At 32.0% G+C, this 64706-nt stretch overlaps 1 long non-coding RNA gene across 1 annotated transcript; it reads left to right on the forward strand.

Moving 5' to 3' along the window:
- The first annotated feature begins 32305 nt into the window (after nt 1-32305).
- On the forward strand, nt 32306-38452 carry LOC127736184 (uncharacterized). Its single transcript, XR_007998843.1, has 6 exons — nt 32306-32421; nt 33296-33355; nt 33883-34094; nt 36724-36793; nt 37249-37309; nt 38174-38452. It is a non-coding gene; the product is annotated as an uncharacterized LOC127736184 (long non-coding RNA).
- Nucleotides 38453-64706: the final 26254 nt, after the last annotated feature.

Genomic DNA, 64706 nt, shown 5'->3' on the forward strand with positions numbered 1-64706 from the left:
AGAGCGAAAATATCAAATATACTTTGTATACAACAAAGATACCCTTAAGAGCTATTTTCCTAATGCTTGTAGTTTAAAGATTTAGTTGGCTTGCTTGCTTTGCTTGTATAAATGTTTGCTCAAGCATTGTAGTTAAGATTGACATCTGCAGTCAATAGATAGGCGGGGCTTCAGCTTGTATAAATTATACTCTGCATTATACTTAACATCCAATAACATTTAAGTATGAGTATAATGTATACAAGCTGAAGCCCCACCTATCTATTGATTGCAGATGTCAATCTAAATTACAATGCTTGAGTAAACATTTATACAAACAAAGCAAGCAAGCCAACCAACCCTTTAAACTACAAGCATTAGGAAAATATTTCTGTTTTTCATAAGTTCACAGACAAGTTTTAAAAATTAGAAAATGATTAAAACTTTAAGCTTGAGAAGGAATCAGAACTTCTACAAAACTAAGTGATGTATTTTGCCAAAGGTATACAGTAAATTGTGTATATCTAATGAAAACTTTCAACTATTGTCTATATGGTTGATTTTTTGCTTAATTATGTATAAGAATGTTGTGATTTCTGTAGATTTTGAATAATAATAACTTTCTTTTATTTCCAATTATACCAAGGAGAGCAGAAAAACCAGCAGAAAGTGAAAGACTTAAAGAAATTTAGGCAAGTAGATTGTTTAATTGATTGTTTCTTTCTGACTTCCCCATTAAAGAAGAAGAAAAATAGATAAGAGAGCGAAAATGTCAAATATACTTTGTATACAACAAAGATACCCTTAAGAGCTATTTTCCTAATGCTTGTAGTTTAATGGTTTGGTTGGCTTGCTTGCTTTGCTTGTATAAATGTTTGCTCAAGCATTGTAGTTAAGATTGACATCTTCAATCAATAGATAGGCGGGGCTTCAGCTTGTATACGTTATACTCTGCATTATACTAAACATCCAAAAACATTTAAGTATGAGTATAATGTATACAAGCTGAAGCCCCACCTATCTATTGATTGCAGATGTCAATCTTAATTACAATGCTTGAGCAAGCCAACCAACCCTTTAAACTACAAGCATTAGGAAAATATTGCTGTTTTTCATAAGTTCACAGACAAGTTTTAACAATTAGAAAATGATGAAAACTTTAAGCTTGAGAAGGAATCAGAACTTCTCCAAAACTGAGTGATGTATTTTGCCAAAGGTATACAGTAAATTGTGTATATCTAATGAAAACTTTCAACTATTGTCTATATGGTTGATTTTTTGCTAAATTATGTATAAGAATGCTGTGATTTCTGTAGATTTTGAATAATAATAACTTTCTTTTATTTCCAATTATACCAAGGAGAGCAGAAAAACCAGCAGAAAGTGAAAGATTTGAAGAAATTTAGGCAAGTAGATTGTTTAATTGATTGTTTCTTTCTGACTTCCCCATTAAAGAAGAAGAAAAATAGATGAGAGCGAAAATGTCAAATATACTTTGTATACAACAAAGATACCCTTAAGAGCTATTTTCCTAATGCTTGTAGTTTAAAGATTTAGTTGGCTTGCTTGCTTTGCTTGTATAAATGTTTGCTCAAGCATTGTAGTTAAGATTGACATCTGCAATCAATAGATAGGCGGGGCTTCAGCTTGTATACGTTATACTCTGCATTATACTTAACATCCAATAACATTTAAGTATGAGTATAATGTATACAAGCTGAAGCCCCACCTATCTATTGATTGCAGATGTCAATCTTAATTACAATGCTTGAGCAAGCCAACCAACCCTTTAAACTACAAGCATTAGGAAAATATTGCTGTTTTTCGTAAGTTCACAGACAAGTTTTAACAATTAGAAAATGATGAAAACTTTAAGCTCGAGAAGGAATCAGAACTTTTCAAAACCTGAGTGATGTATTTTGCCAAACGTATACAGTAAATTGTGTATATCTAATGAAAACTTTCAACTATTGTCTAAATGGTTGATTTTTTGCTTAATTATGTATAAGAATGTTGTGATTTCTGTAGATTTTGAATAATAATAACTTTCTTTTATTTCCAATTATACCAAGGAGAGCAGAAAAACCAGCAGAAAGTGAAAGACTTGAAGAAATTTAGGCAAGTAGATTGTTTAATTGATTGTTTCTTTCTGACTTCCCCATTAAAGAAGAAGAAAAATAGATAAGAGAGCGAAAATGTCAAATATACTTTGCATACAACAAAGAAACCCTTAAGAGCTATTTTCCTAATGCTTGTAGATTAAAAGATTTGGTTAGCTTGCTTGCTTTGCTTGTAAAAATGTTTGCTCAAGCATTGTAGTTAAGATTGACATCTGCAATCAATAGATAGGCAGGCCTTCAGCTTGTATACGTTATACTCTGCATTATACTTAACATCCAATAACATTTAAGTATGAGTATAATGTATACAAGCTGAAGCCCCACCTATCTATTGATTGCAGATGTCAATCTTAATTACAATGCTTGAGCAAACATTTATACAAACAAAGCAAGCAAGCCAACCAACCCTTTAAACTACAAGCATTAGGTAAAATATTGCTGTTTTTCATTTGTTCATAGACAAGTTTTAACAATTAGAAAATGATGAAAACTTTAAGCTTGAGAAGGAATCAGAACTTCTCCAAAATTGAGTGATGTATTTTGCCAAAGGTATACAGTAAATTGTGTATATCTAATGAAAACTTTCAACTATTGTCTATATGGTTGATTTTTTGCTAAATTATGTATAAGAATGTTGTGATTTCTGTAGATTTTGAATAATAATAACTTTCTTTTATTTCCAATTATACCAAGGAGAGCAGAAAAACCAGCAGAAAGTGAAAGACTTGAAGAAATTTAGGCAAGTAGATTGTTTAATTGATTTTCTTTTTGACTTCCCCATTAAAGAAGAAGAAAAATAGATAAGAGAGCGAAAATGTCAAATATACTTTGTATACAACAAAGAAACCCTTAAGAGCTATTTTCCTAATGCTTGTAGTTTAAAGATTTAGTTGGCTTGCTTGCTTTGCTTGTATAAATGTTTGCTCAAGCATTGTAGTTAAGATTGACATCTGCAGTCAATAGATAGGCGGGGCTTCAGCTTGTATATATTATACTCTGCATTATACTTAACATCCAATAACATTTAAGTATGAGTATAATGTATACAGGCTGAAGCCCCACCTATCTATTGATTGCAGATGTCAATCTTAATTACAATGCTTGAGCAAACATTTATACAAACAAAGCAAGCAAGCCAACCAACCCTTTAAACTACAAGCATTAGGAAAATATTGCTGTTTTTCATAAGTTCACAGACAAGTTTTAACAATTAGAAAATGATGAAGACTTTAAGCTTGAGAAGGAATCAGAACTTCTCCAAAACTGAGTGATGTATTTTGCCAAAGGTACACATTAAAATTGTGTTCATCTAATGAAAACTTTCAACTATTGTCTATATGGTTGATTTTTTGCTTAATTATGTATAAGAATGTTGTGATTTCTGTAGATTTTGAATAATACTAACTTTCTTTTATTTCCAATTATACCAAGGAGAGCAGAAAAACCAGCAGAAAGTGAAAGACTTAAAGAAATTTAGGCAAGTAGATTGTTTAATTGATTGTTTCTTTCTGACTTCCCCATTAAAGAAGAAGAAAAATAGATAAGAGAGCGAAAATGTCAAATATACTTTGTATACAACAAAGAAACCCTTAAGAGCTATTTTCCTAATGCTTGTAGATTAAAGATTTGGTTGGCTTGCTTGCTTTGCTTGTAAAAATGTTTGCTCAAGCATTGTAGTTAAGATTGACATCTGCAATCAATAGATAGGCGGGGCTTCAGCTTGTATACGTTATACTCTGCATTATACTTAACATCCAATAACATTTAAGTATGAGTATAATGTATACAAGCTGAAGCCCCACCTATCTATTGATTGCAGATGTCAATCTTAATTACAATGCTTGAGCAAGCCAACCAACCCTTTAAACTACAAGCATTAGGAAAATATTGCTGTTTTTCATAAATTCACAGACAAGTTTTAACAATTAGAAAATGATTTAAACTTTAAGCTTGAGAAGAAATCAGCATTTCTCCAAAACTGAGTGATGTATTTTGCCAAAGGTATACAGTGAATTGTGTATATCTAATGAAAACTTTCAACTATTGTCTATATGGTTGATTTTTTGCTAAATTATGTATAAAAATGTTGTGATTTCTGTAGATTCTGAATAATAATAACTTTCTTTTATTTCCAATTATACCAAGGAGAGCAGAAAAACCAGCAGAAAGTGAAAGACTTGAAGAAATTTAGGCAAGTAGATTTTTTAATTGATTGATTGTTTCTGAATTCCCCATTAAAGAAGAAGAAAAATAGATAAGAGAGCGAAAATGTCAAATATACTTTGTATACAACAAAGATACCCTTAAGAGCTATTTTCCTAATGCTTGTAGATTAAAGATTTGGTTGGCTTGCTTGCTTTGCTTGTAAAAATGTTTGCTCAAGCATTGTAGTTAAGATTGACATCTGCAATCAATAGATAGGGGGGGCTTCAGCTTGTATACGTTATACTCTGCATTATACTTAACATCCAATAACATTTAAGTATGAGTATAATGTATACAAGCTGAAGCCCCACCTATCTATTGATTGCAGATGTCAATCTTAATTACAATGCTTGAGCAAGCCAACCAACCCTTTAAACTACAAGCATTAGGAAAATATTGCTGTTTTTCATAAGTTCACAGACAAGTTTTAACAATTAGAAAATGATGAAAACTTTAATCTTGAGAAGGAATCAGCATTTCTCCAAAACTGAGTGATGTATTTTGCCAAAGGTATACAGTAAATTGTGTATATCTAATGAAAACTTTCAACTATTGTCTATATGGTTGATTTTTTGCTAAATTATGTATAAAAATGTTGTGATTTCTGTAGATTCTGAATAATAATAACTTTCTTTTATTTCCAATTATACCAAGGAGAGCAGAAAAACCAGCAGAAAGTGAAAGACTTGAAGAAATTTAGGCAAGTAGATTGTTTAATTGATTGTTTCTTTCTGACTTCCCCATTAAAGAAGAAGAAAAATAGATAAGAGAGCGAAAATGTCAAATATACTTTGTATACAACAAAGAAACCCTTAAGAGCTATTTTCCTAATGCTTGTAGTTTAATGGTTTGGTTGGCTTGCTTGCTTTGCTTGTATAAATGTTTGCTCAAGCATTGTAGTTTAGATTGACATCTTCAATCAATAGATAGGCGGGGCTTCAGCTTGTATACGTTATACTCTGCATTATACTTAACATCCAATAACATTTAAGTATGAGTATAATGTATACAAGCTGAAGCCCCACCTATCTATTGATTGCAGATGTCAATCTTAATTACAATGCTTGAGCAAACATTTATACAAACAAAGCAAGCAAGCCAACCAACCCTTTAAACTACAAGCATTAGGAAAATATTGCTGTTTTTCATAAGTTCACAGACAAGCTTTAACAATTAGAAAATGATGAAAACTTTAAGCTTGAGAAGGAATCAGAACTTCTCCAAAACTGAGTCATGTATTTTGCCAAAGGTATACAGTAAATTGTGTATATCTAATGAAAACTTTCAACTATTGTCTATATGGTTGATTTTTTGCTTAATTATGTATAAGAATGTTGTGATTTCTGTAGATTTTGAATAATAATAACTTTCTTTTATTTCCAATTATACCAAGGAGAGCAGAAAAACCAGAAGAAAGTGAAAGACTTGAAGAAATTTAGGCAAGTAGATTGTTTAATTGATTGTTTCTTTCTGACTTCCCCATTAAAGAAGAAGAAAAATAGATAAGAGAGCGAAAATGTCAAATATACTTTGTATACAACAAAGAAACCCTTAAGAGCTATTTTCCTAATGCTTGTAGATTAAAAGATTTGGTTGGCTTGCTTGCTTTGCTTGTAAAAATGTTTGCTCAAGCATTGTAGTTAAGATTGACATCTGCAATCAATAGATAGGCAGGCCTTCAGCTTGTATACGTTATACTCTGCATTATACTTAACATCCAATAACATTTAAGTATGAGTATAATGTATACAAGCTGAAGCCCCACCTATCTATTGATTGCAGATGTCAATCTTAATTACAATGCTTGAGCAAACCAACCAACCCTTTAAACTACAAGCATTAGGAAAATATTGCTGTTTTTCATAAGTTCACAGACAAGTTTTAACAATTAGAAAATGATGAAAACTTTAAGCTTGAGAAGGAATCAGAACTTCTCCAAAACTGAGTGATGTATTTTGCCAAAGGTATACAGTAAATTGTGTATATCTAATGAAAACTTTCAACTATTGTCTATATGGTTGATTTTTTGCTTAATTATGTATAAGAATGTTGTGATTTCTGTAGATTTTGAATAATAATAACTTTCTTTTATTTCCAATTATACCAAGGAGAGCAGAAAAACCAGCAGAAAGTGAAAGACTTAAAGAAATTTAGGCAAGTAGATTGTTTAATTGATTGTTTCTTTCTGACTTCCCCATTAAAGAAGAAGAAAAATAGATAAGAGAGCGAAAATGTCAAATATACTTTGTATACAACAAAGAAACCCTAAAGAGCTATTTTCCTAATGCTTGTAGTTTAATGGTTTGGTTGGCTTGCTTGCTTTCCTTGTATAAATGTTTGCTCAAGCATTGTAGTTAAGATTGACATCTTCAATCAATAGATAGGCGGGGCTTCAGCTTGTATACGTTATACTCTGCATTATACTTAACATCCAATAACATTTAAGTATGAGTATAATGTATACAAGCTGAAGCCCCACCTATCTATTGATTGCAGATGTCAATCTTAATTACAATGCTTGAGCAAGCCAACCAACCCTTTAAACTACAAGCATTAGGAAAATATTGCTGTTTTTCACAAGTTCACAGACAAGTTTTAACAATTAGAAAATGATGAAAACTTTAAGCTTGAGAAGGAATCAGAACTTCTCCAAAACTGAGTGATGTATTTTGCCAAAGGTATACAGTAAATTGTGTATATCTAATGAAAACTTTCAACTATTGTATATATGGTTGATTTTTTGCTTAATTATGTATAAGAATGTTGTGATTTCTGTAGATTTTGAATAATAATAACTTTCTTTTATTTCCAATTATACCAAGGAGAGCAGAAAAACCAGCAGAAAGTGAAAGACTTGAAGAAATTTAGGCAAGTAGATTGTTTAATTGATTGTTTCTTTCTGACTTCCCCATTAAAGAAGAAGAAAAATAGATAAGAGAGCGAAAATGTCAAATATACTTTGCATACAACAAAGAAACCCTTAAGAGCTATTTTCCTAATGCTTGTAGATTAAAAGATTTGGTTAGCTTGCTTGCTTTGCTTGTAAAAATGTTTGCTCAAGCATTGTAGTTAAGATTGACATCTGCAATCAATAGATAGGCAGGCCTTCAGCTTGTATACGTTATACTCTGCATTATACTTAACATCCAATAACATTTAAGTATGAGTATAATGTATACAAGCTGAAGCCCCACCTATCTATTGATTGCAGATGTCAATCTTAATTACAATGCTTGAGCAAACATTTATACAAACAAAGCAAGCAAGCCAACCAACCCTTTAAACTTCAAGCATTAGGTAAAATATTGCTGTTTTTCATTTGTTCATAGACAAGTTTTAACAATTAGAAAATGATGAAAACTTTAAGCTTGAGAAGGAATCAGAACTTCTCCAAAATTGAGTGATGTATTTTGCCAAAGGTATACAGTAAATTGTGTATATCTAATGAAAACTTTCAACTATTGTCTATATGGTTGATTTTTTTTCTTAATTATGTATAAGAATGTTGTGATTTCTGTAGATTTTGAATAATAATAACTTTCTTTTATTTCCAATTATACCAAGGAGAGCAGAAAAACCAGCAGAAAGTGAAAGACTTGAAGAAATTTAGGCAAGTAGATTGTTTAATTGATTTTCTTTTTGACTTCCCCATTAAAGAAGAAGAAAAATAGATAAGAGAGCGAAAATGTCAAATATACTTTGTATACAACAAAGAAACCCTTAAGAGCTATTTTCCTAATGCTTGTAGTTTAAAGATTTAGTTGGCTTGCTTGCTTTGCTTGTATAAATGTTTGCTCAAGCATTGTAGTTAAGATTGACATCTGCAGTCAATAGATAGGCGGGGCTTCAGCTTGTATATATTATACTCTGCATTATACTTAACATCCAATAACATTTAAGTATGAGTATAATGTTTACAAGCTGAAGCCCCACCTATCTATTGATTGCAGATGTCAATCTTAATTACAATGCTTGAGCAAACATTTATACAAACAAAGCAAGCAAGCCAACCAACCCTTTAAACTACAAGCATTAGGTAAAATATTGCTGTTTTTCATTTGTTCATAGACAAGTTTTAACAATTAGAAAATGATGAAAACTTTAAGCTTGAGAAGGAATCAGAACTTCTCCAAAATTGAGTGATGTATTTTGCCAAAGGTATACAGTAAATTGTGTATATCTAATGAAAACTTTCAACTATTGTCTATATGGTTGATTTTTTGCTTAATTATGTATAAGAATGTTGTGATTTCTGTAGATTTTGAATAATAATAACTTTCTTTTATTTCCAATTATACCAAGGAGAGCAGAAAAACCAGCAGAAAGTGAAAGACTTGAAGAAATTTAGGCAAGTAGATTGTTTAATTGATTGTTTCTTTCTGACTTCCCCATTAAAGAAGAAGAAAAATAGATAAGAGAGCGAAAATGTCAAATATACTTTGTATACAACAAAGAAACCCTTAAGAGCTATTTTCCTAATGCTTGTAGATTAAAAGATTTGGTTGGCTTGCTTGCTTTGCTTGAAAAAATGTTTGCTCAAGCATTGTAGTTAAGATTGACATCTGCAATCAATAGATAGGCAGGCCTTCAGCTTGTATACGTTATACTCTGCATTATACTTAACATCCAATAACATTTAAGTATGAGTATAATGTATACAAGCTGAAGCCCCACCTATCTATTGATTGCAGATGTCAATCTTAATTACAATGCTTGAGCAAGCCAACCAACCCTTTAAACTACAAGCATTAGGAAAATATTGCTGTTTTTCATAAGTTCACAGACAAGTTTTAACAATTAGAAAATGATGAAAACTTTAAGCTTGAGAAGGAATCAGAACTTCTCCAAAACTGAGTGATGTATTTTGCCAAAGGTATACAGTAAATTGTGTATATCTAATGAAAACTTTCAACTATTGTCTATATGGTTGATTTTTTGCTAAATTATGTATAAGAATGTTGTGATTTCTGTAGATTTTGAATAATAATAACTTTCTTTTATTTCCAATTATACCAAGGAGAGCAGAAAAACCAGCAGAAAGTGAAAGACTTAAAGAAATTTAGGCAAGTAGATTGTTTAATTGATTGTTTCTTTCTGACTTCCCCATTAAAGAAGAAGAAAAATAGATAAGAGAGCGAAAATGTCAAATATACTTTGTATACAACAAAGAAACCCTAAAGAGCTATTTTCCTAATGCTTGTAGTTTAATGGTTTGGTTGGCTTGCTTGCTTTCCTTGTATAAATGTTTGCTCAAGCATTGTAGTTAAGATTGACATCTTCAATCAATAGATAGGCGGGGCTTCAGCTTGTATACGTTATACTCTGCATTATACTTAACATCCAATAACATTTAAGTATGAGTATAATGTATACAAGCTGAAGCCCCACCTATCTATTGATTGCAGATGTCAATCTTAATTACAATGCTTGAGCAAGCCAACCAACCCTTTAAACTACAAGCATTAGGAAAATATTGCTGTTTTTCATAAGTTCACAGACAAGTTTTAACAATTAGAAAATGATGAAAACTTTAAGCTTGAGAAGGAATCAGAACTTCTCCAAAACTGAGTGATGTATTTTGCCAAAGGTATACAGTAAATTGTGTATATCTAATGAAAACTTTCAACTATTGTATATATGGTTGATTTTTTGCTTAATTATGTATAAGAATGTTGTGATTTCTGTAGATTTTGAATAATAATAACTTTCTTTTATTTCCAATTATACCAAGGAGAGCAGAAAAACCAGCAGAAAGTGAAAGACTTGAAGAAATTTAGGCAAGTAGATTGTTTAATTGATTGTTTCTTTCTGACTTCCCCATTAAAGAAGAAGAAAAATAGATAAGAGAGCGAAAATGTCAAATATACTTTGCATACAACAAAGAAACCCTTAAGAGCTATTTTCCTAATGCTTGTAGATTAAAAGATTTGGTTAGCTTGCTTGCTTTGCTTGTAAAAATGTTTGCTCAAGCATTGTAGTTAAGATTGACATCTGCAATCAATAGATAGGCAGGCCTTCAGCTTGTATACGTTATACTCTGCATTATACTTAACATCCAATAACATTTAAGTATGAGTATAATGTATACAAGCTGAAGCCCCACCTATCTATTGATTGCAGATGTCAATCTTAATTACAATGCTTGAGCAAACATTTATACAAACAAAGCAAGCAAGCCAACCAACCCTTTAAACTACAAGCATTAGGTAAAATATTGCTGTTTTTCATTTGTTCATAGACAAGTTTTAACAATTAGAAAATGATGAAAACTTTAAGCTTGAGAAGGAATCAGAACTTCTCCAAAATTGAGTGATGTATTTTGCCAAAGGTATACAGTAAATTGTGTATATCTAATGAAAACTTTCAACTATTGTCTATATGGTTGATTTTTTGCTAAATTATGTATAAGAATGTTGTGATTTCTGTAGATTTTGAATAATAATAACTTTCTTTTATTTCCAATTATACCAAGGAGAGCAGAAAAACCAGCAGAAAGTGAAAGACTTGAAGAAATTTAGGCAAGTAGATTGTTTAATTGATTGTTTCTTTCTGACTTCCCCATTAAAGAAGAAGAAAAATAGATAAGAGAGCGAAAATGTCAAATATACTTTGTATACAACAAAGAAACCCTTAAGAGCTATTTTCCTAATGCTTGTAGATTAAAAGATTTGGTTGGCTTGCTTGCTTTGCTTGTAAAAATGTTTGCTCAAGCATTGTAGTTAAGATTGACATCTGCAATCAATAGATAGGCAGGCCTTCAGCTTGTATACGTTATACTCTGCATTATACTTAACATCCAATAACATTTAAGTATGAGTATACTGTATACGAGCTGAAGCCCCACCTATCTATTGATTGCAGATGTCAATCTTAATTACAGTGCTTGAGCAAACATTTATACAAACAAAGCAAGCAAGCCAACCAACCCTTTAAACTACAAGCATTAGGTAAAATATTGCTGTTTTTCATTTGTTCATAGACAAGTTTTAACAATTAGAAAATGATGAAAACTTTAAGCTTGAGAAGGAATCAGAACTTCTCCAAAATTGAGTGATGTATTTTGCCAAAGGTATACAGTAAATTGTGTATATCTAATGAAAACTTTCAACTATTGTCTATATGGTTGATGTTTTGCTTAATTATGTATAAGAATGTTGTGATTTCTGTAGATTTTGAATAATAATAACTTTCTTTTATTTCCAATTATACCAAGGAGAGCAGAAAAACCAGCAGAAAGTGAAAGACTTGAAGAAATTTAGGCAAGTAGATTGTTTAATTGATTGTTTCTTTCTGACTTCCCCATTAAAGAAGAAGAAAAATAGATAAGAGAGCGAAAATGTCAAATATACTTTGTATACAACAAAGAAACCCTTAAGAGCTATTTTCCTAATGCTTGTAGATTAAAAGATTTGGTTGGCTTGCTTGCTTTGCTTATAAAAATGTTTGCTCAATCATTGTAGTTAAGATTGACATCTGCAATCAATAGATAGGCAGGCCTTCAGCTTGTATACGTTATACTCTGCATTATACTTAACATCCAATAACATTTAAGTATGAGTATAATGTATACAAGCTGAAGCCCCACCTATATATTGATTGCAGATGTCAATCTTAATTACAATGCTTGAGCAAACATTTATACAAACAAAGCAAGCAAGCCAACCAACCCTTTAAACTACAAGCATTAGGTAAAATATTGCTGTTTTTCATTTGTTCATAGACAAGTTTTAACAATTAGAAAATGATGAAAACTTTAAGCTTGAGAAGGAATCAGAACTTCTCCAAAATTGAGTGATGTATTTTGCCAAAGGTATACAGTAAATTGTGTATATCTAATGAAAACTTTCAACTATTGTCTATATGGTTGAATTTTTGCTAAATTATGTATAAGAATGTTGTGATTTCTGTAGATTTTGAATAATAATAACTTTCTTTTATTTCCAATTATACCAAGGAGAGCAGAAAAACCAGCAGAAAGTGAAAGACTTGAAGAAATTTAGGCAAGTAGATTGTTTAATTGATTTTCTTTTTGACCTCCCCATTAAAGAAGAAGAAAAATAGATAAGAGAGCGAAAATGTCAAATATACTTTGTATACAACAAAGAAACCCTTAAGAGCTATTTTCCTAATGCTTGTAGTTTAAAGATTTAGTTGGCTTGCTTGCTTTGCTTGTATAAATGTTTGCTCAAGCATTGTAGTTAAGATTGACATCTGCAGTCAATAGATAGGCGGGGCTTCAGCTTGTATATATTATACTCTGCATTATACTTAACATCCAATAACATTTAAGTATGAGTATAATGTATACAAGCTGAAGCCCCACCTATCTATTGATTGCAGATGTCAATCTTAATTACAATGCTTGAGCAAACATTTATACAAACAAAGCAAGCAAGCCAACCAACCCTTTAAACTACAAGCATTAGGAAAATATTTCTGTTTTTCATAAGTTCACAGACAAGTTTTAAAAATTAGAAAATGATTAAAACTTTAAGCTTGAGAAGGAATCAGAACTTCTACAAAACTAAGTGATGTATTTTGCCAAAGGTATCCAGTAAATTGTGTATATCTAATGAAAACTTTCAACTATTGTCTATATGGTTGATTTTTTGCTAAATTATGTATAAAAATGTTGTGATTTCTGTAGATTCTGAGTAATAATAACTTTCTTTTATTTCCAATTATACCAAGGAAAGCAGAAAAACCAGCAGAAAGTGAAAGACTTGAAGAAATTTAGGCAAGTAGATTGTTTAATTGATTGTTTCTTTCTGACTTCCCCATTAAAGAAGAAGAAAAAAAGATGAGAGCGAAAATGTCAAATATACTTTGTATACAACAAAGAAACCCTTAAGAGCTATTTTCCTAATGCTTGTAGTTTAAAGATTTAGTTGGCTTGCTTGCTTTGCTTGTATAAATGTTTGCTCAAGCATTGTAGTTAAGATTGACATCTGCAGTCAATAGATAGGCGGGGCTTCAGCTTGTATATATTATACTCTGCATTATACTTAACATCCAATAACATTTAAGTATGAGTATAATGTATACAAGCTGAAGCCCCACCTATCTATTGATTGCAGATGTCAATCTTAATTACAATGCTTGAGCAAACATTTATACAAACAAAGCAAGCAAGCCAACCAACCCTTTAAACTACAAGCATTAGGTAAAATATTGCTGTTTTTCATTTGTTCATAGACAAGTTTTAACAATTAGAAAATGATGAAAACTTTAAGCTTGAGAAGGAATCAGAACTTCTCCAAAATTGAGTGATGTATTTTGCCAAAGGTATACAGTAAATTGTGTATATCTAATGAAAACTTTCAACTATTGTCTATATGGTTGATTTTTTGCTAAATTATGTATAAGAATGTTGTGATTTCTGTAGATTTTGAATAATAATAACTTTCTTTTATTTCCAATTATACCAAGGAGAGCAGAAAAACCAGCAGAAAGTGAAAGACTTGAAGAAATTTAGGCAAGTAGATTGTTTAATTGATTGTTTCTTTCTGACTTCCCCATTAAAGAAGAAGAAAAATAGATAAGAGAGCGAAAATGTCAAATATACTTTGTATACAACAAAGAAACCCTTAAGAGCTATTTTCCTAATGCTTGTAGATTAAAAGATTTGGTTGGCTTGCTTGCTTTGCTTGTAAAAATGTTTGCTCAAGCATTGTAGTTAAGATTGACATCTGCAATCAATAGATAGGCAGGCCTTCAGCTTGTATACGTTATACTCTGCATTATACTTAACATCCAATAACATTTAAGTATGAGTATACTGTATACGAGCTGAAGCCCCACCTATCTATTGATTGCAGATGTCAATCTTAATTACAGTGCTTGAGCAAACATTTATACAAACAAAGCAAGCAAGCCAACCAACCCTTTAAACTACAAGCATTAGGTAAAATATTGCTGTTTTTCATTTGTTCATAGACAAGTTTTAACAATTAGAAAATGATGAAAACTTTAAGCTTGAGAAGGAATCAGAACTTCTCCAAAATTGAGTGATGTATTTTGCCAAAGGTATACAGTAAATTGTGTATATCTAATGAAAACTTTCAACTATTGTCTATATGGTTGATGTTTTGCTTAATTATGTATAAGAATGTTGTGATTTCTGTAGATTTTGAATAATAATAACTTTCTTTTATTTCCAATTATACCAAGGAGAGCAGAAAAACCAGCAGAAAGTGAAAGACTTGAAGAAATTTAGGCAAGTAGATTGTTTAATTGATTGTTTCTTTCTGACTTCCCCATTAAAGAAGAAGAAAAATAGATAAGAGAGCGAAAATGTCAAATATACTTTGTATACAACAAAGAAACCCTTAAGAGCTATTTTCCTAATGCTTGTAGATTAAAAGATTTGGTTGGCTTGCTTGCTTTGCTTATAAAAATGTTTGCTCAATCATTGTAGTTAAGATTGACATCTGCAATCAATAGATAGGCAGGCCTTCAGCTTGTATACGTTATACTCTGCATTATACTTAACATCCAATAACATTTAAGTATGAGTATAATGTATACAAGCTGAAGCCCCACCTATATATTGATTGCAGATGTCAATCTTAATTACAATGCTTGAGCAAACATTTATACAAACAAAGCAAGCAAGCCAACCAACCCTTTAAACTACAAGCATTAGGTAAAATATTGCTGTTTTTCATTTGTTCATAGACAAGTTTTAACAATTAGAAAATGATGAAAACTTTAAGCTTGAGAAGGAATCAGAACTTCTCCAAAATTGAGTGATGTATTTTGCCAAAGGTATACAGTAAATTGTGTATATCTAATGAAAACTTTCAACTATTGTCTATATGGTTGAATTTTTGCTAAATTATGTATAAGAATGTTGTGATTTCTGTAGATTTTGAATAATAATAACTTTCTTTTATTTCCAATTATACCAAGGAGAGCAGAAAAACCAGCAGAAAGTGAAAGACTTGAAGAAATTTAGGCAAGTAGATTGTTTAATTGATTTTCTTTTTGACCTCCCCATTAAAGAAGAAGAAAAATAGATAAGAGAGCGAAAATGTCAAATATACTTTGTATACAACAAAGAAACCCTTAAGAGCTATTTTCCTAATGCTTGTAGTTTAAAGATTTAGTTGGCTTGCTTGCTTTGCTTGTATAAATGTTTGCTCAAGCATTGTAGTTAAGATTGACATCTGCAGTCAATAGATAGGCGGGGCTTCAGCTTGTATATATTATACTCTGCATTATACTTAACATCCAATAACATTTAAGTATGAGTATAATGTATACAAGCTGAAGCCCCACCTATCTATTGATTGCAGATGTCAATCTTAATTACAATGCTTGAGCAAACATTTATACAAACAAAGCAAGCAAGCCAACCAACCCTTTAAACTACAAGCATTAGGAAAATATTTCTGTTTTTCATAAGTTCACAGACAAGTTTTAAAAATTAGAAAATGATTAAAACTTTAAGCTTGAGAAGGAATCAGAACTTCTACAAAACTAAGTGATGTATTTTGCCAAAGGTATCCAGTAAATTGTGTATATCTAATGAAAACTTTCAACTATTGTCTATATGGTTGATTTTTTGCTAAATTATGTATAAAAATGTTGTGATTTCTGTAGATTCTGAGTAATAATAACTTTCTTTTATTTCCAATTATACCAAGGAAAGCAGAAAAACCAGCAGAAAGTGAAAGACTTGAAGAAATTTAGGCAAGTAGATTGTTTAATTGATTGTTTCTTTCTGACTTCCCCATTAAAGAAGAAGAAAAAAAGATGAGAGCGAAAATGTCAAATATACTTTGTATACAACAAAGAAACCCTTAAGAGCTATTTTCCTAATGCTTGTAGTTTAAAGATTTAGTTGGCTTGCTTGCTTTGCTTGTATAAATGTTTGCTCAAGCATTGTAGTTAAGATTGACATCTGCAGTCAATAGATAGGCGGGGCTTCAGCTTGTATATATTATACTCTGCATTATACTTAACATCCAATAACATTTAAGTATGAGTATAATGTATACAAGCTGAAGCCCCACCTATCTATTGATTGCAGATGTCAATCTTAATTACAATGCTTGAGCAAACATTTATACAAACAAAGCAAGCAAGCCAACCAACCCTTTAAACCACAAGCATTAGGTAAAATATTGCTGTTTTTCATTTGTTCATAGACAAGTTTTAACAATTAGAAAATGATAAAAACTTTAAGCTTGAGAAGGAATCAGAACTTCTCCAAAATTGAGTGATGTATTTTGCCAAAGGTATACAGTAAATTGTGTATATCTAATGAAAACTTTCAACTATTGTCTATATGGTTGAATTTTTGCTAAATTATGTATAAGAATGTTGTGATTTCTGTAGATTTTGAATAATAATAACTTTCTTTTATTTCCAATTATACCAAGGAGAGCAGAAAAACCAGCAGAAAGTGAAAGACTTGAAGAAATTTAGGCAAGTAGATTGTTTAATTGATTTTCTTTTTGACTTCCCCATTAAAGAAGAAGAAAAATAGATAAGAGAGCGAAAATGTCAAATATACTTTGTATACAACAAAGAAACCCTTAAGAGCTATTTTCCTAATGCTTGTAGTTTAAAGATTTAGTTGGCTTGCTTGCTTTGCTTGTATAAATGTTTGCTCAAGCATTGTAGTTAAGATTGACATCTGCAGTCAATAGATAGGCGGGGCTTCAGCTTGTATATATTATACTCTGCATTATACTTAACATCCAATAACATTTAAGTATGAGTATAATGTATACAAGCTGAAGCCCCACCTATCTATTGATTGCAGATGTCAATCTTAATTACAATGCTTGAGCAAACATTTATACAAACAAAGCAAGCAAGCCAACCAACCCTTTAAACTACAAGCATTAGGAAAATATTTGTGTTTTTCATAAGTTCACAGACAAGTTTTAAAAATAAGAAAATGATTAAAACTTTAAGCTTGAGAAGGAATCAGAACTTCTACAAAACTAAGTGATGTATTTTGCCAAAGGTATACAGTAAATTGTGTTTATCTAATGAAAACTTTCAACTATTGTCTATATGGTTGATTTTTTGCTAAATTATGTATAAAAATGTTGTGATTTCTGTAGATTCTGAGTAATAATAACTTTCTTTTATTTCCAATTATACCAAGGAAAGCAGAAAAACCAGCAGAAAGTGAAAGACTTGAAGAAATTTAGGCAAGTAGATTGTTTAATTGATTGTTTCTTTCTGACTTCCCCATTAAAGAAGAAGAAAAATAGATGAGAGCGAAAATGTCAAATATACTTTGTATACAACAAAGAAACCCTTAAGAGCTATTTTCCTAATGCTTGTAGTTTAAAGATTTAGTTGGCTTGCTTGCTTTGCTTGTATAAATGTTTGCTCAAGCATTGTAGTTAAGATTGACATCTGCAATCAATAGATAGGCGGGGCTTCAGCTTGTATACATTATACTCTGCAATATACTTAACATTCAAAAACATTTAAGTATGAGTATAATGTATACAAGCTGAAGCCCCACCTATCTATTGATTGCAGATGTCAATCTTAATTACAATGCTTGAGCAAGCCAACCAACCCTTTAAACTACAAGCATTAGGAAAATATTGCTGTTTTTCATAAGTTCACAGACAAGTTTTAACAATTAGAAAATGATGAAGACTTTAAGCTTGAGAAGGAATCAGAACTTCTCCAAAACTGAGTGATGTATTTTGCCAAAGGTACACATTAAATTGTGTACATCTAATGAAAACTTTCAACTATTGTCTATATGGTTGATTTTTTGCTTAATTATGTATAAGAATGTTGTGATTTCTGTAGATTTTGAATAATAATAACTTTCTTATATTTCCAATTATACCAAGGAGAGCAGAAAAACCAGCAGAAAGTGAAAGACTTAAAGAAATTTAGGCAAGTAGATTGTTTAATTGATTGTTTCTTTCTGACTTCCCCATTAAAGAAGAAGAAGAAAAGATAAGAGAGCGAAAATGTCAAATATACTTTGTATACAACAAAGAAACCCTTAAGAGCTATTTTCCTAATGCTTGTAGATTAAAGATTTGGTTGGCTTGCTTGCTTTGCTTGTAAAAATGTTTGCTCAAGCATTGTAGTTAAGAATGACATCTGCAATCAATAGATAGGGGGGGCTTCAGCTTGTATACGTTATACTCTGCATTATACTTAACATCCAATAACATTTAAGTATGAGTATAATGTATACAAGCTGAAGCCCCACCTATCTATTGATTGCAGATGTCAATCTTAATTACAATGCTTGAGCAAGCCAACCAACCCTTTAAACTACAAGCATTAGGAAAATATTGCTGTTTTTCATAAGTTCACAGACAAGTTTTAACAATTAGAAAATGATGAAAACTTTAAGCTTGAGAAGGAATCAGAACTTTTCAAAACCTGAGTGATGTATTTTGCCAAAGGTATACAGTAAATTGTGTATATCTAATGAAAACTTTCAACAATGTCTATATGGTTGATTTTTTGCTTAATTATGTATAAGAATGTTGTGATTTCTGTAGATTTTGAATAATAATAACTTTCTTTTATTTCCAATTATACCAAGGAGAGCAGAAAAACCAGCAGAAAGTGAAAGACTTGAAGAAATTTAGGCAAGTAGATTGTTTAATTGATTGTTTCTTTCTGACTTCCCCATTAAAGAAGAAGAAAAATAGATAAGAGAGCGAAAATGTCAAATATACTTTGTATACAACAAAGAAACCCTTAAGAGCTATTTTCCTAATGCTTGTAGTTTAAAGATTTAGTTGGCTTGCTTGCTTTGCTTGTATAAATGTTTGCTCAAGCATTGTAGTTAAGATTGACATCTGCAGTCAATAGATAGGCGGGGCTTCAGCTTGTATATATTATACTCTGCATTATACTTAACATCCAATAACATTTAAGTATGAGTATAATGTATACAAGCTGAAGCCCCACCTATCTATTGATTGCAGATGTCAATCTTAATTACAATGCTTGAGCAAACATTTATACAAACAAAGCAAGCAAGCCAACCAACCCTTTAAACTACAAGCATTAGGTAAAATATTGCTGTTTTTCATTTGTTCATAGACAAGTTTTAACAATTAGAAAATGATGAAAACTTTAAGCTTGAGAAGGAATCAGAACTTCTCCAAAATTGAGTGATGTATTTTGCCAAAGGTATACAGTAAATTTTGTATATCTAATGAAAACTTTCAACTATTGTCTATATGGTTGATTTTTTGCTAAATTATGTATAAGAATGTTGTGATTTCTGTAGATTTTGAATAATAATAACTTACTTTTATTTCCAATTATACCAAGGAGAGCAGAAAAACCAGCAGAAAGTGAAAGACTTGAAGAAATTTAGGCAAGTAGATTGTTTAATTGATTTTCTTTCTGACTTCCCCATTAAAGAAGAAGAAAAAAAGATAAGAGAGCGAAAATGTCAAATATACTTTGTATACAACAAAGAAACCCTTAAGAGCTATTTTCCTAATGCTTGTAGTTTAAAGATTTAGTTGGCTTGCTTGCTTTGCTTGTATAAATGTTTGCTCAAGCATTGTAGTTAAGATTGACATCTGCAGTCAATAGATAGGCAGGGCTTCAGCTTGTATATATTATACTCTGCATTATACTTAACATCCAATAACATTTAAGTATGAGTATAATGTATACAAGCTGAAGCCCCACCTATCTATTGATTGCAGATGTCAATCTTAATTACAATGCTTGAGCAAACATTTATACAAACAAAGCAAGCAAGCCAACCAACCCTTTAAACTACAAGCATTAGGAAAATATTTCTTTTTTTCATAAGTTCACAGACAAGTTTTAAAAATTAGAAAATGATTAAAACTTTAAGCTTGAGAAGGAATCAGAACTTCTACAAAACTAAGTGATGTATTTTGCCAAAGGTATACAGTAAATTGTGTTTATCTAATGAAAACTTTCAACTATTGTCTATATGGTTGATTTTTTGCTAAATTATGTATAAAAATGTTGTGATTTCTGTAGATTCTGAGTAATAATAACTTTCTTTTATTTCCAATTATACCAAGGAAAGCAGAAAAACCAGCAGAAAGTGAAAGACTTGATGAAATTTAGGCAAGTAGATGGTTTAATTGATTGTTTCTTTCTGACTTCCCCATTAAAGAAGAAGAAAAATAGATGAGAGCGAAAATGTCAAATATACTTTGTTTACAACAAAGAAACCCTTAAGAGCTATTTTCCTAATGCTTGTAGTTTAAAGATTTAGTTGGCTTGCTTGCTTTGCTTGTATAAATGTTTGCTCAAGCATTGTAGTTAAGATTGACATCTGCAATCAATAGATAGGTGGGGCTTCAGCTTGTATACATTATACTATGCAATATACTTAACATTCAAAAACATTTAAGTATGAGTATAATGTATACAAGCTGAAGCCCCACCTATCTATTGATTGCAGATGTCAATCTTAATTACAATGCTTGAGCAAGCCAACCAACCCTTTAAACTACAAGCATTAGGAAAATATTGCTGTTTTTCATAAGTTCACAGACAAGTTTTAACAATTAGAAAATGATGAAAACTTTAAGCTTGAGAAGGAATCAGAACTTCTCCAAAACTGAGTGATGTATTTTGCCAAAAGTATACAGTAAATTGTGTATATCTAATGAAAACTTTCAACTATTGTCTATATGGTTGATTTTTTGCTTAATTATGTATAAGAATGTTGTGATTTCTGTAGATTTTGAATAATAATAACTTTCTTTTATTTCCAATTATACCAAGGAGAGCAGAAAAACCAGCAGAAAGTGAAAGACTTAAAGAAATTTAGGCAAGTAGATTGTTTAATTGATTGTTTCTTTCTGACTTCCCCATTAAAGAAGAAGAAAAATAGATAAGAGAGCGAAAATGTCAAATATACTTTGTATACAACAAAGAAACCCTTAAGAGCTATTTTCCTAATGCTTGTAGATTAAAGATTTGGTTGGCTTGCTTGCTTTGCTTGTAAAAATGTTTGCTCAAGCATTGTAGTTAAGATTGACATCTGCAATCAATAGATAGGCGGGGCTTCAGCTTGTATACGTTATACTCTGCATTATACTTAACATCCAATAACATTTAAGTATGAGTATAATGTATACAAGCTGAAGCCCCACCTATCTATTGATTGCAGATGTCAATCTTAATTACAATGCTTGAGCAAGCCAACCAACCCTTTAAACTACAAGCATTAGGAAAATATTGCTGTTTTTCATAAGTTCACAGACAAGTTTTAACAATTAGAAAATGATGAAAACTTTAAGCTTGAGAAGGAATCAGAACTTCTCCAAAACTGAGTGATGTATTTTGCCAAAAGTATACAGTAAATTGTGTATATCTAATGAAAACTTTCAACTATTGTCTATATGGTTGATTTTTTGCTTAATTATGTATAAGAATGTTGTGATTTCTGTAGATTTTGAATAATAATAACTTTCTTTTATTTCCAATTATACCAAGGAGAGCAGAAAAACCAGCAGAAAGTGAAAGACTTAAAGAAATTTAGGCAAGTAGATTGTTTAATTGATTGTTTCTTTCTGACTTCCCCATTAAAGAAGAAGAAAAATAGATAAGAGAGCGAAAATGTCAAATATACTTTGTATACAACAAAGAAACCCTTAAGAGCTATTTTCCTAATGCTTGTAGATTAAAGATTTGGTTGGCTTGCTTGCTTTGCTTGTAAAAATGTTTGCTCAAGCATTGTAGTTAAGATTGACATCTGCAATCAATAGATAGGCGGGGCTTCAGCTTGTATACGTTATACTCTGCATTATACTTAACATCCAATAACATTTAAGTATGAGTATAATGTATACAAGCTGAAGCCCCACCTATCTATTGATTGCAGATGTCAATCTTAATTACAATGCTTGAGCAAGCCAACCAACCCTTTAAACTACAAGCATTAGGAAAATATTGCTGTTTTTCATAAATTCACAGACAAGTTTTAACAATTAGAAAATGATGAAAACTTTAAGCTTGAGAAGGAATCAGCATTTTTCCAAAACTGAGTGATGTATTTTGCCAAAGGTATACAGTGAATTGTGTATATCTAATGAAAACTTTCAACTATTGTCTATATGGTTGATTTTTTGCTAAATTATGTATAAAAATGTTGTGATTTCTGTAGATTCTGAATAATGATAACTTTCTTTTATTTCCAATTATACCAAGGAGAGCAGAAAAACCAGCAGAAAGTGAAAGACTTGAAGAAATTTAGGCAAGTAGATTTTTTAATTGATTGATTGTTTCTGAATTCCCCATTAAAGAAGAAGAAAAATAGATAAGAGAGCGAAAATGTCAAATATACTTTGTATACAACAACGAAACCCTTAAGAGCTATTTTCCTAATGCTTGTAGATTAAAGATTTGGTTGGCTTGCTTGCTTTGCTTGTAAAAATGTTTGCTCAAGCATTGTAGTTAAGATTGACATCTGCAATCAATAGATAGGCGGGGCTTCAGCTTGTATACGTTATACTCTGCATTATACTTAACATCCAATAACATTAAAGTATGAGTATAATGTATACAAGCTGAAGCCCCACCTATCTATTGATTGCAGATGTCAATCTTAATTACAATGCTTGAGCAAGCCAACCAACCCTTTAAACTACAAGCATTAGGAAAATATTGCTGTTTTTCATAAGTTCACAGACAAGTTTTAACAATTAGAAAATGATGAAAACTTTAAGCTTGAGAAGGAATCAGAACTTCTCCAAAACTGAGTGATGTATTTTGCCAAAGGTATACAGTAAATTGTGTATATCTAATGAAAACTTTCAACTATTGTCTATATGGTTGATTTTTTGCTAAATTATGTATAAGAATGTTGTGATTTCTGTAGATTTTGAATAATAATAACTTTCTTTTATTTCCAATTATACCAAGGAGAGCAGAAAAACCAGCAGAAAGTGAAAGACTTGAAGAAATTTAGGCAAGTAGATTGTTTAATTGATTGTTTCTTTCTGACTTCCCCATTAAAGAAGAAGAAAAATAGATAAGAGAGCGAAAATGTCAAATATACTTTGTATACAACAAAGAAACTCTTAAGAGCTATTTTCCTAATGCTTGTAGATTAAAGATTTGGTTGGCTTGCTTGCTTTGCTTGTAAAAATGTTTGCTCAAGCATTGTAGTTAAGATTGACATCTGCAATCAATAGATAGGCGGGGCTTCAGCTTGTATACGTTATACTCTGCATTATACTTAACATCCAATAACATTTAAGTATGAGTATAATGTATACAAGCTGAAGCCCCACCTATCTATTGATTGTAGATGTCAATCTTAATTACAATGCTTGAGCAAACATTTATACAAACAAAGCAAGCAAGCCAACCAACCCTTTAAACTACAAGCATTAGGAAAATATTGCTGTTTTTCATAAGTTCACAGACAAGTTTTAACAATTAGAAAATGATGAAAACTTTAAGCTTGAGAAGGAATCAGAACTTCTCCAAAACTGAGTGATGTATTTTGCCAAAGTTATACAGTAAATTGTGTATATCTAATGAAAACTTTCAACTATTGTCTATATGGTTGATTTTTTGCTAAATTATGTATAAGAATGTTGTGATTTCTGTAGATTTTGAATAATAATAACTTTCTTTTATTTCCAATTATACCAAGGAGAGCAGAAAAACCAGCAGAAAGTGAAAGACTTGAAGAAATTTAGGCAAGTAGATTGTTTAATTGATTGTTTCTTTCTGACTTCCCCATTAAAGAAGAAGAAAAAAAGATAAGAGAGCGAAAATGTCAAATATACTTTGTATACAACAAAGAAACCCTTAAGAGCTATTTTCCTAATGCTTGTAGATTAAAGATTTGGTTGGCTTGCTTGCTTTGCTTGTAAAAATGTTTGCTCAAGCATTGTAGTTAAGATTGACATCTGCAATCAATAGATAGGCGGGGCTTCAGCTTGTATACGTTATACTCTGCATTATACTTAACATCCAATAACATTTAAGTATGAGTATAATGTATACAAGCTGAGGCCCCACCTATCTATTGATTGCAGATGTCAATCTTAATTACAATGCTTGAGCAAGCCAACCAACCCTTTAAACTACAAGCATTAGGAAAATATTGCTGTTTTTCATAAGTTCACAGACAAGTTTTAACAATTAGAAAATGATGAAAACTTTAAGCTTGAGAAGGAATCAGAACTTCTCCAAAACTGAGTGATGTATTTTGCCAAAGGTATACAGTAAATTGTGTATATCTAATGAAAACTTTCAACTATTGTATATATGGTTGATTTTTTGCTTAATTATGTATAAGAATGTTGTGATTTCTGTAGATTTTGAATAATAATAACTTTCTTTTATTTCCAATTATACCAAGGAGAGCAGAAAAACCAGCAGAAAGTGAAAGACTTGAAGAAATTTAGGCAAGTAGATTGTTTAATTGATTGTTTCTTTCTGACTTCCCCATTAAAGAAGAAGAAAAAAAGATAAGAGAGCGAAAATGTCAAATATACTTTGTATACAACAAAGAAACCCTTAAGAGCTATTTTCCTAATGCTTGTAGATTAAAGATTTGGTTGGCTTGCTTGCTTTGCTTGTAAAAATGTTTGCTCAAGCATTGTAGTTAAGATTGACATCTGCAATCGATAGGCGGGGCTTCAGCTTGTATACGTTATACTCTGCATTATACTTAACATCCAATAACATTTAAGTATGAGTATAATGTATACAAGCTGAGGCCCCACCTATCTATTGATTGCAGATGTCAATCTTAATTACAATGCTTGAGCAAGCCAACCAACCCTTTAAACTACAAGCATTAGAAAAATATTGCTGTTTTTCATAAGTTCACAGACAAGTTTTAACAATTAGAAAATGATGAAAACTTTAAGCTTGAGAAGGAATCAGAACTTCTCCAAAACTGAGTGATGTATTTTGCCAAAGGTATACAGTAAATTGTGTATATCTAATGAAAACTTTCAACTATTGTATATATGGTTGATTTTTTGCTTAATTATGTATAAGAATGTTGTGATTTCTGTAGATTTTGAATAATAATAACTTTCTTTTATTTCCAATTATACCAAGGAGAGCAGAAAAACCAGCAGAAAGTGAAAGACTTGAAGAAATTTAGGCAAGTAGATTGTTTAATTGATTGTTTCTTTCTGACTTCCCCATTAAAGAAGAAGAAAAAAAGATAAGAGAGCGAAAATGTCAAATATACTTTGTATAAAACAAAGAAACCCTTAAGAGCTATTTTCCTAATGCTTGTAGTTTAATGGTTTGATTGGCTTGCTTGCTTTGCTTGTATAAATGTTTGCTCAAGCATTGTAGTTAAGATTGACATCTTCAATCAATAGATAGGCGGGGCTTCAGCTTGTATACGTTGTACTCTGCATTATACTTAACATCCAATAACATTTAAGTATGAGTATAATGTATACAAGCTGAAGCCCCACCTATCTATTGATTGCAGATGTCAATCTTGATTACAATGCTTGAGCAAACATTTATACAAACAAAGCAAGCAAGCCAACCAACCCTTTAAACTACAAGCATTAGGAAAATATTGCTGTTTTTCATTTGTTCACAGACAAGTTTTAACAATTAGAAAATGATGAAAACTTTAAGCTTGAGAAGGAATCAGAACTTCTCTAAAACTGAGTGATGTATTTTGCCAAAGGTATACAGTAAATTGTGTATATCTAATGAAAACTTTCAACTATTGTCTATATGGTTGATTTTTTGCTAAATTATGTATAAGAATGTTGTGATTTCTGTAGATTTTGAATAATAATAACTTTCTTTTATTTCCAATTATACCAAGGAGAGCAGAAAAAAACAGCAGAAAGTGAAAGACTTGAAGAAATTTAGGCAAGTAGATTGTTTAATTGATTGTTTCTTTCTAACTTCCCCATTAAAGAAGAAGAAAAATAGATAAGAGAGCGAAAATGTCAAATATACTTTGTATACAACAAAGAAACCCTTAAGAGCTATTTTCCTAATGCTTGTTTAATGGTTTGGTTGGCTTGCTTGCTTTGCTTGTATAAATGTTTGCTCAAGCATTGTAGTTAAGATTGACATCTGCAATCAATAGATAGGCGGGGCTTCAGCTTGTATACGTTATACTCTGCATTATACTTAACATCCAATAACATTTAAGTATGAGTATAATGTATACAAGCTGAAGCCCCACCTATCTATTGATTGCAGATGTGAATCTTAATTACAATGCTTGAGCAAACATTTATACAAACAAAGCAAGCAAGCCAACCAACCCTTTAAACTTTAGGAAAATATTGCTGTGTTTCATAAGTTCACAGACAAGTTTTAAAAATTAGAAAATGATTAAAACTTTAAGCTTGAGAAGGAATCAGAACTTCTCCAAAACTAAGTGATGTATTTTGCCAAAGGTATACAGTAAATTATGTATATCTAATGAAAACTTTCAACTATTGTCTATATGATTGATTTTTTGCTAAATTATGTATAAAAATATTGTGATTTCTGTAGATTCTGAGTAATAATAACTTTCTTTTATTTCCAATTATACCAAGGATGGCAGAAGAACCAACAGAAAGTGAAAAGACTTGAAGAAATGTAGGCAATGTAAGTAATTTTGCATTTTGTGGTGTTTCCTTTAATTAGCTGGTGTCCTCCAAACGGGACGACATTCATCGATGTTGAGATGGCCTCTGTCGCTGACTCGCGAGGACGGGCGGCAAAGATGTTCGCTAGCGATCTACGACAGCTACAGGCTTCCTACCTATGTCTGTAGAGACTTTGAGATATCATGCTGAAGTTTTGGAAGCTGTCCATATGGAAAGATGATGCAGCCAATTCAATCTAAAGATATGCTCACTGGTAGAAGTGTGAGGATGGGTATTATACATTGAAGTAGATTTTTTAATTGATTGTTTCTTTCTGATGACCCTGTTGAAGAAGCAGAAAAATAGAAAAAAAAAGAGGGGAAAAAAGTCCAACAATAAGAAAATGTTTAAAAAACATTATGTATAAAAATTTGGTGATTTCTGTAGATGCTGAATAATAATGACTATTTTATTTCCAACTATACCAAGGATGGCAGAACAATCAGCAAAAAGTGAAAGACTTGAAAAAATATTGGCAATGTATATGAATTGTTTATAGAGACATATGTGTGGTTAGCTCTATCAGTTTTTGTCTCGCTTGACGGAGTCAAAAAACGAGACATAGGTCTACTGTTTCCGGCGTCTGCGGCGGCATCAACAATGTATTAGTTTGTGATTAGGTCTAGTTTATGGTGAACCACTAGTGGTAAGTCAAAGATATTTGGTATGCAGTTGTATTAGTATTGGCACATCTCATTACCATGGAGATTATTTGGCACTGCCCCATTAGTTATGGTCTATTGACTTTGAAATTTATCCTTAGTTTTCATGTATTAGTTTGTGATTAGGTGCATGAGTTTATTGGGAACCACTAGTGGTAAGTTAATGATAATTGGTATGCAGTTGTATAAGCATTGGCATGTCTCATGTCCCTAGAGATTATTTGGCCCCACCCCCTCAGTCATGGTCTATTGACTTTGAAACTTTTGCTTAGTATTCATGTATTAGTTTGTGATTAAGTTGGTTTATTGGGAACCACGAATGGTAGGTCAATGATATTTGGTATGCAGTTGTATTAGCATTGGCACATCTCATTACCATGGAGATTATTTGACCCTGCCCCCTCAGTTATGGTTAATTGACTTTGAAATTTTGCTTAGTTTACATGTATTAGTTTGTGTTAAGGTTTGTTTAAAGAGAACTACTTATGATAAGTCAATGGTATTTGGTATGCAGTTGTATTTGCATTGGCACATCTCATTTCCAAGGAGATTGTTTAGCCATTTACCTTCAGTCATGGTTTATTGACTTTGAATATTTGCAAAACTTACATGTTAAAGTGTTGCTATTTTAATTTCAACATTTGCATTATCGAAATTACAAAATCGCGAGACATATCTCTGTGATAACAGTGTATATGTAAGTGAAAATAGGTTTGCAATAAAAGGACATACAATATTTTTATTTCAAATTTCAAATTTACATTATTCTAAATGCATCATGATTGTCAGATTGTAGAAAAACACAAACCATGAATTAAAATTGATTTAAAATAATGGTTAAAAGTATAATTTTGTTACAGAAAATTTATCTCATCTGAAAAAAGTTTGCTATATATATAAACAAATATCAAATGATCATCTCAGAAATAAATTGCGCTTCAAGTGCTGCGTCTTTACTAACATTTAACATAGTTGTTTTTAGAGCTAGTTTTGATTGGTCAGGTTTTATTGTCTGTATCTTGCTTTTGTTCTATGGATGGTTCAGTGGTTTCAATGTATTCAGAATATGATGTGTGTTATTCAAAGGGATCTTTTAATGTAATTGTGAAATGATATACATTTGATATTTGATAGTTATTGAGATGGAAAAGACCAATATAAGTGCATTAAGCTTTCAATTTTGTTTATAATTTTCAAAATGAAGTTAAAAAACATTTTAAATCAAAATCTAATTGTATTTGACACGATATGATGCATCTGAAATCGAAAAAAATTGAAAAAATGCATTCTGAATATTAAATTAAATTTAAGCACTCCAAATAAAAGTTAATATTGTACGGTATATTGAATTGAATTTAAGCACAAGTTGAAAAAAATCCAAAAAGTATATACGTACATCGGCTTTTTGTCTGGTTCTGAAAAGCCAAGACGGCAACGAAGGAACACCTGCAGTAGAAATAATATTTAGTAAGTCTAATGTGAATGATCTGGGTACTTCACATATTTTATATTGTTTTGACCGAACAAAAAAAAAAGATTATTATCTATAATTTCCAATACTTTCATTCATTCACCTGAAACTATCATCTTCCAGTAATCTTTATAATTAACACATGAAATATATCAAACCTTGGGATAATTTTCAACCTTGGACCTTCGATACTAGGCTGTCATCTATATTTTGTCTACATTCATTAGATGAAACATTCATATGGGTGTTATCTTAAAATTAAACTTGTGTATGATTCTCATTGTAAATAGTTCCTTAAACCATTTAACATTGTGAATGTTGAAAATGTTGCATAACCGTTCTTAAAAAATCCCCCAGGTTTAAAATTCAAAATTTGTAGAACTGTAGATTCTACCTTTGAATCGAATGTGAGAAGACATTTCTCCACTTTAAACAGTTAATTTTTTATTTAAAAAGTGAGGCTTGAAATTTGTTTTGTTTTCAACATTTTCTCCAATTGCCAAGTTAAAGGTTTAAATCAATGTTAGTACGACTGAAAGGAAGAGGTACTGTATTTAACTATGCTTCCAAATTTAAGAAATGGTCGATGATTTATTTTAAACAATTCGATTTTGCTCTGCATTTTTTTGTCCAGTCTTGAAAATTAACATATAGAAAGACTGTCGACAAAGTTATTTGATTTTTAATTTTTTATTTCATACTATCACCGACATGTTACTGACTAAATGTATCATACAGAAGCCTTTCACTACAGATACTGTGTTTTTCAGTTGTGATGGAAGTGGAGTCCAAACAGGCTGAAATTAAGGGCAAGGGGAGGTAATACCCTGTTTTACTCCTCGTACTGGAAGTTCCTTTAGTGTAGGCAATTTTTTTAATTATGTCTATTATATGTGTATAAGTATTTATATATCAGATGTCTGCTAACTAGTCTATTGCTATTATATAGGGCTTTGTAAATAAACATTACTGTAAGGAGAGTTCTAGATAATAGTTTTAAAGGGTGGAAGAAATTGTGGGTTACAACCAACTTTTTGGAAATTTTCAAAATATTGGATATGTTTTAACACACTTCTGGTACTTAATACATTATGTTATAATAATCCAGTAAATCATCATGATCGGGGGGAAAAAAATTATTAATAGAAAATTTTGTGACAAACTGTATATTTTTATTTTACATATTGTGAATGAAGCAGACATTTCAGTTATTCAAGTGGACAGTGGATTTTTATAGCATAAAAACCAATGTTGAAAAACACTTAACAGCAGTAAGGAATCAATAGCAGTTCCAAGGAAGATGATTAAATAGATCTTGAACCAAGTCGGAGGCTGTACCATGAATGAAATCAGGCAAGTTTATTTAAGCCATACAATTTTTATAGATTCTATAGAAATGAACATCAGTACATAAAAGTACACAAGACAACAAACAATATGATTATTTTTATCTTTCTCATTCATAACACCAATAGCGAGTTCATTTACCATTTTCATATATTTTATAATAAGTTACGAGGTATATGAAAACAATTATAATATCAAATTATTTTGTCCAGGAACAGTTATCGTCCTTTGATTTTCGTTGTCTACAAATACAGTCTAGTGTGGACAGAGTGTTACTTGCAATTTTTTTAATACCCTTTCCAAATTTATTTCTTCCATGTTTTATGCCTCAAATAGCAAGTAGGGGGATGAAATTACACTAAAAAAATTTGGGTCATGAATTTTAAAATAGTGATTTGGTCCAGCTAAAAAAGGTTAAAAATTAGTATTTCGGAAGCTGTCAAAAGAATTCAAGACCCCTTAACATAAAATTGTACATATATTGAGTTAGAGCTGATGAAGTTTTCTATAATTTTGATATAATTTGTCCCAAAAGTAGTACACCACACTAAAAATATTATTGAGAAAGCACAGGTGGGATTTTTTTAGTAATCATTTATTGTCCAAAAGAAATGCACTACGAAATAACTGTTCTCGGGCCATTTTATCTTTACGGGGAGACAAGTACAACAAACAAAACAATAATGTTTCATTCAATGGGAGATTACTTGGATAATTTTTGTGCAGTTGGAAATCACCTTTTTCCAGCTCTTAAATTCCTACACAGACAGGACTGATGCTATATTATTGGGTAGTAAGAAACGAAAAAAACTTTTATAAAGTTTAAGGATGATAGTTTAGTTAAATTGGAAAAATATATAATTTGTGTCAATTTTAATTAGGGCCCCGCCAAATGGCGGATGCCCTATAGTGATCAGTCTGTCTGTCCTTCTGTTCGTCAGTCCGTCCGTAACAAATTGTGTTAGCTCTATATCTAGAGAACCGTTATGATTTCAAAGTTTATACTTGACATGTATATTAACCAACACCAGAGTGTGTGTCATAATGTATGTACAACTTCCTAGGTCAAAGGTCAAGGTCAAGGTAAAAAACTTTGGTTTTAGTTGACAACCCCATGTCCTATGGTAAAGCTCGTGTCCACTCTATATCTTGAGAACCATTATGATTTCAAAATTTATACTTGACATTTATATAAACCAACACCAGAGGGTGTCACGTGTGTTATAATTTATGTACAACTTCCTAGGTCAAAGGTCAAAGTCAAAAACTTTGGTTTCAGTTGACAACCCCATATCCAATGATAAAGATACAAATTTTTTACCACACATTATTCACAGCAGGGCTCACAGAGATGGCTCCCATCTCAATGATATCTAGTTCCTTTTAGGTTATTTCTGGGACATGTTTCATGGTATTTGGAGTAAGGCTTGGTGGCCTACCAGGGCTCGACATTACCGTTTGTCCGATTGTCCGGGACAAGTGGACACAGGCGTCGGGCAAGTGGATTCACCATACTACTTGTCTGATTGGACAAGTGAAAAATCGATGTCAGATGTAAAACATATCAAATTTAAGACTTATTAATTCCCAAATAATTGAATGATTGTTTTATTGATCATACAAAATGAATTAAATATCCATTGATTGAACGTATTTGAACATGGAATAGGATCCCAGTTACGGCAACCAGTCCGGTACCTACGAATGTAGTTCTTAAAAAAAATATATAAATTTTATTTAAAATGGTGTAGTTTTATTATTACACAAGTTCTGTAACTGAATGTAGATTTACTTGAAAGGGTAGGCTTTCTAGCTTGAATTTCTGTAAAAATGTTGATTGATTTAAATGAAATCAGGCGTCTGTACATAGAGTAAATTGCCTAAATTCTAGCCTTTATTTTTCCCCGGAAGTAGATGGACCTATCCTGTTGTCAATCGAAACAAAATTTTGCAACTGAATGCCGGTCATGAGGCACTGAGATTGTACTTAGAAACTTCGAAACAAATGCCTAACATGAAACAGAAGTCCCAAGGTGGCTATCAAAATTATTTATTGGACAGCACCCCATTTATTTACTATGATTTTCAATGCGTTTCAATGGGGGAAATAACTGGGTCCCCGTTCCTGTCAGAGGGCATATTTTGAACACTTCAATCTGCAATTGTAAGCTTATTTTTTGGGTTACATGGATGAAATTTGGGCAGAAACTTGAAAATTCAATAAGAAAAACAATGGTGTAATTATTTTTAAAATTTGAATTAAACTTTTTAAATTAAACTGAAATTTAAATTTATGAAATTTTTAAAAAGTTTGTTTTTCAATTTAAAGTTTCAGAAGGGGTCACAGTAAGGTCATTTTGATGGTATTATGTATTCATACACTTGTAAGTTAAAATGGAGGGATTTTTCAAAAAATATCAGCAAAGAATATTAGAAAAGAGCCACCTGGCAAGAAATAACAAATGTCTTATATGGGATCAGGGGACAACAAAAGATGGAAAATATGGGCTTATTTCTTTCCAGTATCATATTTCTGGTACCTGGAAAAAGAAAAAAGCCCATAGATTCAGTTTTATGGTTTTTAATTAGTTTTTGATAAGTTTTAATATTAAATACAACACTTAATGCCATTTTATGTGTCAAAAAAGCTTGTGTGGGAATGCGGGTCACATTACTGAAGAGCCGCATCACATAAATAACCACAGAATATTTCGTAAACTCAGAAAATCTTGCCAGGGGCTCTCCAATTTTCCAGATTGGGGCCTGGATTTTTTTGGAAGATATATAAGGGGTAGGGCTATAGCTTATATAAACAATTTTAACTGAATGTACAACAATTTTAGACTCCTTTTTAAAGATTTTGGTGGTCCTTAAAAGGACCGTTAATTTTGTCTGTATCTTTTTCAGCAGTAGATGAATGCAGCTATATCTTCCTTTGATTTTGGAACTTTTGAAGAACAGCTTCTGGTAGGTATATTCTTCTTAGCAGGTATTACTCTACCATATGAATGATTGTCCTTTATGCTTTTACAAATGCAGCATCAAGTTTTAGATCAGGTTGCCCTTTTTCATAACTATCTGTACATTTACTTCGATCCTTTTCTCCTACATGAACCTTAGTCTTCTGTCCGGTGCGTTGTAAATTTTTCTTTTTCCTTTCTGGAGTATTTTGGTTTACTTTGTTCCGTTCACACTCCCTTTACATCTGGTCGAAGTGTTTTAATGAACCTATTGAGATTTTAAAACCAATACATTCTGCTTTTTGTCACAAGGAATAAGCTATACCATTATTCAAATTGTGAATTATTGCTGATGCCCTCCCTTCAAATTTCTAGAAAAGTTCACATTCTTTGGTAAGGAAACACTTAGTGCTCCCTGAACAGCTTCACCTTTTTGAGTATTATGATTAAATTTCATTTTCATAAATACTTCTTCGCTAAGTTTCATTTTTAAAATTCCTGCATTATTAACTTGTCTTTGTTATCCATATTCAGGTTGGTTAACTTGTTTGGACCCAAGTACATAGATCTCAGCCACCAACAGTTTGAGTGTCCACCACCACCACACACGTATGAACTAGTGGGACATTTAGAGCAGTCACAAGTATAACAACGCACAGTAGCATTAAGCATTCAGGCAGATCCAGGATTTCCCTCGACATTTGTTAAACTGTAGGAGGTGCCGTCTTGACTGGTTTTAGCTACAAGTGAGAACTTCTCTGCATCTAGCCTCTTCCATTGTATATTAAATGAACTTAGCTGACTGTTTGAAGACTAAGTCTCATGATGTATACCCTTGTTATGGGGTATGCTTCTTTGCATATGTAATTCTTATAAGATTTTTTTTTTTAATTAAAAAATTAATTATAATTAACTTTTTTTCAGCAAAATTTTTTTTTAACTAGATTTCTATACAAATAATGAATTTATCTATCATGTGCAATTTACAGAATGTAAATATCTTTTAAAATAAAAAAGTTTTGCTGATTTTAAGAATATTTTCTTCATGAATTTATGATTTTATCCGATCAATTTTCTGGTATTTGAGATGTCATAGATAAGGATCAATAACTCTTTAACTGTTGGATCAAATCTATTGAAACTTTGCACAATAACTACTGAGATGTATATCTTTATTTTAAAAGTGCAGTTTTAAGTCTGGAAAAAAAATTAAAGTCTGACAGGAATAGGATCCCAGTTACGGCAACCAGTCCGGTACCTACGAATGTAGTTCTTAAAAAAAATATATAACTTTTATTTAAAATGGTGTAGTTTTATTATTACACAAGTTCTGTAACTGAATGTAGATTTACTTGAAAGGGTAGGCTTTCTAGCTTGAATTTCTGTAAAAATTTTGACTGATTTAAATGTAATCAGGCGTCGGTACATAGAGTAAATTGCCTAAATTCTAGCCTTTATTCTTCCCCGGAAGTAGATGGACCTACCCTGTTGTCAATCGAAACAAATTTTGCAACGGAATGCCGGTCATGAGGCACTGAGATTGTACTTAAAAACTTCATAACAAATGCCTAACATGAAACAGAAGTCCCAAGGTGGCTATCAAAATTATTTATTGGACAGCACCCCATTTATTTACTATGATTTTCAATGCGTTTCAATGGGGGAAATAACTGGGTCCCCGTTCTACATGCTGGCAGCCATTGACCAGGGGAATATAAGTAAGGGGGAAGGAAACCAGTGTTAATGCTTTTTCTTAGTATAAGCCTCCTTGAATTAGGAGCACCTCTATATGGAGTTTTACCTTAAATTTAAAAGCTTGAATTAAAGTATGTTTCATTTGATTTTGCTTTTATGCATGACATTACATTAAAAGAGGTTTTATTCAATAAGATCTATATATTATCAAAATAATAGGTTAAGATGTAAAAATTAAATAAAATCTAAAAAGGCAGATTTTCTCACTGAAATTTTGTATGTACTTCATGATCAAGTATCAATGTATATAAAGATCAAAATAAAATTTATAAAAGCTTGTTTTGCCGCCATCAATAAATTAAAAAGGTTTAATTATATACAAAGTGGCCAGGTATATTTACATCCTTGGTTTAACCTTACCACTACTAGAAGAATGAATAGGTCCATAGGAGAACCTAGTGATTTGGGAAGTGATGATGATTTAATTATCGACACATGATAGTGACATTCAGTCAGAGAACTCAGTCTTGCAAAAAATCTTTCAGTCTTAAATAATAAAATGAATTTTGATGTGGTATTCTTTAATCATTGTTAATTACTGAGTAACAAACAAATTCATATAACATATAACAAAATGCTCCCTTCATTAGGTACAATCAAAGCTCAAGTGTTATAAGGGCATATCATCAATATGTAAGATTTTCAATTATGAATTCGGACAAGTGAGTTAAGAGTTCGGACAAGGGACAAGTTAAAAAAAATGATAATGTAGAGGCCTGCCTACTACAGCTTAGATATAAGTAGGTTTATAATTCTGTTTTTGAATCAAAAGATATGTTCATTATACTATAAAAAAAATATAGGGAAAATAATGTGTCCTGAGGATTGAAAAAATATGTAATCAGTATAGATATAGGTTACAATAAACCTTTATAAATATTAGATGTCGTATGATTGCCAATGAGACAACTATCCACCAAAGTTTAAATGAAGTGGATGACATAAATTATAGACAACCAAACAGCTTCAACAATGAGAAAAACCCATACCGTATAGTCCACTGTAAAAGGCCCCGACATGAAGAAATGGGAAACAATTCAATAGAATTATGACATACATGAACCAAATACAACCACTGAACTACAGGCTCCTGACTGGGGACAGGCGCATAAAGAATGTGGCGATGTTAAACATGTTTGTGAGCGCTCAACCCTGCCCTAACCTGGGACAGTGGTGTTCAGCACAACATAAGATCATTGGTTTACAATGTTATATTCTCACGGCTATAATGCCATATTGCTGTGAAAATATAACAGATCAATTGAAGCACTGATAGTTTTCTTAAACAAGTATATGTTATTAATATACTGTTTTGTTAAAGAAATCTTTCGTGCTAGGATTGATATGTAAAAGGAATAAATCAAACAAGTATATTTTTATGCCTTTGTCGTATTGGAGGGGGCATTAAGTGTTACCCTTGTCCGTCTGTCTGTCCCGTCCATCTCAAAAATTGGTTTCCATTCTCTAACTTTAGTTTGCCTCAACCAAATGTTATGAACTTATACACAATGCTTATGATCACAAAACGATCTATGTGGAAGTTGACTCATGCATATTTACAAGCGGGGGCATCTGTGGCCCATAGACACATTCTCCATTTATTTTATTATTTGTTTATAGGCTGATGTAATGACAATGATTTCATGGTGTTGGGAGTAAGAATTGGAGATCTGATACTGCTAACATGTTGGTAGGTATACAAACTTTTTTTAATCTATTAGTGTTTGATATCAATTTAATAATGGTTCAGGTATCAGAAAAGATTGAATTACATGGAGATATTCAGCTCCAGAGGAAAGAGGGTATATGATTGTCCAAAATGGTAAAAATACTGCCAAACTTAGAAAAGAGAAGTCGTTTTTGACTTTTTTTTCTATTTGTCAAGTTTAAAACTGAATACCCACTAGATTTCGTGAGTAATAGTGAACCATAAATTTTAAATGTTCTACAACGAAGTACCAATTTTCTATCAATCGACTTTCAATCAAATATACACAGAATCCAATTTTTCCTCAATCACCATGATTGTTGAATATTAAATGAACCCACAGAAATTCGATTTTCCCTCAATGCCCATTAAAATATCTGAATCCACAGTAGATTATTTTGAGGAGTTTAAATAACTGATTCAACTTTGTATTACAGGTTAGCATCACAGCTTGTCCATAGGGATACTGGCTGGGGTAGCATTTGGATCTGTTTCAAGGTGAGAATATATTTATTCATCCACATACAAATTTAATCAATTGATGAAATCTTGTGGACAGTTTAACTTTCTATAAATCTTTATTGTTTGCAATTTATATGTCTTGATATTTTCTACTGTTACCTTATATAATAGATGTAAACAGATATTTTTATAGTTGAGAAGGTTTATAGTCCTTTTTAACTACTTTCACTTATTCCATCTTTAAACTTTTGCCAAATGACCATGTACTGAATCATAAAGAGAATCATTGTTTTTATGATAATAAAGAATTTTGTTTACTTGTAAAGGGGAGATACCCTCACATTCATTTGCAAGTGCTGTTACAAAGATAAGATGTCTTAATTATATTAAACTTTGCTTCTTATTCAGTTTTGTATTTCTTTCAATACAAATTTCCAAAGAATTCATTTCTTCAGTCAATATATGGAGAAAACAAAGTAAATGTCATAAAACTTGAACTAAACAATGAAAGTTTATCAAAATAGCCTGAATTATTTTACCATGTATGTACATTTTTCAAATTTTCAGCTTAATAACTTCTGCAATTGTCTGAAACTCAATGAATGATTTTAAAATGCGATACCGGTAATAGTAATTTTAACACCTTGAAAATCAAAATTGGTATATTAAGATTGCTTTCCATTTTATAACAAATTTAGCTGCACGATTTCTATTGCAATATTTTTTGGTAAATCAAGTAATTTGAATAGAAAACAAGTTTTTTTACATACAACAATATCTGTCTATTTAAAAGAAAAATTGCCACTCAAATATTTAAACATTACCTAATTCATATATTTTAACATTACTTAATAACTTTGAATTGTCAACAAATGAAATATTATTTTATTCCCTTTACAGGTGTGTTCCTGCTGCTGCCTTGTGTGTTCCTGCTGCTGCCTTGTGTGTTCAATCCTGTGGACAATAATAATCATGCAAACCACATATATGTTGCATTTTTGTTTATTAAAATCCTTAAGTGATAATTCCGAAAGCCAAATGATTAATTTTTTAATGCTATTATTTATTTTTCATTTACTGTAAACTCACAAATTTTTGTTTTTTAATGCTGTTATTTATTTTCCAATTATTGAAAATTCACAGATTTTTGATATATTTTTTTTACTGAAAATTGCTACACCAAGATAGATTTTGCAAAAATAAAATTATATTTTAAATTTTGATAGCATTATTTATTTGCAACATGTCCTTAATGACAATAATTAATTTAAATAAATGCTTGCAAATTTTTTTTGAATTTACAGTATAAATATGTTTTCATTATTTATATATGCATGATATTATTATACATTGTATTTTCCTTTATAATAAACAAAATTGTATAATAGTTGTTATTTGAGAAGTACCAGTGTACTGTTTTACAAAGCATCCATTAGACATCAACAAAAATTCTGGCCGTATCTGGATTGAAAATAATACCGGTAATCTTGTCCACTTTTTTGCTATTAGAAACAAAGATTTTAAACAGAATTATTGAGCATTAAATGAACATGTTGAATGAAAAACGGGCATAATTTTTTTGGGGCCGGGTGTTTGCATGTTGTAAATCCCATATCTGACCGGAATGTCTGTTTCTCCGAACTGATATGCTGAATACTTTTTTCAAGGCCCGACTTCAACCTGCCTGCTCGGTGTGGCCTTTATGTCTCCATTTGGCGACCGTCATTCACAACTTCGTTGTCATTTCAGACTCATTCGTAGCCTTTGGTTGATTTGGAACCCCTCACTTCCCTTGTTGGGTGAAACATTTCAACCAAACATTTGGATAAAAATTGCTAGTTTGTCTTTGTTCGTGTCTGTCGTATTGTAAATTTCATTGAATGGCCGTATATCTTGTTTTCAACAAGAAATCTGTGAGGTTATGCTAACTAACCTTACAACAAACGAGACTTTTCCATGTCCATTTTTTACTGACAAATCCCACATTAAATATATTAGTACATAGCTTTGGAACCATCCAATCATTTTATAATAGACAATTAATAGGGAAAATACGGCATAAAAAATGTCCAACCCTTACACTTTAACTACTATAAAATATACATGCCCCACGTCAGGAACCGTTAAAAAAGTGCATTTTACACTTATTTTATGTTTTTTAGCCAAAAATAGGTCCAAAAATATTTTCACCTCGCTCCTCTTGGCGAACTTTGCATACTCCGCCCCCCCTTTCCAAAATCCTAGATCCGCCCCTGAAGAGAAATCTATTACTCATTGATTAATCTACCTGAACAAAAAATCAAACTTTCAATGGTGAAAATACATGTACCAATACTAAATAAGGACTCACAAAAACGCATGTGATGTTGTATTTATTCAATATCAATAATACATTTTCAATTTGTTCAATATAATTAACACTTATTCAAAATTTAAAAGTTGATTTATCATGACAAAATTTTCAACATTGTTCCTATTAAAATTTGTCTTTTTGTGTGTTTGACAAATAAGAACTAGAAAATGACGATGTTTAGATCAAGGCCTTCTTAAATGTATTCTCATGATAACTAAATAAACAGCTGCGCCACGAGCGCATGATATGCTCGTCGTCTTGTGTGTGAGGTTTTATGCAATAATCATAAATAGTTTCTGAGATACGGCGCGACATGTGAAAACTCCCCTTTTTTTTAATAAAAAAATCAATAACTCTAAAATAAAATTTTGAATCATCACCAAAAAGTGTATACAGATCTTTAGATTAATATAATTAAGAAGTGTGTAAAGTTTTAAGCAATAATCGTAAATCGTTTTTGAGATACGGCGCGACATGTGAAAAATACATACCCCTGTTTTAGTTACACAAAGTTCCGTATCTCAAAAAATTTTAATCTTATTTTCATCAAAAAGTATACAGATCGTTTGACCATCATAAGAAACAACTATATTAAGTTTCATGAAATTTGGATAAGTTGTTCTCAAGTTGAGGTGGGACATGTGGACGCCGGACATTTGTATACCATAATACGTCCCGTCAAAATTTTGACGGGCGTATAACAAACACACAAAAATTGCAAATTTCAATAGGAACAATGATAAAATTTTTGTCATATGATTAAATCAATGTTATATTAAACAGATTGAAAATATATTATTTATATTGAAGAATAATACAACATCACATGCAGTTCTGTGAGTAATAATACATGTATTTTCATCAATTTAGAAGATCACTTTTTAACTCGGGTAAATTAATCAATGAGTGATAGATTTCTCTTAGAAGAAATTTAAAGGTCCCAGTTAATAAACTGCACAGAGAACAATAGCTATTGTTTTTATTAGATGGGACAAAAGAACTTACAAAAGTTTAAATCGACAGGTAACTTTCGAGTGAATCTGCGGAAAAGTATCCTTTGGTACGCAATAAAAGTTTTGCATGTTGGCACAGTGAAACACAGTGTGTCTGTTGAAGATGATGGTGTTTGATATGGATAGGTTTGTTTAAAAATAATATGTACCACAGGGCGCAGCTTGATACGACCTGAACACTTAGGGCACTAGTATGATACAGCTCAGAATTTTGATTGTGATGAAATATTTGACACAGCATACATAGGTTTCTGACAAAAAAATTAGAATGAATGTGGTCTAAGAACTTAAAAATTTGAAATTGGACATTTACTTATTATGGTCCAATATCCAAAATATAAATGCATGGTTAGATTCAGCATATCAAAGAATTCAATTATTGATGAAATCAAACAAAGCTTAATTTTGGACCCCTTGGACCTCAATGTGAACCAATTTGATAGTGAGCCCAAAATCCAAAATCTAAAGACATGGTTAGATTCAGCATTATAAAGACCCCAAGAATTCGACTTGGAATTAACCCGGGGTCCCCATTCAAATTGGTCAAGAAATACTGTAAATTCAGAAATTATTGCAATTTTTTTTTAAATGGACAAAAATGCGAGATTAATTATTGTTATTTCATGAAAATCTGCATACATATCTTTGTATCAGATATAAGAATACAAGTTATTATTGTGATACTCAATCAGTTGGATTATTTGCATTAATAAAAAGTTTCGCAATTATTTCTGAATTGACAGTAAGCAATTTATACAAAGTATTAGAAAAGTATTATTTTTGGTCCTTATTCATAAACGGTCAGGGCCATAATCCCCAAAATTAATCCCAACTTTTCAGTTTTGGTATGGAACCTAGTGGTATAATTTCATAGACTTTTACCATTTGATTTTTATGGGGGGGCTAGGATCGAAAATTTTGTCCTGCCTTTTTATTTTTCCCTCTATTCGGTCCTGCCTTTTTTTTTTAGTTTATCCTGACTTTTTTTATTAAACTAATTTGCCCCCCCCCATAAAAATCAAATGGTAGCTCTCTTAAGTTATTGTCTTGATACCAGAAAATCCTTGTTTTTTGCCCCTTAATTCCTTTATTCCGATGTTGTGTTTTGTGTACTATTGTTTGTCTGTTGGTCTTTTTCTTTTTTAGCCATGGCGTTGTCAGTTTATGAGTTTGAATGTCACTCTGGTATCTTTCGCCTCTCTTTTTCAACGGTTTGGGCCATTACCCTCAAAATCAATCCCAACCTTCCTTTTGAGGTATAGAACCATGTGGTACAATTTCATAGAGCGTCCTATTGTGTACTTACTAACCTTTGAACAGTTCTATATTTGAAGATTATTTTAGGTCAAAAGTTACCAAAGCTATAGTTCAGCAAGGTCACATTTTAACGTGGCCTACTCGTCACCTTCCTCAAATTTCATTTAAACCTCACTTTGAATTTATATGTTGTGCTGGATGTATAGATACGAGACACGTCCTATCAGAATGGAAACGTAAAATCCAATGCCTCATGCAGGCAAATGCCACGCACTGCACGTTAAAGAATCCTTGTAATATCTCCTCAAGATGTCTGTAATTATTGGTTGCCTGTTGTAAGGTAAAATTTCTGCCCTATCTCAAACATCCTCTTTCAAAAGAGGCAGTTTATATTTGTGCTAACAAGCCTTGAAAAATTGACGTATTTTGTTTTCGTCCTGAGTATGTTCTTTTATGCATAGATGTACTGTGATCCACAAAATTTGAAATGTAAAATAACAAAAATACTGCACTCCAAGGAAAATTCAAAACGGAAAGTCCCTTAATATATATCAAATGGCAAAAATCACAAGCTCAAACAATACAAGTATATTACGGGAAATATACATGGGATCCCTTTCATTTAAATAAAAGTAAAATAACCATGACAATAACTTAAAAATATTTTCAGTGAATCAGTTTAAAGAGGGTCGTAATGGGGGTACCTTCATGACGAATAACGATAAAAAATCTAGCCAAATGACGTTAACGATAGTTTTAAGTGCATGATGATAAAATGTACTGTACACTTTCTTTATGACGATAAAGCAATATACTGATATTGACTAATCATGTTAAATTCTTTCCAAAAAAAATGGTAACGATAAATTATTTGAGACCTCTGATGAATCACGATAAAATTTTAACCAATTTGATGTTAACGGTAGCCGAATATGACCGTTTGACGCCTGACGGTAAAGGGCATCCCTACCCTCTTTAAATAAGGGGAAAATAAACATGGGCAATAGCGAAATGAATATTAGTTCTAGCTGCTACTACTACTACTATAACAAAGTGAGTGGATTAGGTGGCTGCCTTGATAAATCATCTGGGAAAGATTTATTTTTTTTTAAACTGTGTCAAATATCTATGATATAAGTAAAGAAAATGCAAATTTAAAGTCACCTAAAGGAAATTTGGAAATTGAATCAAACAAATATTTAATAGGATTTGAAATTTTATGTTAGTTATATTTTTTGTATCCAAGTTACACATACTAAATTGAAAATAAGTTTTATAAGTATCAACAAAATCAATAATGGCAAAGTGAAATATCATCATGATCATAGTTTTGAATTTTTGAGAATCAAAGATTTATAGAAATGTTTTTAATTAAAAAGGATCAATAAAGCAGGTATTGAGTACAGGGTTGAAGCATTTATTTTATACCTCCGAGTAAAACTGGAACCTGATAGAATGCATAGCAACGTGTAATAACATTGAATCTATGGATTCATATGTTCAACTATACCACTGGATGTACCAGTAGAATAAAAATTTCTGGACTGGTAATCACAATTTGTATAAAGTATAAAGTATATGAAATTAAAGAACACTGTGGTAGTATATATAGCCGGGCCATGCTTTCAATGGGGATGACGCGGCTTTATAGCTTGGAATATATACTTATTGACGTCATAATCACCATGTAAAACGCCATAAGTGAGTGTTTACTGTATACGATCGAAGTAAAAGGCAGAATTTTCTTGTTTCAGGGGGGATCAAATGTTCATGGGATTCAAAATACCTTATATGACAGATATTTAATTGACAATTTTGTTCAAATAAATGATGCAGTAATTGTAGACCAATGGTTTTTGTGTAATCATAATTTGTTCTTGGTCCCCTTATACTAGCAGTCTGCCAGTCTGTTATAGTCTTAACCCCATTCTCTGTCTGTACTTAACCAGTTTTTAATGTCTGAACCATATTCGACCAACGGTTGGCCTGTACTCAACCAGTTTTATATTTAATTTTTTTTCAATCTTGATTTTGTATAGTCTGTTATTATTATAAACAATAAAATTATCTGAAATTTAAAAATTTGATTTTAAAAAAGACCCCATTGCAATAATTAACGATGTCATTAACCAATGGCTAATACTTAAATCCAACCAAAAAGTACTGGCTAAATTTATCCAGCAGATGGAACGTTTTATGCACTAAATAATGTTTGAGCAATAGAAATAATCCATTGGTTTAAAGTTAACCAGTGGATAAGCACTAGTGCAAATATTATATATATAACCACCGGCACCGGTTTTAAACATTATCCAACGATTTGAGCAACCCAATCCAGATCAACAAAAAATGTTGATATTTCTCATATCTAACAATATTTTTCGGTGAAATTAATAAACCTCTAAGAAAAATAATTGTATAAATGGTATTGTTTGTAAATACTAACTCAATAATAATAATAATTATTATAATATCTTTATTTAAAGAGAGTAACTCATTTGAATTAATTTTTGCCATACATTTTGTCCGTTTCGAGTAGCATTTTAATTTTTTGCACTTAAATCAAAACGTCATTTGCTTTCTCTTGCTTTAGTGAACGTCCTTTGAGCGGGCCGCCATTTTAGAAATTAGCAACCTTTACGACGGACCCGAAACGGCGACGTCATAATACGGTCACGACACTATAGCGGCGCCGTGATCGATGCGTATAAACAATAGTGTGATTTCCCTTTAAAATGCTATACGAGTCCAAATACAAAAGACATTTCCAGGCAACATATTTTATATCACTCGAAGTGCCTTCACTTATAGTATTTTATCCATTTATTGATAAACAATTTTTTAACTGCATAAATCATTGTAGTGCATGTGTCATTTATTAAGTCAGAAACATAGAAAAAAAAATAAGATGATATGATTTCGATGCGCAATTCAGTCCAAGCGCACGCTAATATTTTCCTTTTCGGTATTTTTATTCTAAATGCAGTGTAGACGATCACGACTTTGCGCAACGCTAAAATATAAGTATCAACAGGATGTTGGACAATAAGTGTTCATTGCATATGTAGTTTGAATATGCATATTCAGGACGAGAAAATGAATATGAAACCGACTTTATACTAGACCTACACGCTGGTCCAAATTTTTTAACATGCTAGTTCACAAGGTCCACAGGATGACATGACCCTCTACCTGGACACATAATTCTGACTCCGGACCATAAATTTTGCTCTTACTCCTATACCATATATCGCGTGGTTAGCAGAGATGCAGTCAATCTTTGATTCGAACCATCCGGGTATCGAACCCAGGACCTCCCGCACCCGAGGCGAGCAAGCTACTACAGAACCACAGAGGCGGTTATGAATATTGAAGATACGCATACATGTACACGTGTGCCAACTGACATTATCACATTTCCATGTTCATAAAACTACTTAATTTAGGTAAATCCCTGATTTGTTATAATTCTAAAAGTTTTATAAAATTGGAACGGGACGGATGAAAGGACGGACAAACAGACAAGAAAATATAATAACCCCTTGCTATCATAAAAGAAAGGCAAAGGATACAAAAGGGGCATTCAAACTCATAAGTCGAAAATAAACTGACAACGCCATGGCTAAAAAAATAAGACAAACAGACAAACAACAGTACACAAAACACAACACAGAAAACAAAAGACTGAGCAACACGAACCCCACCAAAAACTCTGGGTGATCTCAGATGCTCCGGAAGGGTAAGCGGATCCTGCTCCACATAAGTTGGTAATAAAAATAAAAGAATCCTACTCAACAAAACTACCATAAAAAATTCCATAAATGTCTATTTCCGTTTTTCAGACGTATTTGTATAAGTTGCACTCCAAACATTTCACAAAAACAATTAAAAAAAAAAGAAGGGAAAAAATACTGATTTAGTAAAGTGTAATCATGTTTTTCTTGAAGAAACATTCCAATAAATTCCTTATTCCATTTTATTAAATTCTACGGAAAGATGACAAAGTGCTATCAGATAGACGCATTGTTATTTGTATTTTTGAGTCGTACAAAAGTATCTTGAAATAAATTATAGAATTATGCTAAAAAAAAAGAAGTTAGTCGTGTACACCTTTTACATTCCGGCGTGTTTGAAACTCTTGTTTTCACATCATTACTTATAAATCAAAAATGAGAATATCATCTCGCTTCAGATTTCGCTATTTTTATTATTTCAAACTTAATTTTTATTTTATTTAACGGTTTTGAAAATTCCTCATTTGAGAACTAAATATATGGGTCAAGTGAAATGACCAAGTGACGATCGGTGCATTTGATTCCGGTAACTGGATTATTTATTCTTTTAAAGGTCGTTGTCAATAAAATCTTCCAGAATTCGATAAAAAAGTATGTAAAGATTTAAAATAGTAGATTTGGATAATTTTTTAATAACATATATTCCAACATAATATATACATAATGTATTCAACGAGCAAAAACAAAATCATGCAGTCTATGCTCCCCTCAGTCATGCTTCATTGCAATAGGCCGAGATACGTTCAGATACGTTGGTTATGTAGAGTAATGCAAAATGACATACGTACGTAACTCGACGTACGGACCTAATGGGACTGGTTATTGCCAACCATTGAATTTGATTAAATACGCCGCTCCAAGTTTAAACAAAGTATTCCAAGACTTTTAAAATCACACACTGGAATTTTCGTCCATATAAAATGATTTCATCATGACGAAAAATGATAGAAACCTTGCATTTTTATCAATCACGTGGTTTTCCAGATTCCCGCCTTTAATTTCACTGACATAAGATCACGTATAAACACACGTATCACGTACCAATCATACGTACGATTTGAGTTATCTTTCATGGTTTTGATTACGACAATTATTTTTCAATATACTTTGCAGATGGACGCCACATTATACTTTTTTCTGTCTTTCTTAATAGTTTATCTATCTTTTAATTATATTTGTTGCGGGGAAAATATTACGAAGGATATTTTTCAGACGATTTCAGAAATATCGAAACCAGAATTTGTCTGAATCTGTCTCTTTATAAAAGTTGAAAATTGAGATAAAACTATCGCTTCCATTTAAGTATTTTTCATTTATTATAACTTTACATGTATGTATTGATAAAAAAAATTCCCTTTATATGTAGATTTTTTTTTTAATAATTAAGGTGTGTTCGATTAGGGATTGTTCTGTATTTATTTGTTTAACGGCAATGTCCAAATACAAAAGACATTTCCAGGCATTTTTTTTATATCCCTTGAAGTAAATTAACTTAAAGTATTTTATCCATTTTATTGATAAACAGTTAAAAGGGGGTCACCGAATTCATTTTACTGAATAAATCAATGGAAATGTGTAAGGTAAGTAATATTGAACAACATAATATAAGATTTCGTTGCCAGATGCGGATCCAGGATTTTGAAAAAGAAAGGGGGTAAGGGGGGTGGGAGGGGGGGGGGGGGTATTGGCAACTTTAGATGGAACAAAAATATGAGTATTAATAGGATGTAGGGCCATATATAAGTGTTCGTTGCATATGTACTTTACATATGCATATTTAGGACGAGAAGATGAATATGAACCAGACTTTGTATTATACCGTAGGAAGACATGTCATTCTACCTGGAAACATGATTTTGCCCCCGGACCGACCAATCTTTACTCTTAACTCTTAAATATTGCGTGCTTGGCAGAGAGGCAGCCAATCTTCGATTTGAAACGTGCGAGGATCGAGTCCAAGACTTCCCGCACTCGAGCAGTTGTGTAGCTTTCAGTGACGGAATGAGGCAATCGCCTCATCAAATTTTTTACCATTAAAAACGAGAGATAAAGAGAATTATATACCATGTACGTCATAGTATAAAGTATAGAGTGACGACGGTTCAAAACGTTGACGGCTTTACTCTTTATTCACTCATTCCTCATTATCAACGTCTTGAAAACTATTTTCATAAAATGAACAAGGTAGATGCAAATATCTTTTTTAAGTAACAAATAAAGTATACCTCGTAAAAAACTGATTCAAACAAGAGGTCATAACTGTGACACTGATATGATGCTTGATTGTTTTAGCTCACCGGGGCCCGAAGGGCCCCATGTGAGCTTATGCCATCACTTGGCGTCCGTCGTCGTCCGTCGTCTGTCGTCGTAAACTATTTCAAAAATCTTTTCCTCTGAAACTGCTGGGCCAAATACCTTCAAACTTTAACTAAATGTTTCATAGGGTATCTAGTTTATAAATTGTATCCGAAGTTTGTATCCTTTGACAAACATGGCCGCCATGGCTAAAAATAGAACATAAGGGTCAAATGCAGTTTTTGGCTTATATCTCAAAAACTAAATCTTTAAGGGCAAATGTGACGGGGTAAAACTGTTTAATTGGTCAAGATCTATCGGCCCTGAAATTTTCAGACGAATCGAACAACCCATTGTTAGGTTGCTGCCACCGAATTGGTAGTTTTAACAAAATTTTTCAGTTTTTTGTTATTATTTTGAATATTATTATAGATATATGTAAACTGTAAGGAGCAATAATGTTCAGCAAAGTAAGATCTACAAAAAAGTTAATATGACCATAATTGTCAATTGACCCCTTAAGGAGTTATTGCCCTTTAAAAACAATTTTACACAATTTGTCCATCAAGTTTGCTAACATTTAAAAATCTTCTCCTCTGAAACTACTGGGCCAATTACCTTCAAACTTTAACTAAATGTTCCTTAGAGTATCTTGTTTATAAATTGTATCCGAAGTTTGTATCCATCGACAAACATAGCCGCCATGGCTAAAAATAGAACATAAGGGTCAAATGCAGTTTTTGGCTTATATCTCAAAAACTAAATCTTTTAGAGCAAATGTGACATGGGGTAAAATTGTTTAATTGGTCAAGATCTATCGGCCCTGAAATTATCAGACGAATCGAACAACCAATTGTTGGATTCCTGCCACCGAATTGGTAGTTTTAACAAAATTTTGCTGTTTTTTGTTATTATTTTGAATATTATTATAGATATATATAAACTGTAAGCAGCAATAATGTTCAGAAAAGTAAGATCTACAAAAAAGTTAATATGACAAAAATTGTCAATTGACCCCTTCAGGAGTTATTGCCCTTTAAATACAATTTTACACAATTTGTTCATCAAGTTTGCTAACATTTAAAAATCTTCTCCTCTGAAATACAGGTAAGCGATTCAGGCTCTTGAGAGCCTCTTGTTTTGACAACGAACTTGTTACTTTTTATGGACAAAGATTTAACAGACACTTGGCATTTCTACATTTTATGTAGTACTCTTCTACCTTGGTTAATATAAGCACGAGACTTCATAGTTCACCCAGTTATTATCATCCGTTCAATTTGACAAGAGCTAAACGTATAAAATTAAAACACATAGTGGATCTTACACTTAATATCCCCAAATCTGTACAAAAGCATTTAAGAGGAGGTCATACATATTGTTTTACACTAGTCATTTTGGGGCGGGCCCTTTATAGCTTGCTGTTCGGTGTGAGCCAAGGCTCCGTGTTGAAGGCCGTACTTTGACCTATAATTGTTTACTTTTTACACATTGTGACTTGGGTGGAGAGTTGTCTCATGTACACTCGTACCACATCTTCTTATTTCTATGTAATTCTGTCAATTATTTTTGTTTTGATCAGGACCTGTCTGTAACTGAATACTGAGAATTAAACCTTTAACCAGCAGTTTCATTGAAATATATTGATTTAATGCGCACTAGAAATATTATTTCATGATAAAATTCCACAAATCTGGATTTTTCATAGACAGGATCTTTTTGCCAATGTATGACCTATCAAGAGTATGATCACCTACACCTATTTTGCGATTCATATTTTCAATTAACCGTCAACTCCTTATTGGCATTGACGTCTTTTAACCAAGGTGAGGCTTTGACTGCAAAGATTCAAATCATTTGCCACACCAGAAAGAAAATTCAAGTTACGCTACTGTCGATTGATTGATAGTTGGTTGCTTAACGTCCAGTGGCAAATATTTCATGCATAACTAACGTGTAGAGACCGTGGCATTATCTCAACAAGAGGCATCGGATTTAACGTCCCCACTCTGACCGGATGGGACTGCGTACTTCCCGCACAACCAAACAGACTCCCCACTTTGACAATGGTTTAACTGCCGATCGGAACAAAACCAATAGTGACCATATTTCTATTCCGCCGATCACCTTTGAGGGGTAACTGTCGAGGCGAGCGCGCGACAAAAGAGACAGTTAATTTATGAATATGGAAGATACATACACATGTACGTGTATTATTCAAAACATTTGCAACAAGAATGTGTGGCCTTAAGACACCGTGCCCCTTCACATGATCATATTTCCATGTTCAGTTCACCACTTAATCCAGGTCAAACTCCTAATTTGGTATATAATTTTAAACGTTTTATATTTTGAACAGAACGGAAGAACGGACGGACGCACAGACTAGTAAATATAATATCCCCTTGCTGTCATAAATTGATCATAAAACTAAAATGATCATCCTACTTAACAAAACTTCAACTTTTAGAAAAACAACTTAAGAGCAATGACGTTAAATTACGCATACGTTTGTACGGGCGCTTCCTAGAATCCATGCATCATTATAATTAAAGACAAGATTTCAATGACAAAGTGTAATCATATATTTAGGATGCGTCCTCATAAATTCCATTTGATAAAATTCTACGGAAGGTGACAAAGTACTAACAGAAAGATGCATCAGTGATCTGAATTTTACCTTTGACAATAATATCTTGAAATAAATTATAGAAGTATGCTAATAAAGAAGAAGAAGCAAGTCGTGTACACCTTTTCCATTCCGGCGCGTTTGAAACTCTTGTTTTATCTTATACCTTTTAAATCAAAAATGAGAATATGATCTCGCTTCAGATTCCATTATTTTTATTTTTTCAAACTTATTTTTAAATTAGTAGCTTTGAGAATTCATCGTCTGAGAGATAAATATATCAAGTGAAATGACGAAGTAAATGATCGGTGCATTTGATTACCGGTACCTGAATTAATTATTCCCTTTAAAGGTTGTTGTCAATGAAATCATCCCAAATTTAATAACAAAATATGTAAAGAATTAAAATAGTAGTTTGTGCTAATTTTTGAATAACATCTATTCCAACAAAGTATGTGTAGTCAAAGAGCCAAGAATTCATGCAGTCTATGCTCCCCTCCGTCATCCTTCAATGCAATACGCCGAGATACGGTCAGATTGGTTGGTTATGTCGAGTAATGTCATTTTATTGGAAATCTCTAATACAACATTAATAAGATAACCTTTACTAATAAGTTTGTTTAAAGGTTCGATGAGTTTACATGGATCACAAAGTGATTTCCGCGCTTTTAGTACAATATTGCCGTAAAATTTAGGATGTGAAATACCGTTTTTAAATAATTTTTCTATAGGTACAGCCAAGTTTACTAATCAAATCTTTGTATCGATGAAAGAATTTAGTAAAAGTTTTAAGTAATTTATGGTAACGAAATCCCTGACTTAATAATTTACCAGTGATGCATTGATTACATTCGTTAAAATCTATGACATCACTACACACATGGGCATAACGAACGAGTTGGGATATATAAACACCGTATGATGTAGCCAAAGGAACATCGTCGTCTAAAAAAGGAAAATTAATAATAGGGAATGAAAAATCGTCTCTTTTGTCGTAAATTTTAGTATGGAGTTTCTATTTAGAAATTGAAATGTCTAAATCTAGAAAAGTACAACTACTGCTGTTTATGTTAGAATTATTTAAGGTAAGTTCCTTTGGGTAAATTTCGGTAGTATTTTTAGAGAACTCTGGATTATTTAACGAAAAAATATCATCAAGATAACGGTAGGTATTGTTGAATGTGTCTACCAAATGTAACAATGACGTGTCTTTACTGAGTTTGGTCATAAACTGACATTCATAGCAATACAGGAATAAATCTGCTATTAAAGGGGCGCAATTAGTGCCCATAGGAATACCTACAACCTGCCGATACACTTTATCGCCGAAACGTAAATATATGTTGTCCAGGAGAAAATTTAAAGCTTCAATCATATCTTCACATTTCCAATAAGTGTATCTAGCATACTTTCTTTTTTCGTTACAGAAAAGTCTTTAAACGAGTTACTGCAAATAAATTTGCAACGAAATTTTTCAAAAGACCATTTAATCAAATATGAAAACTTTTTCTTGATAAGATTGTGAGGAAGTGTAGTGTAGAGAGTAGAAAAAACATAACTGTCAACAGAATTGAAAGGACCATCAAAAGCACGTATTTTATCTAAACCCTTTAAATTTTTTAACACTCCAAAGATAATTAATACCATTATCTTCATAAGCTTTATTACAAAAGTTAATAACAAGTTCTTTGATAGTAATAAGGGAGGTAGTTGGAAGCACTGACAGCTTAGTAATAGAACACTTACTAGATGCGGAAATCAAACGAAATTTAAATGGTTGTTTGTGTAATTTAGGTAACCAGTACATAGTCGGGACTTTCAAATGTTCGGACGAGGTTTTAAGCTTGGTAGTGTCAGTGATATGCTTGTTTACAATTTGACTCTCTGTGGAGCGTACGGACCTGCATGCCCATATGAAATATTCTTTATGCTATTAACCTTAATTTTTATAGTGCAGTATTCAGGTTTAGTTTTTTTTTTTATAAAGTCTCCATCTTTTAAACTATATATTCAAAGTTAGAACACGTTTTATTTGATTGTTCATAATTGTTCTGTATATAAATCAACCCGTTCATATTTTCGTTTGAATTGTTTGACATTTGTCAATTGGGGCCTTCTATAGCTTACTATGCGGTATGGGCTTGGCTCATTGTTGCAGACCGTACGTTGACCTCTAGTTGCTAACGTTTAGGTAATTTAGTCTCTGTTGGACAGTTTTCACATTGGCAATCATACCACATCTTCTTATTTTTATTTTGTTTATGAATTGATTCTTCAGGTTTTTAAATAGAAACAGTTACATTTGGCACTTTCATAATTTCTAAAATTTGTGTACACATTGACATCTGACATTGACCTTATTTACAGGGCTCATTGGTCTAAGATAAAAATAAATTAGGTAAATTTCTCACATACTTTGTATATAAGAAAAAGGTCAACTATGGTAGAATATGTAAGGTGTACATTTCTGATTGTGTTTATCTGACCTTGACTTCATTTTTTGTGATTAGTCAACCTTCTCAGATACTACATTTATAATAAATCAACTAAATCCATTGGATGTGAACTGCTTGATAGTTAAGTCATGGAAACATGATTTATGTTTAGTTGAAATTGGCTTTGAACTTGCTTTCAGTAACTGCGAGTGCTGTAAGATCGGTACTTTAAGTTTATAGGTTGCAATTCTGTAAATATAGACAATGCAATTTCCCATAGGAACTCCCTTTGCGGCTAAAACTGTGCCACTTTTACTGTGAAGTTTCGTGAAAAATTATATCCCAGAACGGCAAGTTGATATGCACTACTATTTTATTCAAAGGTCAGAATATAGGGCTGTGCTGCATATTTTCAACATTTATATGCCCTGAATTTCTAAGAGTTTAAACTTATACTAAAATTCTATACTACCTCTGCCTCCATTATTGGACCTCCTAAGAATTAAATTTTAAGCGCTACCATGTTTTTCTATACTGGTAACATTCCGAAGTTATGTCTTTATGAGATGAAATACAGAGATCATATCTGGGAACCAGTACGTTAACAAATTAACATATCTATGAATATTATATATCTCCTCAAAAGAGGCGTGGCTTATGAAATAGCTCTATTTACAAAGTGCAACCTATATTAAATGTTTGTTGCTTTTTGGGGTTTTCTGCCTATCTGAGAGTCCTGCCTTTTTCGACTGATTTTTACCGTTTGTTATAGAGTTACACTACTGTCACAAGTTAGGGTAGGGTGGAGTACTCGCAAAAATGTTTAACCCTTCACATTTTATAGATGGCTGTCACAAGTCAGGAGCCTGCAATTTAAAGGTTGTCGTTGGTTGCTGTCTACCATATTTTTTCCCACGTTTATTGTTTTGTTCATGCATTTGTATATCAGGCAGTTGGTTTTTTTTTTGCTGGGGTTTCTTTTTTCTTCTTGAAGGCCGTATACGGTGACTAATAATTGCTCACATCTCCGTCATTTTGGTCCTTGTAGGTAGTTGTCTCATTGTCAATTATATCACATCTTCTTTATTTTCATTTTGTATATGAAATTTTTATGTTCATAATTTTATTCTATTTTTATATCGGTGTACGGATTGATTTGAAGAGGAGCCTGTCCATTTAACATGATTGACCTAACTTTCATCTTATATTGAGGATTCATAGATCCCTGGACTCTTGGTCATACAACTTTTACTCAGTGCAAATTTTGTGCCCGAAACGCAAATCCAATATTTTGATTGGTTGAATTCTGAGTCTAAGTACGATAATCGTACTCGAAACTTCTATGACTCCAGGCCCTGAACCATCTCGGTGGTCTCTTGGTAGCGCTCACATTGAGTGTCGTGTAAGATCAAAGACTTTAATATTTTCTGTTTCTCCGCCAAACACTCGGCATTCGGCATTTAAAGTTGTCACCTAAGTAAATAAACACAAAATGTAGATGATACTTTATTTTGTAATATATTAATGATGCAATGCAGCTAAACACAACGGTTAATATTCCAATTACAATAAATAAACAGATCGTATAAAAAAGGGAAATATTGAAAAAGTCTCAATGTATGCATTGCGTCCGTACTGATTTGCCGTTGCTATCCAACTGATCATACACATAGAATATACTCATCAAAGATACTAGTAAAAAAATATATGAATTGCACAATTTTACCTAATCCTAACTAATTGTTTAAAAATTTCCCTATGAAAAAAAATCCAATAAATATATTCAAACAAATACATATGTAACGAAAGAGGAACAATAGGCTTGACAATCAGTTACTCCTAACCACTTTTCCCTATGATAGAAGAAGAAATTGAAAACTTATATTAACTAGAAAATTGTTGTCATTACATATGACACGATATTATTTTGACACGGGTTATTAGGAATTTTAACAACTAGGTTAGATGTTCATTTTTATAGTCTAACAATTTTCTATCATTTCTTTAAGCTATAATTTAATGTTCAATGATAAACAATGATTGGTTTTATATATGATTTATAAGAAAATAACCAAAAAAAAAACCCCTTCGATAACAAGGAATTTGGGATGGAGTGCTAATTCTAAAAAATATAAATCCTATAAATATAGTTCTATACTTCAACATCCTGATATGGTCACTTCGTATAAATTGGCCTCCATGGTTTTACTGCATTCTGGTCCACTTTTTCCTATGTAGAGTTTTCCAGATGGACTGAATGCAAGAGACCAAGGTAAAAGTATGCCCATGTCACATATATACAGGAACTTGTCCTTTTCTGATGGATTGCGAGAACGCCATATTTGCAGTGTATATATAAAACAGGTTATCTTTTTTTAATATTTTGTGATCAGGTTTAAGTATTTCTAATACACTTATTGATTATTTTGATGTGCACATAGCTACCAAATAGTTTAATAAGGGTTTTAAATAGAAAGGTAGTTTGTAACTATGTATTGATTATGGAAACGATTAAAATACATTAATTGTTGATCGAAGTTTACTTACAGTTTACATACAGTCTAACTTATAACTTATACAAGACATAACAAACCAAAAAGAGATATAGAGTAAATGTCTCGTTTATTTTTTTTCGTACTGGTAGTTGGTTTTCTCGATTGAATTGTTTTCGATTTTGTCATCTTTATATGACTATAGCTTACTATACGGTACGGATTTTGTGCAATGTTAAAGGCCTTACGGTGACATAGAGTTGCTTAAATCTGTAGTCATTTTGGTTTCTGGTGGATAGTTATCTCATTGAAAATCATACCACACCTGCTTATTTTTAATAACATACGGTCATCAACAAAAGTGTCTCAAGTCTAAAATTCCAAACAATATAGGGTATATTGTAACTATTTGTTGATTATGGAAACGATTATAATAGATCTATTAAAAAAAATGATTTCAAGAGTTCACTGTTGATCGAAGTTTACTTACAGTCTAACTTATAACTTACACGACACAAAACAAACCAAAACGGTCGTCAACACAAGACAAGTGTCTCGATCAAGCCCAAAAGTTGTAAATTTCCGATGCTTTATTTTGAAAGATAAGACTATATGAACGAAATTATATTTTCAGATGTGAATTAAAGGAGAAGTGGGTAATATGTTAGTCACACAGCAACCCAACTAAACAAAAATAAAAGGCCATTTAGAGGTTAACATACAGGCGGATTTTTTTAAAGAATAATTTTGTACCAACTTCACCTGCATAATGGAATACGCATTTCCCAACTCATTCGGTATTCAAGAGCTTGCAGCTGCTACTCAGACTTTATAAAACGTCACCAGTGTCTGAGCAGACAGTTGATGAGCCAAGGTTCTATCAAATAACGTCTCTTCCTTTTTCTAAAAAATATCATTGGAAGATACCAAGACCTTGTTGATAAATATTCCGTATCAACTTCACAAATAATGAAGTATAGATTCTAGGTTCTGGCGTTGTTTATCATCTTAATTATCCATTTTTAGATGGTGACGTTCCCTTGTCACCATCTTACGGTGTTTATATATCTCAACTTGTACGATTCGCTCGTGTATGTAACAATGTTTTAGATTTTAACGAGAGAAATTTATGTATTACTGAAAAATTATTACACCAGGGTTTTCGATATCACAAACTAGTCAAAACATTTACTAAATTTTATCATCGGTATAAGGACATCATTCGTAAATATAGCTCAACATGCAGACTTCTTATACGTTCAGGTATTTCACATCCAATTTTTTATGGAAATATTCTTTATAAAGCACAAAAATGTCAGTATTCACCTCTGAAGCTAACAAAACCTTTCAATAGACTTATTAAGAAGGGATATAGTTACGATACTGTTGTCAGGTCATTAAAGATTGCATATTTTGGCGTTAATATTGATTCACTTATAGGGTCTTTGCATCGGCACTAAACACATTTATTTAAAAACCAGTTGTTGGCATGACACGGGTTATGTTCTTCTCATATATGTTATGATGGTATGATACTAAACCCCTAACGGGAAGGATTGTGCCTGATATTCATATGATGAAGACATAATCTTTCAATCAGTTTAATTGAAGTCTGGAGCTGGCATGTCAGTTAACTGCTAGTAGTCTGTTGTTATTTATGTATTATTGTCATTTTGTTTATTTTCTTTGGTTACATCTTCTGACATCAGACTCGGACTTTTCTTGAACTGAATTTTAATGTGCGTATTGTTATGCGTTTACTTTTCTACATTGGCTAGAGGTATAGGGGGAGGGTTGAGATCTCATAAACATGTTTAACCCCGCCGCATTTTTGCGCCTGTCCCAAGTCAGGAGCCTCTAGCCTTTGTCAGTCTTGTATTATTTTTAATTTTAGTTTCTTGTGTACAATTTGGAGTTTAGTATGGCGTTCATTATCACTGAACTAGTATATATATTTGTTTAGGGGCCAGCTGAAGGACGCCTCCGGGTGCGGGAATTTCTCGCTGCATTGAAGACCTGTTGGTGACCTTCTGCTGTTGTCTGTTCTATGGTCGGGTTGTTGTCTCTTTGACACATTCCCCATTTCCATTCTCAATTTTATAGTGTTCTTTTTATTTGTCCTTGTACATTTTTAACCTTTACTGTTAAGTCCATTTTTGGTCATATCCTTTTGGCGTGGTTCGGTACTTATAATGTTATGTTGTCATTTTAGTGTTATATTTAACATTGCCATTAAAGCCGGAGGTTTTGCTAGCCACAAAACCAGGTTCAACCCACCATTTTTTCTTAAAATGTCCTGTACCAAGTCAGGAAAATGGCTATTGTTATCTTATAGTTCGTTTCTGTGTGTGTTGCATTTTAGTGTTTCTGTTGTGTCTTTGTTCTCCTCTAATATTTGATGTGTTTCCCTCAGTTTTAGTTTGTAACCCGGATTTGTTTTTTCTCTATCGATTTATGAATTTCGAACAGCGGTGTACTACTGTTGCCTTTATTTATACATCTGCCATTGTGTTATTGTGCTATGATCAATGTTGTAGCCATGTCTTTCATTTTTGCTGATGTATCTTATCTATAGAGTGTATGTATGCTACTTTGTTTTGTTTTTGTTGAAATAGTTATTTGTTTTTATAGTGACTAAGATTATATTACAATGTTTACTGCAGTACCCCCAATTTTTTACATTTCTACATGCGACAAACGTCGTGTTACTCCTATAAAATAAGTATATAAGTTATAGCAAGTAATGAGGCATCACAAAATAGCGGAATGGTAATTTACCCTTATCTAACCTTAAGATATCCCCAAATTGATAAACCATCGGTAAAGTAAAATGTTCTAACCATGAAACTTGACCGCCTGTGAATTTTATGACAAAGGATAGACGAGACTGTTACCGATATAAACAAAGCAGACATTGAAAAATAAAAAAAAACATGAAGAACAACACTTAAAACTAAAGCAAGAGCAACACGAACCCCTTTTAAAAAAACTAGGGTTGATTTCAGATGCTCCGGAAGGGTTAGCAGATCCTGCTGCATATTTGGCATCCGTCGTTTTGCTCAAATAAGTACAAACCCGTTGATAAGTCTAATTCGGTAGGTCACATTGGGGGAAAAGGGGCCGGGATTGTAGTTACTACGATTGAAACATATTCGTCGTCATCTGTGAAACAGATTTTCCATAATGATCAACCAACTCGTGATGGCGTCCGTAAAATTTATGAAGGGATGATTTCAACATCTCCACTTGGATCTCTTGGTTTAATAGCTTCCTTGTGAGCAGCAACACTTTATCAAGGTAATTATGATAGGAAATTCACGCCCTGAAATATCGTATCAACTGGGAGTTATGTACTCCGTATGCAGCGGCTTCTGGAATGTTGCTACATAGAAAAGGATAGTTTACAATCGGGAAGCTAAAATCATCTCTTTTGTCGAATGATAACAAATTGTTAAGACAACATTGATTTTCATTATATATCAGCCAAGCCAATCTTAAAATTTTTTACATGCTTCTGAGGAAAAAGTATGTCAAGGTCGGTTACATAAATGTAATCTGTTGTATACATGGTAACAAGATCACAGTCTTTCACATTTACAGAAAGGGGAGGCTACATCTATTGTAACTAACCATTTTGTTGGGTATACATACAGATTTTATGATAGATAAACATTGACATTTGAGGAGAAAAACAAAGGCACCAAGATCTTCATAGAAGTTGTAAGCTGCTTTTTTATATGCCAAATGACTTTAGCTTATATCAAACAAGTAAGGAAATAATTTACGGCAATATTTCCGGGCAAAGAGCACGTGTTTCTGCAATAATTGTCACCAGGTTTACTTAATATCAACATTTTGGAGAGCCTAAAACGTTTTTAAATTGAGATCATTAAGTAACGAGCTATCTTAGTAAGGCTTGTTATTACAGAAAATTTAGAAAAAAGTTTTTAAATATAAAAATAAAGAGATGTGGTATGATTGCAAATAATGCAACTATCCACCACAGTTCAAATGAAGTGGTAGTAAGCAATGATAGGTCACCGTACGGCCTTCAACAATGAGAAAAAAATTATACCGTATAGTCGGCTATAAAAGGCCCTGATATCAACAATGTGAAACTATTTAAACGAGAAAACTAACGGCCTAAATTAGTACAAAACATTTTATGCGGAACAAATATGACAGACATGAACCAACGGTAACCACTGTACTACACGCTTCTGACTCGTGACACACATGAAGAATGTGGCGGAGTTAACCATGTTTGTGTGCCTTCAACCCTCCTTCTAAGATGGGACAGTAGTGAAACAGCACAACACCAGAACAAAAATGTAAAAATCTAATTGGTTTACTAGTAACCCAACTATCGGCGTGAGGCACACAATCAACTAACATAAAATAAAAGACCCAAAAGCACCGAAATAAGAGTACTCGCAGTTATTGAAAGCTAGTTGAAAGCCAATTACAACAAATATATTATTCAAGTTCTCCCAGACGAAAGTACCAATCAGTACACATCCAACGGATTTAGTGTAAAGACTTCATTAGCCGTTTGAGAAACGCACGACCTTGTCAACTTACCAATCATTTCAGAAGATTTGCTTCATACATATGAAAAATACTAAATGTTTAATGTTAATAACATAATGTGACTTGGGTATGGAAATAAGGTCACTTTGGTCATCTTGGAGACATTAAATCCGCTCCCTCGTGTAGAGAGAGTGCCACGCTCTCTGCACTTTTAGAACCCTTGCAACAACTTTTCGAGTGTCTGTAGGTGACTTGTTGTAAGGAAAAATTCCTGTCCCTATTTAATATACTCTCATTTTCCAGTGCTAGTCCAGATTTCCCCGACCTTCATCCCGGACGGCCTCTATTGTGTCACTAACCTAATGTTTGTATTGTTAATTTGTACTCGTCCTGAACAAGCATTAAATATTAGCCACCGAACGTAAAGGAAACATCAACCAATCTATCAAATGCTATTACATTCACTTGGTTTATTATTCCCCCCATCATTAGACAAATGATCAAAAATTCTAAAATGCTATCTGTTATACAAAAAAAAATCGATGTGTCGTATTTCCTCAGCGAAATATTGTTTTATGTAATGTGTGTCAGTATATGTTATATTGCCTTTACTTTATTATCAGGTTACAGGGTATGGTCTTTTTCAGTTTCTTTACATGAGAGGTCAATTAATAATGTTAGGTTTTTGGATTACTTAAAACACTATATGTCAATATGAAATAAACTTTATGGCATTAACCTCCATTTTTTTGTTGTAGTATTCAGGTTTAATTTTTTTTTTATAAGGTCTCATCTCAGAAACTATACATCAAAGATAGAACAGATTTTTATTTGTTTATTATTTTTCTTTATTGTTTCGTACATAAATCTGGACGTTAGTTTTTTTTTGTTTGAATCGTTTTACATTTGTCAATTTGAGGCCTTTAATAGCTTGCTATGCGGCATAGGATTTGTTCATTGGTGACCTATAGTTGCTAACATCTACGTCATTTGGTCTCTGGTGAAGAAGAGATGTCTCATTGACAATCATACCACATCTTTTTATTTTAGTGCGTGAACCACCGAAGGGGCTCACGCCTTTATGTTGTTGAGTTTTGGTAGCTTCCATGGGCCATTCAGATATCCTCGGAAACAAGATTCTCGGAACGTCTTGAAAATGTTCGATCGTATATACAGAAAGTTTTCTGTGTCTTTGATACAGTCCCTCTGTGGATAGGCTACCACGTGATATTATATTATTTCAACAAACAAAGTGTATTTGTAGATCGGAAAGTAAAAAGTAAAGATTAGATTGAAGTAAAAATTCCTTAATATTTCCAACCTATTTGCCTTTTGACAGAACATATGCGTTTTGTTGTGAATGTTTATTAAAAAGCAAATATAATAATAACACATTTGTTTAATTTATGTTTTGAGACGGCCCCTATACACGTTTTGTATGTAGTATTTAATACAACTTGCTATTTTTCATTGAGACAAAACACCTGTGAATAATATACTGACAATATGGATTGTGTCTCAGAATAAACTGATTATTTCTGAACGTTTATCACGTGATATTTTGTATTTCCATGTTACACTGAGCAAATATCGGAAAGCTAGAAGAAAACTACCAAACAATATTTCTTTAAAAATATTTATCTTAGGTAGGAAACACATTGGTCAGAAAGCAGAAAAAATTTAAACAAACAGAAATTTCTGTAAATAAAATTCAATTTCATTAATTGATACTAGCAGACCAAGGGAATATTCATTAAAATTATTAAGTTTAAACATAAACTTTTACCACTTTTGTAGCAGTTCAGTGTTTCTGTTGTTCCGTTATTTCCTCTTATAGTTGATGTGTTTCCCTCGGTATTGGTTTGTGAACCGGATTTGTGTCAGTTTAATCGATTTATGACTATTAAACAGCGGTATACTACTGTTGCCTTTATTAACCACCAATAGAATAAAATTATAATTAATAATGTTGTGTTATGTCCCCTGAAGAAGAAAATGGTTTGAAAAAAAAGGTCCATGAGTAAATACATGACGTTTGTCGGAAAAGATTTATTAACAGGTATATATTTAAATTGAATTTCCATTCTTTTTTTAGTTTTTTTAGTTTTTGATAGTTCAAACTTATAGCATCTAAATCTTTTGCAATATGGTGCGATTTTAAAAATTGTATGCATATTGTTGGTCAGCTATCCTTCATAGTCTTGGTTCATTTATATTATATTACATCCTCTTTACACGACACTACAAAATTGGATTTGAAATCCGATTTGACAGCAATACCGGTTTGCGTTCACAAAAATTCCGGATTAAATGGACATGAATCTGGAGTCAAACCTCTTGAGGTAGGTAGCTTGACTAAAATTAGATTTGAGCCTAGAAAAAATAAACTTGATAACGCAAATACATATTCTAGTCCAGAATTACAGTGCGTATGCTTTTCATTCTATTTCTTACACAAAAAAACCACGTGCCTTCATAAATAGCAATTTCAATCGCGGAATGTGAATTTTCACCTTTCTTATCTAAATTTAGGAGTAAGAGCTTAAAATGTAACTTTGAAGCATTACCTTTATCATGGTATTCTGACCTCTAGTTGTTTCTCTTTTCAAACTGTAATCCTGATATCTATGATGAGTTTAATGACTTTTAACAAACATCGACTTTTTTCGCAAAATATCTTAAGAGTAAAAATACTAGTAAGTCATACACATTTCAGATTGAGTATAAGTTTAGTTTTAATCTTTTGAAATAAATTGGTTCTTTTGAGAGCATGTTCGGGAATTCATAAAACGTCTGAAAACTAGATAATCTTCTAAACAAGGTTTTTCCTGTAGAACAGTTAGATTGATTTAAGTAACTTCAGAAAATCCATACAATTTATGAGACCAAAAATAATTGCCAGTATACAAGAGGTCCTAATAAAGCTGGTGTTTTATTCTCAGGATCAAAATACGAAATCATCTTATAAGTTGTATGAAACAGAGTTACATTCAACATGAAATTTGAGTAAAATTATTTCAAATCAAAAGCAAAAAAAAAAATTCATCAACAACTTTTTGATGACCAATTAGCGGTCTCGGGTTCACTTATTGCTTTTCTTTTTTTTAAAGCAACTTGTTTAAAAGATTAAAATAAATTAACTAAAAAATCAAGATATATATTTATGTTTTTACCCAGTCTATTTCTCTCAGTCTTGCCTCCTTATGGATTTAACAGCAGATTAAACTTTAAGAAAGATTGAAGTTTACTTACAGTCTAACTTACAACTTGTACGACTCAAAACAAGAAAAAGATTTATATAGGGTAAATTTATCGTTTATGCTTTTCGTATTGACCGTTGGTTTTCTCGTTTGAATTGTTTTACAATTTGTCATTTGATGACATTTTATAGCTTATTATACGGTACGGGTTTTGCTCAGTGTTGAAGGCCTCACGGTGACATATAGTTGCTTTAATCTGTAGTCATTTTGGTTTCTGGTTGATAGTTATTTCATTGACAATCATACCACACTCTTATTTTTATTAACATTCGGTCAAGTGTCCCAAGCCCAAAATTCCAAATTTCCGATGCTATATTTTGAAAGATAATAAGACTATATGAACAAAATTGTATTTTCAGATGTGAATAAAAGGAGATGTGCATGGGTAATATGTTAATGAGACAGCAACCCAAGGAAACAATTAAAATTAAAGGCCATTTATAGGCAGATTTATTTTTTGTAATTATATACATTTATCACTATAAATACTTTTACCCGTTCAATAACTTTCCTGAACAAGTCGACTGGTCGGAATGGTATTTTACTCTAATCTAACCCTATTACCATTTTTTTTCTTCAAATGTCCTGTACCAAGTCAGGAAAATGGCCATTGTTATATTATAGTTCGTTTCTGTGTGTGTTACATTTTAATGTTGTGTTTTTGTTGTGTCGTTGTTCTCCTCTTATATTTGATGCGTTTCCCTCAGTTTTAGTTTGTAACCCGGATTTGTTTTTATCTCTATCGATTTATGAGTTTCGAACAGCGGTATACTACTGTTGCCTTTATTTATACATCACCAAATTGATAAACCATCGGTAAAGTAAAGGTTCTGACCATGAAACTGTAAAAATTTGAATTTTTATGACAAATTAAAGACGAGACTGTTGCCGATATAAACAACAGACACATTGAAAAATAAAGAACAACACTTAAAACTAAAGCAAGAGCAACACGAACCCCTTTTAGAAAAAAACTAGGACGATATCAGGTGCTCCGGAAGGGTTAGCAGATCCTGCTCTACATGCGACACCCGTCGTGTTGCTCATGTGAGTACAAACCCGATGATAAGTCTAATTCGGTAAGTCACAATCGGGGAAAAAGGGGGCGGGATTGTAGTTTCTACAATCGAAACGTATCCGTCGTCATCTGTGAAACAGATATTCCATAACGGTCAACCAACTCACAACTTGGAACTCTTGGGTTAATAGCTTGAAATATAAAGTTCACAATCGGGAAGCATCTTTTTTTTTTGTCGTATGATTACAAATTGTTAAGACAACATCATTTTTCAACATATGTTAGCCAAGCCAAACTTAGTCAGGAGCCTGTTGTGCAATGGTTGTCGTTTGTTGATGTGGTTCATAGGTGGTTCTC

The sequence above is a fragment of the Mytilus californianus genome, unplaced genomic scaffold (assembly GCF_021869535.1).
Source record: "Mytilus californianus isolate M0D057914Y unplaced genomic scaffold, xbMytCali1.0.p SCAF_3, whole genome shotgun sequence".
NCBI classification, from domain to species: Eukaryota; Metazoa; Mollusca; class Bivalvia; order Mytilida; family Mytilidae; genus Mytilus; species Mytilus californianus.